Source organism: Schistocerca gregaria, chromosome 2 (genome assembly GCF_023897955.1).
Source record: "Schistocerca gregaria isolate iqSchGreg1 chromosome 2, iqSchGreg1.2, whole genome shotgun sequence".
NCBI classification, from domain to species: Eukaryota; Metazoa; Arthropoda; class Insecta; order Orthoptera; family Acrididae; genus Schistocerca; species Schistocerca gregaria.
The window spans coordinates 942688836-942760924 of NC_064921.1; the positions used below are offsets into that span (position 1 = coordinate 942688836).

The 72089-nt window shown below is 40.0% G+C and overlaps 1 protein-coding gene across 1 annotated transcript; it reads right to left on the minus strand.

Annotated features, from left to right (window-relative positions):
• Positions 1 to 27654: 27654 nt before the first annotated feature.
• Positions 27655 to 51281, minus strand: LOC126335391 (28S ribosomal protein S14, mitochondrial). The gene is made up of 3 exons (XM_049998616.1): positions 50915 to 51281; positions 35794 to 35928; positions 27655 to 27929 (listed from the first exon to the last, which is right to left on the minus strand). Exons 1-3 carry the CDS (start codon positions 50987 to 50989, stop codon positions 27747 to 27749), a joined length of 393 nt encoding a protein of 130 aa, XP_049854573.1. The 5' UTR covers positions 50990 to 51281; the 3' UTR covers positions 27655 to 27746.
• Between the last annotated feature and the right edge of the window lie 20808 nt (positions 51282 to 72089).

Sequence of the window (72089 nt, forward strand, 5' to 3'; positions counted from 1 at the left end):
AAGGCCCATAAAATTTCCACAGGGATATTTCTTGGAGCTAAACATGAAAGAATCGCACTCATTCAATACGTTTTTCAGTCACTCTTTTTCATTCCATACTCTTCCCATTGTGCACAGGGTATTATTTACAATTCTAAGTTGAATGTAATAAATGCTACAACACCTGAAAACTGGTATGTTCATTTTGAAACATTCTGCATATTTGTTTGTATCCCCCCCCCCCCTCTCTCTCTCTCTCTCTCTCTCTCTCTCTCTCTCTCTCTCTCTCTCTCTCTCTCTCTCTCTCCCTCCCCCCCCCCCCCCCCCCCTCTCTCTCTCTCTCTCTCTCTCTCTCTCTCTCTCTCTCTCTCTCTCTCTCTCTCTCTCTCTCTTCCCCCCCCCCTCCTCCCCCACCAATCACTATTTATTTATGTCGACAACACATTTTGAAGGTCTCTCCCTACCAATCACTATTTATCTATTTTGACAACACATTTTGAAGGTTTAAATCTCCATCACTGGATGATTTATTTGGAATAGTATGGCATGTTTCTATTGTGTTACGACTCTGGGGTAACCTGTTGCACTGTAAGACAGTGCTACATGTTACCCCATGATCATAAACCAATATGTACATGACCACATTAATCCACAAAAATCGACCTGATGGTGGAGGTTAACACATTTGAAATGCATTGAGGAAAAACAGGGACTGGTAACATTAAACTTTTGGTTTCATTTGATATCAATAATAGTCACACAAAAATGTTCAGATTTAAAGATAATACAGTTTACTGCAAAAATATGGATGGTTGATCATGCAATTAATGGGATGAATAAGCCAGCCAGAAATGCATTCAAATCTCCATTCAGTCGAATTGTGCAGGAATTCTGATGCCACACAAAGTTTCAACAATTCTCTTGCTGTTATCTACAATTGAAGATTGCATTTGGCATAGAGGACATCATCTTAATGACAATATTTTCCAAATAAGCCAAAGACATAAAAGATAAAATGTTAAAACATGATGCACCACAAATATTACTCCATAAACTTCATTCTGGTGGATCTTTGTGGTGCAAGAGATAACTGGGTGTCATTGGGCAGTGTCTGCTATGTAGGTGAGTGAGGACCACTTCATCACTCTTTGAGATTGGAAGAAATGGCGTCATGGTTATTTTGACTGCACCAGCTTGTTGCTTATAACTTTCTACCACTGTCTCTCCTACTTCCATATCGAGCTGCAGGAGATGGCGGTGTGTGTTTCCTTTTCTGGAGAAGGCTTTAGCCAAAAGTTAATGTGTAAGTGTCATTTCATTGAGCCTGTCTGCAACTTAACATGTCATCTTTACAATGAGCAGCAGTCTATCTTTTACTGTATTACAGATTCTCAACCCTCTTGTTACTCATGAAACTACAGCCTGTGTGGTGATTTCATAGTGAACCATGCTGTTTTCTTGGTTTGCTGATTTTGCTGCTCCATCAGCTATCTAGTTTCTCTTGACTCCAATGTGTACAGGTGCTATGCCAAATTACACCTATTTTTTCTGCCTTTGTATGAGAAGGATTACATCCTAAGCTACAGGCTCGAGCAGAAGAAGCATATAGTTTTTGCTACTGAACAACTTCTGCTATTTTATTTAAAGAAACAAGTTTTACATTAAATATTAATATTTTCATTGAAATCTATGTACATTACTTAGGTTTTTAAAAATAATGTCATAGTGTCATTAGGATGACGCCCTTTATATCAGATGCAAATTTACAGCCCCTTGTCAAAGCTCTGCATTGCTTTCTTTCAATCAATCAACGCGGCTTCAATTTCCTGACAAACAGAAATTTTCAGTTATCCATGGCCTGTTCACGTACACTCTTTATTTCAGAAAACTCCAAAAGAAGAAGTCACAGATTGATAGATTTGAGTTATGGCACCATCCTGTTGGAACAACATTTCTCTCAGGTTCACCAAAACATTTCCAGTTCTGAATGCAGGAAGTTGTTTAATATAAGGGTGGTTTGAAAAGTTCTTGGAATGTAACTAAAAAAAAAAGTACTTACATCACTGAAACTTTTTATATTTTTCAATGAAGTCTCCTTGTAGGTTAATACACTTGGTCCATTGATGTTCCCGTGCCTTGGTCCCATCTCAAAAATGAGTTTCCTCCAGGCCTGCTAAATAATTGCCAACTCTGGCAATCAATTGTTTGTTTGAAGTGAATCTTCATCCACCAAGAAAAATTTTTGGGTTTTGGGAAGAGTGGAAGTCTGATGGAGCCATATCAGGTGAATAAGGTGGGTGTGGCAACAATCCATACCTTAGTTCGTGTAATTTTGCCATGGCGATAGCACACGTTTTTGATCCAGCATCAAGATTCGTGGCACCCATCTTGCAAATAATTTTTTTATTTCTAATTCTTGAGTTAGAATGTGATATACTCTTTCAGATGACATCTGGCAAGTGTGAGCAATTTCACGCACTTCCATTTGGCAATCCTCTATGACTATTTTGTGCACTTTTGCAATGATTTCTGGAGTAGTGATACATCTTGGCCAATCACTATGCGTATCATCATCTATGCTCTCCTGACCAAATTTAAATTCATTTTTCCACTTGGCAACAGTTGACTGTGAAGAAGCATAGTCCCCCAGTGTATTCTGGAAATTGGCATGAATGTCCTTTGCTTTCACATTAAGTACTTAATCACTGCTCGAATCTCGATTTTTTCCTTCTTCGCGAATCACTACATGGGAACAACAACAGAGCCATGTCACCGCCACAGCTCTCTTCCAAGAGCACTGATGTGGCATGTGTTTACAGACAGCAGTCCAAAAAATATCACTTGAACAGATCGTTGAACTAGTGTTGACCTCTCATGGTGATTCCGTGAACTTTTCAAACCACCATTGTGATTTGATATATCATGCTGTTGTCGGTGGTTCCTGCACCACACATATACCTTTGAGCTGTGGAGGGTTGTTTAGTGTAGTTCATATGTATTTTCCAATGCCCACTACCAACAACTCTGTACATTAACATAGCAAATTATCATTATTTTGTATGGGTGAAATCAGAGATTTAGGGTGGAAGATGTGATGCAACAAACGACATGACATGCACAGCACTACAGCCCATCATGTAGTGGATCATTTCGAATTAGCAAGAACTGTCCTCCCCACTCTGTCTGTGTTTCCTGGAGTTTGAACTGAATGCAGAAGACCAGGTAATTTTTCATTTATCACAAATCTATTACTTTTAAACACCTTAACTCACAGGAGTAGTGTGTTTTGATCTGGGACTGCACCATCTTGATGTTCAACATCAAAATTTCAAGAGAAAAGACATTGAACTGTGACATACAATCATTGTCTTAAAAAAAAGTGCTTGACAGCATGGCTTTGTTTAGCATAGCACAAGAGTCCTGTGAGCGACACAGCAGACAGACATCACAACACAGTGGTGGAAAAAGAAAGGTTCAGTCCAGGCGGTCTTAAACAAGAAGCCATATTCAGACAATGCGGAAGTTGTCACCTGGGTTTCCTGAAAAGTGAAGGTACAAGATCACACACTGCAGTAGTTCTGATACAGCAGAAGGATTGGGCTTCTGAGGTGGTAGTGTCATTTTTGTCCAAAGTTATGTCTCATATCCATTTCTGCTGGCAGGACATTGTGTTGTCATTTCAGAAACAGTGGCACACCAAGCTCACATAAATACTGCTCATTTTGCCCAAGCAGTAACAGTCACCATTTGCAGCCAGTTATGAGGGGAACTCCACAGTGATCAATGTCCCGAAATGGATCATCAAGCTGATGTCACTAGATGCTGTATTCCTAGCTGTGAGTCTGATATCCATGCCTAAGTTTCTAAGTCTGAATGCTGGTGACATGGTGTCTCCCAGCTTGTGAGTCACCTGCGGTTAATATCCATCCATTGCCAGCCACCTATCCTGGGGGTCTGAGATTTGTGCCCGAGACACTTACAAAATTCCACTCCTGTTCATTGTCCTGTGTAGGCACACCTCACCGCAGTAAGCTGTTGCTGTCCATGTCGGGAACCACTATATGGCTCTGTATGCTCTACTGGAACCTACATTAAGCAATGTATCACTATGAATCAGTGCATCTACCTTCTCCAGCTGCTGCATACCACCCTGCCTCATGGTCTGACCCAGCACCACACTGCTGAAGTGCTGACCATGTAGCCTCACTGCATTTTGGCTGTGATGAGGAACTGTTAGCTGATCTAAGCACACTTCACTGACCTAGACCAGCCTTCACTTTGGGGCTGCTAACTGTGGCCTAACATTACCGACTGATGTATTCTGACACAAAGTAAAAAGAAATTTGTGGATTTGCTATATCTACGAGTGGGCATTGGGCATCCACCAATACCCACCCACCAAACAGCTGTACCCATGTCCAGGGTGGAGAGTTGAAGGCTTTTCTGACCACTAGCAGTCGACAACTGCTGCCTGTGGGATGGTGAAAAGGTAGGTGCTTCAATCTACATTTGGTGACACAAACGACCAACTGAATTTGGGATGATGTGATGTATACCATAATCGTCATAGTAGGGTGAGTGCAGAGATGGTACCTTCCTTTTTTTCCAGTGAGTATAATGCGAGTCAGTTGGTCTTCTACCAAACGTTCTATTCTGCTTTTATATGCAGGTTGCGGCAAGTAAACTGAGACTATGTTCTGATGGCATGTAAAAATGTGTAGTAATTTGCAACATAGGTGCAAGACGGCGACGTGTGTAGATGTAATAGAAAATTGTTCCGTAAATTGCAAGTATTTAATGCCCATAAATTGTGTATTATGCAATAAAATTGTACTGAGTGATGTTAGAAATTACTCAAAGATGCATAAGTGGTATCATACCCATAGTTTCTTGAAAGTAAATCAAGAAAACATACCGTGTGCATGTGGAACAACGTGTAACAGCTGTATGAATGCAGTTGAAATGTACCATTCTAAACATCAACTAAAAGTGCTAGAAGCATTGCAGAAAGACCTGAAAGACACAAAAGAACATGTTAAGCTGCTGGAAAATACAGTGAAATACCTATCTACACCATCACAAAAAGAACTTGGAAATTACCAAACCTACAACAAACCAAAGATATGTGCAAAACCCAAACTTAATTCAGACAGATTCCAGTTACCCTTAAGAAACTGTTTTCAGTATCTACCCTCAGACAGTGAACTTGAAACGAAAGAGGTTGGCCATCTAGATAAATCATTTCGATCTGTAGTGGCAGCAAAGAAATGTACAATGCATTCATTATGTTGAAATACAGCTTCAGGAACCAACTGCCACAAAATGAAGGTAAACAAGCAGTGCAACAACATAAACAAAGGATTACGAAAACATGTTAGTATAGTGTTGCTTTCTGACAGCCACGGCAGAGGAATAGCAGAAATTCTTCATTACCACCAAGACCTCAATGTGACAAATGTGGTGAAACCTGGAGCAGGATTACAGTAAATACTGAAGGACCATAAAAACAGTAATTGTGTGTCGCAAAACCAGTGTATTGTGATAGTAGGCAGCGCAAATAATGTATATAGAAATGAAATTAAAGTAGCAACAAGAGTTTTATGAGAGACACTTTGTACATTTGGGGATCAGAAAATAACTGTGCTAGGCATACCATATAGGTATGACCTTATTGAATCGTTACGTGTAAACAAAAAGATCCACAAAGAAAACAAGGCTTACAAAAAGATATGTCAATCCGCTTTAAGTGCTGTTTTTCTCACCCTAAATGACCTGGAAAGAAAGCACTTTACAAGACACAGAATGCACCTAAATATGTGGGGTAAGTCATTAATTTGTCAGAGGATCAAAATGTTCATGACAAATGTTTTTCTAGAAGTGATAAATATGACACGATTACACTGCCAACAGCAAAAGAGATCTGCAAAGTATCTTGCAAAAGCAAGACTGTTAATGACATGGAAAGCCCTGCCTGCCTAATGAATCCAGCTGTAGCAGTGCTAGAACATAGAGGAGGATCAGATATAGAAGTAAGTGTCAACAGGAAAGCATTTGTAACAATACCAGCCACAACAGTAATAAAAGACCTAGAACCAATGTCTACAGAGGCAAAGGAAATGGTCACAACATTTACATCTGCACAACCAACAACAACAGGAGCAACAGATGACTCAGGAGCAACTCCACCAGAAGAAAAGGAAACAACAGCAAGTAAAATGCACAGTGCAGCAAGCAGGCAGAAAACAGTGCCTCCATACCATCTGAAAGATTTTTTAACATCAAGCACAAAGAGGCTACCACAATAAGTACAACTCAATGTTTAACAGTACTTCACCAGAATATACAATCCACAAAAAACAAAATTCACCAACTGGAAGTAAATTTAAAAACATTAGACAGTTCAGTTGTGTGTCTTATGGAACACTGGTGCAAAGGGAATGAAATCTCATATTTAGCCTTAGCCTCATATGAACTTGCTTGTTTCTACAGCAGACTCTTGATGAAAAGTGGGGATTCATGTATTTACGTGAAGAGAGGAGGTATTTCATTTAAAGGCAGAAATGACCTTACTGCATTAAGAGTTGATAAACATTTTGAACTCTCAGCCATTGAAGTAACAGAACACAACATGTCAAAAACATTAATGGTAATTTGTGCGTGCCGATCACCAAGTGGTGATGTGGATATTTTTTCTCAAAACTATATCAGACACTAGCTAAGGTATCTTGCTCAAAAACAAGCATAATCGTCTGTGGTGATTTCAATATCAATACAATGAAGTCAGATGAAGTCGGCCACACATATTTAAATGTTTTGTACAGTTATGGCATGACTTCACTTGTAAGTTGTCCCACTAGAGTAACTAAACAATGTTCAACATTGACAGACCATGTAGAAACAAATATACACAGGAAAAAATGCTATATAAAATTTCAAAATCTAGGTTTATCAGGCCATTTGTGTCAGATATTAAAAGTAAATTTTTGTAGAAAAGTCCCCTAAATTAAAAGCATATAAAAGGCTCTTCTCAAAGTCAAACCTACTGGAATTTTCATCCCAGATACAATATGAAGGGTGGGAGGAAATCTATATGGAAACAAATGTGAGCAAAATGTTTAATAGTTTCATCTCCATTTTTAAACTAAAATTTAAGGAAGCATTCCCCAAAATTTTGCATACCATTGTAACTTCAGAAAAAAATATATGGATAACCTAAGGAATCAAAAAATCCTCTGACACTCTTAGGTATCTCGCTTCAATCAAAAATTGACAGACTAACCCAGCCTTTTTGCAATTTTATAAAAACTACAAAACAACTAAAAAACTCACAAACCATAAAATACTATTGCAGACAGAAAATGAAAGCAAAGCAGCCTGGAATATTATCAAATGGAAAACAGCAAACACATGGCAAAAACTTTTGAATTCACAAATTAAGAACAAAAATAGACAAATGAACCACCCAAAAGAAATAGCTAACTTTGTAAATGTGTACTTCAACAGTATTACTAAGAAATTACAACAGAACTTCCCAGACACGTATGTCTTACCCACACAGAACTATCCACCAAAATCAATGGCACTCTATCTGGCAACTGAGAAAGAGGTCGTACAAGTTATACATCAATTAAAAATCAACTGGTCTAGATGAAATCCCAGCTTGTAATCTAAAAGACTGTGCAAATTCCATAAAAGCTCCATTAAATTAACAAAAAATTATCATCAAATCATTTAAATCTGACTGTTTTCCCAAGCACCTAAAACAAGCAAAAGTAATATCCATACTCAGAAATGGTGATGTGAAAAATGCAGAAAACTACAGACCAATCTCCCTACTGTCCACCATTTCCACAATTAATGAAAAATATGTTAATACAGTATCTACATAAGTTTAACCTTCTTTGCAAAAAAACAATATGGTTTCAGGCCCAAAAGAGGTACAGAATCAGCTATTGCACAGCTTACAAAGGTCATTCTTGAGGCACTGGACAAAGGTGACCATGTGAATCAAATTTTCCTGGACTTATCAAAGGCATTTGATACAGTGGACCACATAATTTTATTACATAAATTAAAGTTACTAGGAATAGAAGGTGCGGTTAAGAAGTGGTTTATGTCCTATCTAGAAAATCAGATGCAGCATGTTGAGATTTCACATACTTCTGAAGGATTTCTCGTAAAATACTTATCAGATCCAAAATGTATTAATATAGGCATCCTGCAAGGTAGTATATTAGGTCCAATCCTTTTTCTTATTTACATTAATGATTTTCTGCAGAGTATCAGATGAGGGGAGGGGGGAAGAACTCAAAGATGTTCACAAGTGATCACTGAAAAATAAAGTAACTTTTAACGTAAAGAAAACTAATTGTATGTACTTCTGGTTGAATAAAAGACACAATGATGATAAATTAACAATTAATGATGATGTAATAGAATGTGTAATTGATACCAAATATTTGGTGTTGAAGGTAGATTGTCAGTTAAAATGGAAAGAACATGTAAAAGCTTTAAATAAAGAGACTATCCACAGCATGTTATGCTCTATGAATACTTGCACAAGTGTGCAACATTTCATGCCTCAAGATGGCATATTTTGGATACATACACTCAAATCCTTAGTTATGCAATCATGTTTTGGGGAACAAGTGATGGGGTATGTTCCGTCTGTCTTCATGATACAGAAAAGAGCTGTTCAGATAATGACAAATAGCAGCAATAGGGACCATCATACTGATTTACTCAAAAAAACTAGAAATTCTGATTGTCCCGTGTGAATACATTTTCTAGACACTACTTCATGTAAGGAAAAATATTGATCTGTATGCTACAAACAGCTCAATACATGACCATAAAACTAGATCCAGCCACTACTTATACCTAAACAGGAAAAACAAGTCCAAAACACAGAACAGTATGCTATATAATGGCCTGAAACTGTGCCACAGGAAATAAAATGTGTACATGAACTTCATAACTTTAGCCAAAAGCTAAAAACATATTTACTAAGCAAAAGTTGTTATACAAGATAAATGAATATTTAGAATAATTGTAGATAGCTATTTAGTAGACACAAAGACCACATAGGCCTATAAAAAGGAACAGCATAAGGCATAATTATAAATATTGTAAGAATTGACCTTTAAAAATTGTAAGAATTGAATTGTAAACATTGTAAGAACCCATGTATGTTTTAGTTCATAATACACAACTGACGACATCCATACAATTTGTATTGTTACATGGATGAATAAACATATCAATCAATCCGAATAAATCATTATGGGCAACATCTTCTTGTGAGCAAAAGGTATGGCTCACTTGTTTTTAATGTGTAAAGTAGTAACCACAAGCAGCCACTTAAGCAGAGAAATTAGGTTACAGCAGGAAGTGTTAGGACAGTGTTAGATTGAAGTTTCTTTTCATCACCCTGTCTGGTTATCCTATGGTACTAGGGTGGTTTGAAAAGTTTTCAGAACAAATAGAAAAAAAGTACTTACATCACTGAATTTTTTAATATGTTTCCAGTCTCTTTGTAGATTAATGCACTTGGTCCAACAATGTTCCAATGCCTTGATCCAAACTCGAAAATGAGCTTCCTCCAGGCCAGCAAACTTGTTGTCAAGTCCAGCTATCAATTCTTCATTTGAAGTGAATCTTCATCCACCGAGAACAATTTTCAATTCTGGGAAGAGACGGAAGTCTCACGGAGGCATATGAGGTGAATAAAGCGGGTGTGGAAACAATTCATACTTAGTTCATGTAATTTTGCCACAGCGACGGCATGCATTTTTGATCAAGCATCAAGGGTTGCGGCACCCATCTTGCAATTAATTTTTTCATTTATAATTCTTCTGTTAAAATGTGATATACCCTTTCAGATGACATCTGGCAAGCATGAACAATTTCACACACTTTCAATCGATGATCCTTCATGAACATTTTGTGTACTTGTACTTTTGCAATGATTTCTGGAGTAGCGACACATCTTGGCTGACCACTGCACAGATCATCACTGAATTTAAATTCATTTGTCCTCTTCACAACAGTTGAATATAAGGAGCATAGTCCTCCAGTGTATTCTGGAAATTGGCATGAATGTCCTTTGCTTCCATACCTTTATTTATGAAGTACTTAATCGCTGCTCGAATCTAGATTTTTTTTCCATCTTCGCAAATCACTACGTGAGAACAACAACAGAACCACATCACCGCCACAGCTCTCTTCCAAGAGGTTTGACATGACATCTGTTAACAGGCAACAGTCCAATAAATATCACGTGAACAACACATTGCGCTAGTGCTGACCTCTCATGGTGATTCCAAGAACTTTTCAAACCACTCTTGTATTATTATTATTATTATTATTATTATTATTATTATTATTATTTAATACAGTTTCCACAAAGTCTGTGTTGGACACCTAGGGAGTTACCCTTGAGGAGACGTTGCAAACCTTGACAGTTCAATTATCTCAGTTGAAAGCAGGGACAGGGCTTCATATAGTTTACATGCTCCAACAGCATCAACTACCTTTGGCTAAGTTAATCCTGCTGACAGTTTTATCAAGATATGACAGAAATGGAAGGAGAGAGGTGGGCTAGACACAGGGAGCAGATTGTTGATCCATGAGTAAACTACCATAGACATAAGGAGATATAAAGTAAGGGTAGCATGTGTTCGCAAGCAGATAGTCCAGTGAAAGGAGTTAATACTTGAAATCTAACTGATGCAGAAGGTAGTAAGGTTGTGGAAATTATGGATGTCTGATCACCAGCTCCAATTCTAGCAAAACATCATCGTCTTAATCTGCTGTAGTGCCAGTTGAATTAATGTGTACTGTACTGAAATAAAATGAGTGTTACATAGATTTAGGTGCAGAGGTACCTACCCCACTGGAGGCTGATGGGTGTAATCCTGGATGGACATGTTCTGGGAAGTACATGCACCAATGATTTTTGTGTTGCGCAGTGTATCTGTAGACGGTAATTTCACTGCAGATACTGCAAATGACACAGTGGAAGCTATTGGCGATGTTAATTATTTAATTATGTTGGGGATAAATAAGTGATAGAGATATATTTATTTCTAAAGGACACAGATTCATTGCGAATGGTGATGGCAGCTCTCCATCAGGAGGGGGGAGAGGGTGAAAAAAAGGAAAAGTGCCTTAATACTAGTGATCAAGACGACATGGGTAAATGCTTTCAGGGATGACACTTCTGGATTGGGAAGGAGGTTCATAAAATTGACGACACTCTCAGTGTAATACATACTGGGAGTAAGACGAAACATCATGCAAGATTGGATCTTTGACAGTGTGTGGTAGAAGCTGGTTGGACATTGTTCCAACAGGGTGAAGCTGTAGAAGGACAAACCAACTGAACTGTATGCAAAGTCATTTTGTAAGACCCAGTTCACATGATGTAGAACAACATACAAGGAAACATGCATTGCAGGTTGCAGTCAACCTGTTATTACCATGAAAGTAAGGGAAACAAATTAGATTACTGTAGTGGTAGCCACTACAGTATTTGTAGATTACATGCGAGTTAAACGATAAATTTCCTGAAAAAGTAAACCACTGTTATAAAGTCAAGGTACTGAAGCATGTACCAGAACAGTGAATGAATAAACCACTGTATAGATGGGAAGAAATGCCAAGCATAAGAAATCAGTTGAGTAGACCCATTTGCTGTTAACATACAATTTGTTAAGGAGAATCAGATACGCAGTATTATGTTTAGATTGTCCCATATTTGTTATGTAGTGATACTTATGGCTGATAAAGAGGGAAGTACAGTAAGCTACTAGCAACTCAGGGTGTTATTATTGCAAAGCAGATGCTCCAGCACATAAATATTGTAGTGATTAGCATGACAGAGTCATCATGATGAGGGTTTCAATTTCTGATATCATTGTGATATCAAATTTACTTTGTACAGCCTGTATCTGTTTAAGCAAAAAACCACACAGACACTTGAGCTCCCTTCTCTACTGACAGTTAGGAAGTAAGAATTAACAATGAATATTGTGGTGAAAGCTAAAGTAGAATAAGGAAAAGCTAAATGTGATATACATATATGTAATGTGTAAGAGATGTGTCACAAAATTTTCCAGCAACTTCAACTGCCAGAGAGGGCAGCCATGTGTGTGCAAGTTGTGATTGCATTGTGTGTGTGTGTGTGTGTGTGTGTGTGTGTGTGAGTGTGTGTGTGTGTGTCGTGTGTGACAAAGGCCTTGTTGGCCAAAAACCTATTTTGTGACAGTCTTTTTGTTGTGCCTATCTCTGGCTCATCAACTCCGCTATATGGCGGGTAACAACTACCCTTTTCATAATATTGTTACATTCTATCCTGGATTTTCCATTTTTTTAGCTGTAGTTGATAAATTTCATTTGAGAGATTGGAGGAAGAACAGAATACTAAAACCTTGTTCACAAATAATAAGGATTTGACTCTGCTCCTTATTGAGGAAGAGAAACTGTTGACTGCTATAATAAAAAGAACAACGCTCAGAATGTTACCTTGGGGAACACAATTCTGTTTAGGATATTGGTCCAAGTATGGATGTATCACTGATCTGAAACAGGAAGTATCATTCAGTGAGGGAGGACTGCAGTAATATGGCAAGATACTCACGAAATCATTTTTCACAACTTTGATGGATGATGTTATGTGCCAATGTGGTACCATATGCATTCTCGAGATCGAGGAAGGTACCAATAAATTGCCATTTGCATAGGAATGACTTTTGCAACCTCCCTTCTAGTTGGAGTATATTGTCAAGTATGGAATGGTATCTTCCAAAACCAGATTGGAAATGGCTGTATAATCCTCTGGAATGGAGAAACCACATCAGGTGTTGATTTGTGATCTGCTCAAGAGTCTTTCCTGTATGCTAGACAGCGGAACCTGGAACAAATCTGTCCTCCTCTTGCTTCAGAAATGGTATTGCAATCAAGTCCCGTCCTGTATCCAGGTAGCAGCCTTCTGCCCATATTTTCTTGCAGAGGTACAGAAGTACTTCTTTCACATCCGTGTTTGCTGTAGCATGCCATATTGAATCCTGTTGGGTCCTGAACTGTTATGTGCAGCAGTGGTGAGTTGTTAGACAAGATGTTAAATCTGTTTTTCTCCACACACTCCCTATGTCGATGCTTTGTCATTGTTTGCACTATACTACTAGTTTCTGGACTAGTATTTGTAGGACACCTTCGTTTAATACGGTAGATACTGTTTGTGGGCTTTTATATCCCGATATTCTCCTAATTGCTCCTCATTGCTAGTATGAATGGTTAAGAGATGTTAAAAATCTCTCAGTGCTCTCCTTGACTACTCGTCTAACTCACAGCCACATGGTCCTTTGCCCATTCACCACTTAGACCATCCTTCCTGTGTCTGTAAACTCTTGGTAGCACAGATTATCTGTTGTCTTTAAGCAAACCTCTTGAAGGCTTATCTACACAGGCATTTCCCGTATTTGCAATTTTAACTACTCTAGATGTACCTTATAAGCAAGGGCACAATTTAACAACTGGGTTTAGCCACTGCCAATTCCTGCAATAGATGTGGGGAGTTCAAACTGGTCATGAGAATGGCAGATGGACTTCATGGATTGTCCAAACATATTTGTAGGTCCACCTGATACACTTCCTCATCAGACTTTACTGAAACTCTACAGTTAGAGGAATTGCTGCCTTGCATTTTAGGACTGACCCTTCAACTCATTGTTTTTCTTTCCTGAAGGGAGTGTGGTAAGAAGGTACACTGAGATTTCTTATTTCCAGACTTCATTTTCTGAGCAGAATTCACCTACTTTCGATTTGTACTCCACGCTTGTTTCTCAGTTATATTATAACAACTGCAGCAGTGCCCATATAGAGTCAGCTTCAGGCACAAGTGGACGTGCTAGTGTCTGCACAGGGTATTTGTGTTCAGGCATCTGACTTGGTGAATGGTTTCTTTACAAAGGTAGAAAATAAAGTTGCAAACTTTGGAGGTTTCATAGCTTTTAACATGTTATTCCGACACACTTGGGAGCTATCTTATGACCTAATGTTCCTGAATCATTTGTCACTGCAAATAGACAGGGGATCCGTTTGAGCGTACAAGACATTTGCCTGAGCAATTAAAACAACAAGGTCGCAAAGTGCACAGACAGCCTGTTTCACGAGTATCCAAACCACATCTCCCACAGGTTGGCTTCTCCTTACAAGTTGGGACAGATATCGAAAGCGATGTATCCAGTTTAGGACACATTGATGGACTCTTCAAATGTAACAAGCTAGCTTTTACATATTTAGATAATGTGGGTGAGCTAAAGATATCCGTTTCAGCATGTTTTTCAGCTCAGTTACACCAACATTATTAACATTCTCCATCTTTATTCTTCTTGTCTACATATTTGTTTGCACAAGCACCCTGGCAACAAACACCATTTTTCCCACCCAGAGATCAGTTCATTGATACCATCACTGTAGAATATTTGACATTGTTGACAGAGCCACAATCTCACCTCTGCTTGCACCGCTTCATCACTACCAAAGTGATGTCCTTGAAATTGTGTTGTAAGCTTTGGAAACAGATGAAAGTTGGATGTAGTGAAGTTGGACTGTACGGATGATGATTGATGATAGATGATAGCGAATCCAGGGCATCAGATTGTTGCAGATGGCACAGCGCTTGTGTGTGGTCTGTCATTGTCATGCCAAAGGAGAGGGTGCTTCACATGCAGAAGAATTTGGAATTTGATTACGGCATGCTGTTTCTCATGCAGCTACAGTTGCATTAAACACTGCCATGTTACACACTATAATTCAGAGCCTTCCAGCAGAAAAGGTTTGCAAATATCTACACATGGAGAACAAAGATGTAGGGTGTTAATAACATTTCATTCAAAGAGCTTTCATACACAAAATTTGGAGGCATTTACTTTCAGTGTGCCCCTGTATAAGTTCTTTGGGGTCCACATCCATAAGGTCACGACTTCATACAATGCCTATAAGGTAATTGAAGTGTACATTTCAGTAATAGTAGGATATTCCCCAAAGTTTTTGCATTGCAGAGATTTATGCTCTTGACAGAATGCCATTTTCCGTATCAGCAGAGTACTATTTTGCAACCTTTCAGTAGATTTAGGAGCCCCAGCAATTCTCTCTATAGCTTTATGTACATAGAACAGGGGCATCCTCTAGAATGTGTTCTCCGCTCTCTTCATAACATCAGATACATTATTATGCAGTGACATTGTTATGTTACTGCAATGTATTTTAGATGTTTCAGGAGGGCTGGCTGCGCAAGATCTCTTTGTGGAGTGGATATGGAAATCCTCTGGTGGTCCACCCTTCCACTGGAGAACACTGTTTTTGTTGGCGTGAACACTTTTGGACCCATCTCCACTATGGAATCATTGGTTTACCCAGAAGAGACACACCATCCAGTGTGGGTAGGAAACCACAATGCTCTGTGCATTGTCAAGCAACAACAAACAAGTTCTGCACAGAATTGGTATGTCAAAAGAATTTTGTGTGCACTCTATAAGGACAGGCTTTATCACTACCATGCCACAATGAGGTAGAAGTGCACATAGAATTCTACCTCAAAATGAGTTTTGAGTGAAAACTTAAACAGACCTGTACCAAGAACTATTGAAAATATAATGATTAAAAAAATCAGTATAATTCTGTACCATTCACCCATCAATCGCCTCTATTCTCCCTTCAAGGACATCAAGTGTTTTCTACTAGTATTCTCTCTCTTTGCAAGAAATTGTTAATAATTTTACCTTGTAAGTTGTGCTGGCAACAAACAGAATTTGAATTAAAGAATATGTTTTCAATGGACTGTTAAGAGCCCAGTACGCTTCAGTAACAATCATGGAGATTTTTCACTTGGAAACTGTTAAGATATACAACAAACTTTAAAATAAATCCAAAAAAATTTGTGTGTTATTGCCATTCTCAGAAGAAGCTGAGTAGCACAGTCACCACAGTGTAGTGGTTATGATAGTAGACTGTTGCATGGAGGGTCATGAGTTCAACATTCACCTGAAATGTAAAATTTTAATTTCTATATTCGGTTTGAGTACATTCTAGCAGTATCCACAAATGTCAAGAATCATTATACTGGAATGTTCTGTAACTGTACATACACTCCTGGAAATGGAAAAAAGAACACATTGATACCGGTAAGTCAGACCCAACATACTTGTTCTGGAGACTGCGAGAGGGCTGTACAAGCAATGATCACACGCACGGCACAGCGGACACACCAGGAACCGCGGTGTTGGCTGTCGAATGGCGCTAGCTGTGCAGCATTTGTGCACCGCCGCCGTCAGTGTCAGCCAGTTTGCCGTGGCATACGGAGCTCCACCGCAGTCTTTAACACTGGTAGCATGCCGCGACAGCGTGGACGCGAACCGTATGTGTAGTTGACGGACTTTGAGCGAGGGCATATAGTGGGCATGCGGGAGGCCGGGTGGACGTACCGCCGAATTGCTCAACACGTGGGGCGTGAGGTCTCCACAGTACATCGATGTTGTCGCCAGTGGTCGGCGGAAGGTGCACGTGCCCGTCGACCTGGGACCGGACCGCAGCGACGCACGGATGCACGTCAAGACCGTAGGATCCTATGCAGTGCCGTAGGGGACCGCACCGCCACTTCCCAGCAAATTAGGGACACTGTTGCTCCTGGGGTATCGGCGAGGACCATTCGCAACCGTCTCCATGAAGCTGGGCTACGGTCCCGCACACCGTTAGGCCGTCTTCCGCTCACGCCCCAACATCGTGCAGCCCGCCTCCAATGGTGTCGCAACAGGCGTGAATGGAGGGACGAATGGAGACGTGTCGTCTTCAGCGATGAGAGTCGCTTCTGCCTTGGTGCCAATGATGGTCGTACGCGTGTTTGGCGCCGTGCAGGTGAGTGCCACAATCAGGACTGCATACGACCGAGGCACACAGGGCCAACACCCGGCATCATGGTGTGGGGAGTGATCTCCTACACTGGCCGTACACCTCTGGTGATCGAGGGGACACTGAATAGTGCACAGTACATCCAAACCGTCATCGAACCCATCGTTCTACCATTCCTAGACCGGCAAGGGAACTTGCTGTTTCAACAGGACAATGCACGTCCGCAAGTATCCCGTGCCACCCAACGTGCTCTAGAAGGTGTAAGTCAACTACCATGGCCAGCAAGATCTCCGGATCTGTCCCCCATTGAGCATGTTTGGGACTGGATGAAGCGTCGTCTCACGCGGTCTGCACATCCAGCACGAACGCTGGTTCAACTGAGGCGCCAGGTGGAAATGGCTTGGCAAGCCGTTCCACAGGACTACATCCAGCATCTCTACGATCGTCTCCATGGGAGAATAGCAGCCTGCATTGCTGTGAAAGGTGGATATACACTGTACTAGTGCCGACATTGTGCATGCTCTGTTGCCTGTGTCTATGTGCCTGTGGTTCTGTCAGTGTGATCATGTGATGTATCTGACCCCAGGAATGTGTCAATAAAGTTTCCCCTTCCTGGGACAATGAATTCACGGTGTTCTTATTTCAATTTCCAGGAGTGTATACCGTATGTGTTCTGGCTGGAGGCAGTTTGCTCTGCACTCTTGTATGTGCAAGTGCTGAATAAACCTTTGTTAAGTGAAGTTAGTGTTTGTCATTAATCTAATTACACCTTCTTCTACGTGGCATTATTCTGGTGGAGGCGCTGGGTATTGGAACTTGTGATAGCGCATGTTATCGACGGAAGAGTGGCTTCTATCAGGCCACGACAGAGCCACCATTTACGTGGTGCGAAACCTGAATTCGAGCCATATTCAACAGATTGCAATCTATTGGAGACAGAAGAAGAAGAGGATGTTATGATGACAGCAACTGTGTGCCACTACATGAGACATCCTTCCGGGTTCCCTGGTGACAATAGCCAAGATCTAAACAAGTGGCTGAAGGTATATGAGCATATAGCCAAATTTAATAAATGGGATGAAACCGTGTGTTTGGCTAATGTATTTTTCTACTTGGAGGGCACTGCCAAGTAATGGTATGAGAACAAGGAGGAGAAGTTCACAAGCTGGGAAGTATTCCAGGTGGAACTGTGAAAGTATTTCAGCGACACACAACGACAGAAGTGCAAGGCTGAAAATAAATTAAAGTGCAGGGCACAGCGTCCAGGAGAAACAACAGCATCCTACATTCAAGATGTCTTGGAGCTGTGTAATATGGTGCATCCTAGAATGAAGGAGCAAGATAAGGTTGCACATCTCATGAAGGGTATTGCTGAGGACGTGTATCAAGCCCTACTCCTGAAGGAGGTTTCGACAGCAGATGACTTCATAAAATGGTGCCAGTATATCGAGACAATGCATCAAAAAAGAATTACACGCAAGAAGTTTGAATGGCTTCCAAATGTCATATCGATGTCTGTGATAAACGAAGAAACTGATTTCGCAAGTGTTCTTCATCAGATAGTGAGAGAGGAAGTTCAGAAGGCACTTAGGCACGGCGAGCAAAAAAAAAAAAAAAAAAAAAAAACGAGACGTTCCAAGAGGTCATAAGGGAGGAAGTGGAACAGATAATGAACCCAATCTCTCGTCCTTCATTTCCCTTTAAAATGGTGAAAAAGTCAAGACCCAGGTGGAGTTATGTTCCTACAATGCCACACGAGGAACCTGAACCTGTTTAAGCACCAAGGAAGACTGACGCCTGGAGGACCCAGGATAACCAACCAGTATGTTTCCACTGCAGACGGCCGAGACATGTGGTGCACTATTGTCGAGAAAGGCAGCAGATGTTTGATGACACCCACGGCAGAAGACAGCAGACTGATCTTAGCCAACACCAAAGATGAACAAGATGATGATGGTGCAGGACAACGTAGGTTACCATCATCGCAAGCTAGCTGCTGGAGAGAACGCTCCCCAACACGCCGATTGATGTCTGTATCACCTAGCCGCCGCAACCTGGAAAATTAAAGGGTGTGACCTTCCTGGGAGGTGGGGCCGCCAAAGAGAAAAACCCTCCACCGTCAATCACTACAAAAATGATAGGAAACTATGTCAATATCCTCGTAGATGGGCGACCAGCCTAAGCTCTTGTGGACTCTGGAGCATCATATTCAGTCATTTCGAGTACCATCGCCAGTTGCAGAAAACCATATTTGTCGACAACAAAACATTTCTGCTGAAGGTGGCTAATGGGAAATATGTAAAACCTACAGGAAGATATGTCATTCGTGTGGGTGTAAGTAGCCATACACAGCCCTTAGAATTCATTGTCTTACAAGAGTGTAGTCATGACATAATTCTGGGATGGAACTTTCTGAAAGCTTCTCAGGCAATTATAGATTGTGGTTGCTCGAAGATTACGCTAGATGAGATGAGATACTCTGTACAAGAAGATGTACATCTGAGTGTGTGGAGACTACATGTGATGGATGAAGTAATCATTCCTGCACTCAGCGCTAGAAAGGTAACTGTCATGCATCATGCCATGCATCAATCCACGGATCTTCTAGTGGAATGTAAGAGAAGCATATCACTGAAGAATAACTTGATCATCCCAGCCTCTGTCATCTCGTCTAAGAACGGATTCGGTGAATTGTGGATAGTTAACTGTCACCAAGAAATGCAGAGCCTTCCAAGACGCATGTGTGTAGCAAATGCGGAACAGTTAATTGCCAAACAGCTGAACATCATAGAAACCTCCCATGCCGAGTCTGTGGTGCTACCACTACGAGACAAGATATCTTCTAGCTCAACTATCACCAGATCTCACTAAGGAACAATAGAAGAAGCTACTTGTCATTCTTCAAGAGTTCTCTGAATGCTTCAAGAGTTCTCTGAATGCTTCAATCCACAGGTGAAGAGCAAATTAGACAAATCGACGGTGAAGAACCGGATTAGCACTGGAGACCATCATCCAATAAGCCATAGAGCATACCGTGTGACACCAACGGAACATCGAATAATTTGTGACGAAGTAGAGAAAATGATGAAGAATGACATCATTCAGCCTTCACAGAGCCCATGGTCATCACTAGTGGCTCTCGTCAGGAAGAAGGACAGCAGTTGGAGCTTTTGTGTTGATTACAGGAAGCTTAATAAGATAACTAAAATGGATATTTACCCTCTTCCACAAATTGACGATACACTAGATTGTCTGAAGGGGGCTAAGCTTTTCTCAACCATGGACATGTACTAGGGATACTGGCAAATCAATGTAGATGAGGCTGGTAGTGAGAAAACTGCATTCATCACCCCTGAGGGTGTCTACGTGTTTAAAGTAATTCCGTTTGGCTTGTCTAATGCACCAATAACTTTTGAACGGATGATGGATAATATTCTGTCACCTGAAGTGGACCATGTGTCTTTATTATTTAGATGACATTATAGAGTTCTCAGAGACATTTGATGAACACACAAAAAGACTGAGGGCCGTTCTTAATTGTCTCCAACAATGTGGACTGAAACTTTATCAAAGAAAGTCTCTCCTTGGAGCAAAAGAAATCAAAATACTTGGACACCTTGTGTCAAACGAAGGTGTGTGGCCAGATCTAGAAAAAGTGAGATCTATAATGAAATTTCCTATTCCTAAAAGTAGTAGAGATGTGAGAAGCTTCCTCGGATTGTTTTTATTACCATCATTTTATCAAAGGCTTTTGTATCAAATCCAGGCCACGCCAAGAGTTGTTAAAAGCCGATGCTAAATCTATCTGGGGTGGTGCTCAACAAGATTCTTTCGATGTGCTGTGAAAAGCTCTGACGACTGACCCTGTACTTGGTCTGTGTGATGAGAGAGCACATACAGAACTACACACAGATGCCAGTGGGTATGGGATTGGTGCTGTTCTGGAGCAAATTTCGGATGGAAAAAAGAAGGTTATAGCCTATGCTTCTAGGATACTTAAAAAAGCCAAGAGAAACTACTCAACTACAGAAAGAGAATGTCTTTCTGTGTGGCCATGTGCAAATTTTGACAGTACCTCTATGGAAGTCCTTTTACAGTTGTTACAGACCATCATTCACTTTGCTGGTTGACAGGTCTCAGAGATCCAACAGGACGACTTACCAGGTGAACACTATGTCTTCAAGAGTATGACATTACCATAGTGTACAAAAGTGGAAGAAAACACCAAGATGACTGTCTCTCAAGAAACCCTGTGCAAGACCATCTAGATTTTGATGAAAATAGTGACTCTCTCGCTTCATTCCAGGTTCTCTCTGCTGAGCAGGAGGAGGACACCAAGATATCTCAAATTATGCTTGCCTTAAATCGGTCAGAGGATGTGAAAGGACAATTTAAGGTAGTTAATAGATTACTTTGCAAGAAAAACTTTGATCAGTTTGGAAAGAGGTGGCTACCCGTGATTCCTAAACACATGCACTTAGATGTTCTACAGAAATTCCATGACACACCTTGGGCCGGACATTTAGGATTTATTAAGACATACACTAGGATCCGCAAGAGATTTTTCTTGCCAGGTTTATTTAAGAGTGTCCGTCACTATATGTTGCACTGTCGAGAGTGCCAGAGGAGAAAGGCAGTTTCTCAGAAACCACCTGGGTGACTCATAGCAATTCCACCAGCCAAAATGCCTTTCCAGCACGTTGGGATTGACCTTCTCGGACAATTTCCAATGTCTGCTAGTGGCAATACATGGATTATTGTTTGCACTGATTATCTGACACGCTATGCCATTACAAAAGCCATGAAAACAGCTGAAGCATTCGGGACAGCCAAATTCATCATGGGAGACATTATATTAAAACACAGTGCCCCAAGGTCGTTAATTACAGATTGAGCAACATTACTCATCACATGACGTCTGCCTACCATCCACAAACTAATGGGCTTACTGAACACCTGAATAAGACCTTAGCCGATATGCCATCAATGTTCATCAATGTTGAGCAGAGCAACTGGGATGAGGTGCTACCTTTCAGAACGTTTGTCTACGACAACGCCAAACAAGACACCACAGGATTTACCCCATTTTTCCTGGTGCATGGGCGTGAGGCAACTACGATGATGGACACTGTGTTTCTGTTACATCTTGATGACGTGGACGATAACTACATTGGCCACGTGTTAACCAGAGCTGAGGAAGCTTGGCAGTTAGCTCGACTCCACACGCTGCAGGTTCAAGTAAACGATTGCCAAAGGTATGACATGAACCACTGCCCTGTTGTCTACCAGCCTGGTGACCTTGTCTGCATCTTCAATCCTTTTCGGAAGGTTGGTCTCTCTGAGAAGCTCCTCAGGCGCTACTTTGGACCTTATAAGGTTGTAAGACAGTTGTCTGATGTTACTTATGAAGTTGAAGATTTCGACCCCAACACGAGACGACGAAAGAGCAGAGATACGGTCCACACCCTTCGAATGAAGTCCTAAAAGGATCCTGCAAACCCAGGGTAAATTCAATGCTCCAGTGACAGGCAACAAGTGGAAAGGTGACGAAGAGCTTAGCGGCAAAGGAAGTTCTAAGAATATCGCTGCCAGGGTGAACATCAGTCATCGGGAGCCGGAGTATGCACGACCGATGACTCATTCCCAGAGTAGGATGACGTAACACTGAGACACCGTTCTCTTAAGGAGGGAGCAATGTCGCAGAAGAAGCTGAGTAGCACAGTCACCACGGTGTAGTGATTACAATACTAGACTGTTGCATGGAGAGTCGTGAGTTCAAAACTCACCTGGACTGTACAATTTTAATTTCTATATTCAGTTTTGAGTACATTCTAGAAGTTTCCAGAAATGTAAAGAATCATTGTGCTGGAATGTTCTGTATCTGTATATATACTGTGTGTGTTCTGGCTAGAGGCATTTCGCTCCCTGCCCTTGTATGTGCAAGTGCTGAATAAACCTTCCTTACTTGAAGTTAGTGTTTGTCATTCATCTAATTACACCTTCTTCTATGTGACATTATTCTAAGTTACAACCCTCCATGCAACATTTTAGTATGATAACCACTACACCATGGTGCTACTCAGCTTTTTCTGTGACAATATGCTGAATTTCTACAATTAGTGTCTTGTTTCTTTATTACTGGTCCAATCTAACTCATCACGTGTTTGAAGCCTGCATTAAAAAGGTTCAAACTTTCCGTCCTCCTCCCTCCCCCCCCCCCCCCCCCCATTTTTTTGGGGTGAAGTGAGTGGAGGGTGTTAGCATCATTCGACTTCCAAGTGGTTTTTATGTGCCCTGCCATGATTTCCTACCCTGCAACTAACCTCTTCATCTCAGCGAAACACTTGTTACAACCCAATGTCCTCAATTATTTGTTGCACATATTCCAACTTCTGTCTTCCCCTACAGTTTTTAGCCTCTACAGCTCCCTCTAATACTGGGAAGTTATTCCCCGATGTCTTAACACATGTCCTATCACACTGTCTCTTCTTGTCAATATTTTCCACATTTCTCTCCTCACTATAACGTTACAATAACATCAATGGCCAGTGGCAGACGACATCATTGAAGTTCTTTGAAATAATGCACAGATACTATTTCCACATGTTGGTTATTTCCACAGGAAGTCAGTATGCTTACGTAGTGTATCCATGCACCACATGTCTTAGAAGACTTTTCCGTAGAATTAAAATACAATAGTTATATTTTTCCAAGAACAGTGACATTCAGCCACACAAAATAGTTTTAGAATGCCAGAATGTGGGAAAGTTGTAGAAATCTTTGTTCTTTTGGATGGACTGCTTTAGGTGTCGGAATGTGGTAGAAGCAGCATAAGTGGTGAGGGGCCCAGATGCTTGTTGCTTGGGGTCTTTACCATTGGAGCAGTGCTGGAGTGTGAATGTGCCCACTTAACTGAAATAAAGTAATATGTTTTAAAACAGTGATTTTTCACCTAACTCAACTAGCTCCATTATGTGAAAAAACGTTACGTAATGCTAGTACTGGCAATGTTGTTGTTGTTGTGGTCTTCAGTCCTGAGACTGGTTTGATGCAGCTCTCCATGCTTCTCTATCCTGTGCAAGCTTCTTCATCTCCCAGTACCTAGTGCAACCTACATCCTTCTGAATCTGCTTAGTGTACTCATCTCTTGGTCTCCCTCTACGATTTTTACCCTCCACACTGCCCTCCAATACTAAATTGGTGATCCCTTGATGCCTCAGAACATGTCCTACCAACCGATCCCTTCTTCTGGTCAAGTTGTGCCACAAACGTCTCTTCTCCCCAATCCTATTCAATACTTCCTCATTAGTTATGTGATCTACCCATCTAATCTTCAGCATTCTTCTGTAGCAGTATGCAAATGAAATTGTCCCTAGAGAAAGGCAATAAGTTAATGGAAAAGGACAATGAGATTTTTTGTAATTAGTAGGGACAATCAGCATTACATCACCAATTCTGAGGAAGACTTCTTTCTTATCAGTGAACCTAATTTTGAATATTGTTCTATAGCACACATTCCAAAAACATGGATTCTTGTTTTCTGATTTCCCTACAGGTTATGATCCACTTCCATACAATGTTGTGCTCCAAATGTAAATTGTCGTTCAGAAATTTCTTTCTCAAATTAGGGTTTATGTTTGATACTGGTACACTTCTTATCACCCAGAATGCCTTCTCTGGCTGTGCTAGTCTGCTTTTTATGCCCTTCTTGCTTTGTATGTCATGTTATTTTGCTTCCAAAGCAGCAGAATTCCTTATCTTCATCTACTTTGGAGTCCCCAGTTTTTGTAAGCCATTACTTTCATCTTTCTTAAGTTTAATCCAGTCCGTATACTGTATTCAGTAGACTGATTGATCATTCCTTTCAGCAAGTCCAGTATGTCTGCCTCACTTTAATAGAGGATGGCAATGTCATAAGTGAATCGTATCATTGATATCCCACTGATATGTATATCCATTAAAAGAGTATTTCTGAAATTTATCTTTAGACTTTTTAGCAGTTGTGTCAAGCACTGATGACTATTTTTACATTTACAGGATGTCAAATCAAACACCTTTCAGCCACCTTGTTTCCAAACTTATTTTATTTGTTTACCAATTTTGGTGATTTACTATGCCTGAGGCCCTAGACTGATGTGTAGGAAAATTTCAGCTCGGTTCTGGCCAAAACAGGGGCCAGCATTCGAATATTGGTATCTGTAGAGGTCTGCATACTATACCAATCATTTCAACCATCATCTGCAGACTGTTAGATCTAATAGCCAGCAGATGATGGTTGGAGTGATTGATACAGCATGCAGAAGTCTACAGATACCAGTATTCGAATGTTGGCCCCTGTTTTGTCCAGAACCAAAGTGGTATCTTCCTACATGTCGGTCAGAGGCCTGAAGATCAAGTAGTAAATCACCGAAACTGGTAGCCAAATGAAATAAGTCTGGATACTACACAACTGAAAGGTGATAGATTTGACACCCTGTATCGAACAGCCAAGTCCCACAACCATATCTGAAAAGATGGACATACAGAGTTTTCACGTTCTTCCAGCTTCAGCTGATGATAGATAACTACAAAAGCAACAATTGCAATTATCAGAGTTTAATCTTTACAGTCATATGTGCACACAAAATGGAACCATGCTGCACACCTATGAACATTCTGCTATATTCTGCACTGTGGATGGAATGGTGTGACATGTCTGGTGTGGACAAAGCTTTACACAGTGTCTTACATAAAAATTGAAGCGCGAAGTAGGGGTGGAGAATAGTGAATGAAACTTCACAGTGTGGAAGAGTATATATTATTTCAGTGATTACATAATTGAGTCAAAATAGCAAAGAACTTGGCAGTATGAGTCCACATATCAGTATGATGCTTTACCTCCTATGGCCTGCATGCACGCACTGATTATGTTGGGAAGAATGTCATAAGGCTTTTGTATGCTGTCCTGAGACAAGCTGTCCCACAATTATTGCAACTGATTCTCAGTATCCTAAATTCTGACACAGGGACAGAGTTGCCGCCTGAGCTAGTGCCACACATGCTCTGTTGGGACAGATCTGGGTGTCTTGCTGCCAATGAGAGTATTTCAACGTCACACAGAGTTGACTGAGATGTGCCATGTGTGGACGAGCACTGTCCAGTTGAAAAATAGTACCACAATACTATCGCAATAATGAGAATGCAGGATGTCCGTGATGTACTGCTGTGCTGTCAAGAGTTTCCGGTATCACTAGCAGCTGTGACTTGAAGCCATACATGTTGGTTCTCCACATCATCATGACAGGAGTTACAATGCTGTGGCTCTCAAAACATCGGAAGAATGAGATCTTCCCCAAAGTTGCTTCCATACTACCTGACAATGGTCATCAACGACAGTTCAGAACTGCAAGTCTTCATTGAACACACAGTAGCCCATGCTTTCTGGTCATGGCAACAATTCAAACATTCCAAACATAGCTGTTTGTGCTATGGTGTTAGCAGCAGCCTACGCAGCGGACAATAATTCATTAGCCTGGATGCTGCTAGACTCGAACAAATGGTGTTGGATGACATACAATGTTGCATGGAGTACATTTCTTGTCCTCAGATGGCATGCACAGATGTGAAAGTTACAACATGCTTGTGCACAATACAAACTCTTTCAACTGCTGATAACAGTGTCTAACATGAGCATGCAGCATCTCTCTGTTCTCCACAGTGATCAATTAACATCTGACACTTTTCATGCCGTTTATATGCCCTAACAGGCCTGGTAACGACACTGAACACAAGCAACAGTAAATGCACTCTGGTAGCCATTCTACCCGTCACAGAGAACTGCATATCATTTACACACTCGTCAATGGTGTGGACATGTATGAAGTAACACTGACATCTGACCACGTCTTCAGGGTGCTCCACTTTTTTTGTCAGGCAGTGTGCAACTGAGACAGGCAGGTATCCCACAGCTTGCTCATAATTGACTGTTTTACCAGACCAGCTATCCATGTCATTGGCACACAACACAACTTAGACTGGGGTTTTGTTAAATATATTTGAACAAAATTGAAGTTTGTACCTTCCAAAAGATCTGGGCTGTTACGTCAAGGTCCCTGCCCCTTGTGACATGCAACATTCCACCACTGTACAACACGGGCTGAAGCACACACAGAGTTTATGGCTACATCGGACTGGTAGCACTCACCTGTCTTCAGTTTAGGAACTTCGGGTTCATTAAACACATACCCAGTCAATTAAGTCAGGTCTTCGAGTTCCTACATTAATAAATTTTGATAAAAGTTATTTGAAGAAAAATACTTTGGAACTGAATGTTCTTAGTTTATGAACACGTTTATTAATTTTACATGACTGAACATGGATCAGAAGAATTTTGAGACAAAGGAAGATGTAATATGCATTAGATGACTGGGATGAAATTTTGGCGTGTTATGGTCCAGGGTATATATTATATGGAAATCACTGGAGAAACAAATGGTCAATGTTTCAGTTCTTGATCATTTATAAAATATTCTTTCCTACTCCAAGAAACCAGCTAAAAAAAGCCTCATTTCTTTAGTATTAAGTAACATGATCAAATCAGAGTGTTAATAAAGTAAAGAAAGCAAAAGCATCTATGTATTCAATACAATTTAGTTCAGAGGTTAGTTATATCACGTTGTGACTTCCTGCAGCTCATACTGACTAAGTCCATAACAAACAACGTCACTGTAATTTATGACAATGGCATTAATCCAATATAAATATTAAAAAAGAACAAACCTCCAATTTGGGAAAAAACATTCTCATTTATTGAATTTTTATCATAATGTATCACACTAACAACAGTACACTATATACAAAAATTACTGACACAAGCTTCACCACATAGCTCTCTGTACTCCAGATAACTTATTATAGTCTGCAAGATGTCGCCAGACAATTCTGCTTAAGCGCCATCTCTGTACGACACCACGTGGCCGGGAAGTAACAGCACACCGATTCACCAACCGAACTTTACTAGAGTCTCGTGGAAATGCTGCAATTTCTTTGTCTGCAATTTCCTGCAGGGAAAAAAAGAATGTTATTTACTCTCTGAAAATTTATTCCCTGGAAAAGAAAGTTGACAAAATTTATCTTAAAAGTATTATTCCACACTGAAACAGATGGGGGTCAAGTGTTTTGTCTTTAACTCCCACAGCATAATTGTATGACGTGAGTGTGGTTTTGTGTGTTAAATAATTAAATTGTCAATTAGAAATAAATCATAATATTTTGCTAACATTAACACACACACCTGCAATAGCAAAAGAGAAAATTAATGGAGGATGTGAAATAACAAGCATAAAGGACATGACTGCTTATCACTGGGCTAAAAAAGGATAACCAACTGTTCTGCAACACATTAAAATCGCCAGCCTAAAAGCTTAAGCTGGGGGTCTGGAAAACACACAAAAATTTGTTACCTGAAACGGAAGACAGGTTGCCATTTGAATTTAGTTTTACCCTTTTGTCAAAGCACAAAGTCACACTCTTAAAATGTGATTATAGTGACTTAAATGCTGGCGGGCAGAAAACAGTCGGAGTTCCTCTTTCCTGGATATGAAGCTGTGAATTTAAGTGACAATGTCCTGTCAGAATAACTAAAATGAGGTATGCTACACGTGGGTGACTCCAACTACCCATGCGTCACTCAGCACAGTTTGTTCTTCCTTACCACCAATCTAGATCCAGTCAACAATCTGCAAGATGGTTACATTCCTTGTAGCCTTCATGGCTGTTACACTTACTTGTTAATTTCCTGAAACTCCATGTTTCCTGGTCAGTTTCCAAACAGAATTTTATATATTTTTTATTCTGGTGCAGAAACGAGACCTTGTACGCTCTTGGCAATTTTTTCTGCTGAGTACTTTGCATTTGTGGGGCACTTAGGGAAGTGGAGCTGTGAGAAATTTCTTCCCTCAATGATGCCTCGGCTAATGTAGTGAGAAAGAACAGTAAAAACATAGCATGCGTGAAGTTGCCCGGGGATACTGTGTCTCTAAATATGATAAACTTCTCAAATGTTCCATCTTCTAGCTTTATTATGGGAAACGCCATTCTGTATGTAATTGATTTTCTAATTTATTCCGATTATTCCTAGTTAGTATCTTTCAGTATAGGGTGAAATTAGTGATTGTTTTGTGACTTAAATTCGGTTGTTGACATATAAACAAATATAAATTCTATACTAATTATAAACATTTGGAAGACGAACTAATAGTATTCTTAAAGTATGTATTTGGATCCATTTGGAAACATGTTAGCAAAACAAGCCCTTCATTAATTCCAAAGTAATTAACAGTTTTGTCAAAAGTATTGTCTGCATAACTATATTTGTTAATTTCATGGTTCAAACAAATAATTTTGCCTAACTCCTGCAGTAGAAGGAACTGTTAAAATAACCAATGTTTCAATGTATTCAGTTAATTTAAAGAGTTAAATTTTAATTGTAATTTCTGTAAATTTAACTTTAAACAATGTGTAGTTTCAGCAGCTATTATTGTGATGATATATAAGGGCCCGATTTTTGGTCACAAGACAGTCAGTCCACAGCCGAGTTTCAGACGAGGAACTTGTGTTCGCTAGAACGACAACAATGATTAACTTAACATTGAAATAAGAGACTGTGTGTAAAAATAATGACAGTGACTGTTTCCATATGTACCTGATTATTCTTCAAGAACTGAGAACTTTGTGGTTAGGCTTTACTGCTCGTAGATGTTCAACAAGAAACTATAGTAGTAGTGAGTGGAGTTTTGCCTGCAAACTAATTATGAGGCTTATCGAAGGTTAAACAATAGTGTAATGTTGGGGGTTGTGCAAAGTGAAAATTAAAGTACTGTTAAACACAACTGTGCACCTGTCGGCTATATGATTTACAGTAGTCAGTATCAGAATCCACAACCCATTTTTTCAGCCAGTGTAGCAACGCAGTAAGTTGACACCGAGGACAACAAACTAAATAAATAAAAATCAGATGGAACCACCATACACTACTATACAAAATGGACAGCATGTGTCCGAAAACACTTCCTTGGGCACACACCTGAAGTCAGTTCAACATCTGTCAATAACTTTCAATTCCTGATAATGTGCTTTGTACAACCTAACAAGAAATTCTCAATCTAGCCACAAATTTCACATCTGCCAGGTAATCATACTTTTGATAATAAGAATGCGTGTAGTAATCAGTCAAATGCTTTTCAGAAATACAGACATACTAAATTACCTGACAGCCATATGGAAACAGTGAACAAAAATAGCAATATCAACTTTTGATTTTCTCATTCCCACAATCTACTATTACCTGCAATGCAAAAGTTGCAAAGTTTACTTGTTTAGAAAATATCATTTATATTTGTAAGTCTTGAAGGTCCTCCATTAGGCCTGATTATAACACTCGAACCATCATCAGAGTAAACTATTTCTGCTTCTTGGATATATGAAGGAAAATTTACAAAACGAACAAGAGCGAATCCAGCATCAATCCCTGTCATACACCAGTAGTGATTATCCCCTTTCTTAAGATGTTTCGTTTTGTAGACTTTCTGAGCATCTTAATGCAATACTGCGCATCCTTTTAGTTACCAGCAAGACATCTGCAAAATACTTGAGTTTCTCTAACAGAATATTGTGTCACCAATTTGGTTCCACCATTTTACATCTCACATAGGGATCATGAGAAGACGATAAGAGACTTTAGGTTGCATAGACAGGGTGGTCCATTAATAATGACTGGGCCAAATATCTCACGAAAAAAGTACAAAGAACAAAACTCGTCTGGCTTGAAGGGGGAAACCAGATGGCGCTATGGTTGTCCCGCTAGATGGCGCTGCCATAGGTCAAATGCATATCAACTGCGTTTTTTTAAAATAGGAACCCCCATTTTTATTACATATTCGTGTAGTACGTAAAGAAATATGAATGTTTTAGTTGGACCACTTTTTATGCTTTGTGATAGATGGCGCTGTAATAGTCACAAATGTGTAAGTACATGGTACCATGTAACATTCCGCCAGTGCGGATGGTATTTGCTTCATGATACATTACCCATGTTAAAATGGACCGTTTACCAATTGCAGAAAAGGTCAATATCGTGTTGATGTAGGGCTATTGTGATCAAAATGCCCAACGAGCGTGTGCCATGTATGCTGCTTGGTATCCTGGACAACATCATCCAAGTGTCCGGACCGTTCGCCGGATAGTTACGTTACTTAAGAAAACAGGAAGTGTTCAGCCACATGTCAAATGTCAACCACAACCTGCAACAAATGATGATGCCCAAGTAGGTGCTTTAGCTGCTGTCGTGGCTAATCCGCACATCAGGAGCAGACAAACTGCGCGAGAATCGGGAATCTCAAAAACGTCGGTGTTGAGAATGCTACAGCAACATGATTGCACCCGTATCATATTTCTACGTGCCAGGAATTGCATGGCGACGACTTTGAATGTCATGTACAGTTCTGTCACTGGGCACAAGAGAAATTATGGGACGATGACAGATTTTTTGCACGCGTTCTATTTAGCGACAAAGCGTCATTCACCAACAGAGGTAATGTAAACCGGGATAATATGCACCACTGGACAACGGAAAATCCACAATAGCTGCGACAAGTGGAACATCAGCGACCCTGGCGGGTTCATGTATGGTGCGGCATTATGGGAGGAAGGATAATTGGCACCCATTTTATCGATGGCAATCTAAATGGTGCAATGTATGCTGATTTCCTATTTAATGTTCTACCAATGTTACTACAAGATGTTCCACTGCGTGACAGAATAGCAATGTAACTCCAATACAATGGATGTCCGGTACATAGCTCGCATGCGGTTGAAGCAGTATTGAATAGCACATATCATGACAAGTGGATGGGTCGTTGATGCACCATATCATGGCCTGCACGTTCACCGGATCTGACGTCCCCAGATTTCTTTCTGTGGGGAAAGTTGAAGGATATTTGCTATCATGATCCACCGACAACGCCTGACAACATGCGTCAGCGCATTGTCAATGAATGTGCGAACATTACGGAAGGCAAACTACTCGCTGTTGAGATGAATGTCGTTACACGTATTGCCAAATCTATTGAGGTTGACGGACATCATTTTGAGCATTTATTGCACTTATGTGGTATTTACAGGTAATCATGCTGTAAAAGCATGGGTTCTCAGAAATGACAAGTTCACAAAGGTACATGTATCACATTGGAACAACCGAAATAAAATGTGCAAGTGTACCTATGTTATGTATTTTAATTTAAAAAACCTACCTGTTACCAACTGTTCGTCTAAAATTGAGCCATATGTTTGTGACAATTACAGTGGTATCCACCACAAAGGGAAAAAAAATTGGTCCAACTAAAACATTCATATTTCTTTACATACTACATGAATATGTAATAAAAAATGGGGGCTCCTATTTAAAAAAACGCAATTGATATCCTTTTAACCTATGGCAGCGCCATCTAGCGGGCCAACCATAGCGCCATCTGATTTCCCCCCTTCAAGCTAGACTAGTTTCGTTCTTTGTAGTTTTTTTCGTTTGACACTTATTTCGTCAGATATCTGGCCCGGTCACAATCAATGGACCACCCTGTATATGTATACAGATAGTTTTTTTTTCTATGTATACAGATTTTTTTTTTTCTTTTACACGATATGCTGCTGTTTTAGATACAAATACCCTCTGCCGTGCACTGTATAATGGCTTGTTTAGTGTATATATGCAGATGTAGATATCTGAGAAGCCTTTGTTGCGTCAGTTTTAATAGTACCTACTGGTCCACAAAAGCCACTGGAAATCTTGAAAGTAGACTGTGTGATTCTCTAAAGGCTCCACGAGAAAATTAATTATTTGACACCAAAGGAATACCACATATATCATAAATCCTAAAAGAGTTTCATGATGGCAGGTGTCTCAGATATTGTGAACAGTTTAATTTTGCATCTCAGTGACCACAGTCTCATTGGGGCACAGCACACTACAAGGATCGGGTGTTTTTTAGTTACATCATGATCCCTGCTCTTCAAATCACAGAACATTTTGTTACTGTGAGTAACAAATGGTTGCTAAAATGTTTACACTCCGCAACAAAAGACAATGACAGTACTGCCCAGTCTACAGTTTTGGAATGCTACATTCAGTAAAAGTGAACTCAACCAGAAAGACTGAGCCCCACAAGGTGATTGCCATTTAGCAACCCCAAGAGGCAAGAGTAGTTTACGGATTGCACACTTCAACTTGGACCCTGAGGAGAGGATGCCGCAATCAGCTCATTGCACATTGGCTGGTAAAACAAGGACCACCACCTCTTCTCAGAGCAGTCAGCTTACAACCAGTAAATAATAATAATAATAATAATAATAATAAAGTGTGCCATCTGTATGTTACACTATGGATGCATCAAGCAATATACCCTTGAAATGAACAGCTGTTACTTGGCTGTATTAGTAGATGCTCTTAAATGTTGATGAGTAGCTAAGGGCAGTTGTGCTGGTCCTGATTGGTTTTGGAGCTTGGAGTTAAGATGAAACATACCAAATCATGTCAAAATTTTGGGAGTTAATCAGACCACAAGCACAAGACAAGAGGAAGGTGGAACGACGTGAAAGTAAGCAAATAGAACAATACACAACAACTTCCTAATCTCTGACATGATTTCATTTCATCTTTGACCTCCAAAACCAATATAAACTCTCTGTACAAAATATTAATCACCTCCTTACAAAGAGCACATTGAGCACTTTGGAGTGGTGTAGAACTGGTACTAGACAGTCATGCGATTCTCCACACTGTAAGTCATGGCAATGAAGTGATGTGTATGTGCCAGTTGCTTGTACGGAATTGGCACAGTAAGGTAGGTCAATGTGGAGATGTGACAAAGATCATAGACAGGGACATGCCCATGATCACATTGTCAATGGGGTTGGCCAATCTGTTGGTGTATGAAAGCAGACTGTCTAATATGTCAACAACAAATGGTGCTTCCTGCAGCTATGTAACATGGTGTAAGAACAACGGTTGTAAAAAAAATCCTTACTGACACAAACAGGAGACTTGTGTAAGGCCTTTTCAATGACAATTAGTTTGAAATTTCACAAGAACTGCTGCTCTCAATAAACACAGGTACAACTCAACCCAGTTTCCAAGCAAACACTGTGAAGGAAACTGCATGCACAGGCCATCTGGAGTCAGACACTTCACAAAAGGTTACTACTCACAGCAGCACATAAAGTTGCAGTCTTGAATGGGTCAAACACAACAGAAACTGGACAGTAGCAGACTGGAGGCATGTAGTGTGGTCCAACTCTCCATTTCACCTCTTTTCAAAATCTACAAAGTGGCGAGTGCACCGATGGCCCCAATTAGGCATTTAAGCCGCAGTAGCTGAAGGATGTAGTTCAGGCTGATAGTGGTTCTGTGATGTCCAGGGGGTGTTTTTCATTCCATAACTTGGGCCCACTCATTAAAATACTTTGAACATGAACCAGGATGTTTAATTCTACATTCTCAGGGACCATGTGTAGCCCTTTCTTTTACATCCCCATCCAAGTAATTCAAAAGATGAGTGAAGTAACCAGAGAGGTACTCGACTTAAAAATACTGGTCGCATGGTATGAGGTACCACACAATTCTGTACCTCTGCAGTTACAGCAACTGTTTGGTCTTTTTTCTTGTATGATTTCAAGTTATGTTTTGTATTTTTAACCTATGATTGCTCCCTGTCATGTTTGTACCACATGTTTCTTTTTTATGTGCAGCTGCCTCTGAAAAGTAGGAATGCACTTGAGGATCCAAGATCTGATCAGTTGTCGAACAGTAACTCTTTCAAGAAGTATGTTCTATTTTTTATTCTCATTCTTCCAAACAGCCACATTTTGTGACCTAAGTAAAGGGCTTTTCATGTATAGGATAGAATTGTGATTTGGTATGCATGCTTCATGAAACAATGTTTTTAATCGGCATCTCAAGGTACTTTTTGTGGGCATGTACTTCTCAGCTGAAAAAATATTTTTCAGATACAGTATCTGTGAGAACTGCAGTAGGGATATCAACAGCACAGTTGAGATGCCTGGAGTGAGCTAGCACAGACCAAGGCTTAGGAGGTAATGACTGCTCATCCTAAGAGCTTGGCTCTGGTAAATAATCAGTCACAACATTCCTCCACATAACCTGTTGCATTATGGAAACTATATAATGTTTATAGTTAGGACATTACAATCTAATCTCTTTTGGTTCTGTGTGTCTTTTGTCCAAGATCTCCTAAAAGCGAAACATGATAAAACTAAACTGATTAGACAAGCAGCGAATCCCAAATCTTTGACTTGATTTTGGATATTTTATTTCAACTCTAATCTTCTTCTGTCATTACTGCTGCAAACGGCATTCATGACTGAACAGGTCAGAGCAGTGGAACTAGCAGCTACTTTTTTGTTACCATTCTAAGATATCCACAACCGTTCTACCCATAAAGAAAACTTGCATTATATTTTTAAGTGATGGCCTTTCACTTAGCTTATTCATCATTATTCAAATGTCATTAACTCTTTCGAACATTTTCGAGTAGAGTGATACTGTTCATTTTTGCCCACAATAATCAATAAAGGGTAGAAAACAAGAACATTATAAATTAATATTTGGGAGACACACAAGTAAGAAACTATGGAAATTCGTGTACTGAAATGAAACTAATACCTCAAAAATATCTTTCCTTCTACAAGTTAATAGGTTATCAAGAATTTTTCCAGTATTTAAATATATCAGATTATCAACACAGAATCTTGAGAAACAATAATGATGGAATGTTTCGAGGTGAGAGACACACAATGGTGGAATATCTGACGCACAGACCACTAAGGACACTTTAATTGCGTTGCAGTACTCACCCTAATTTCAACTGGAAGTATATCATTCTTTCGCAAGGAGTTTATCCTAAGCCTTTCAACTGCATGTTCCTTTACACACTGCCTTCTTTTCACATCTCTTATCATCCAGCAATTTTGGTATTTATTTCGTTTTGGCTGAAAATGAATCAGAATTTAATGAAATGTACTGCACCAGTTTTTTCATTACAAAACTAAAACATAGGAATTTCTGTATTGGCGAAAAACAGATTAATATACAATTTAAAAACCTGTAAACCAACTTAAAGTGTGTGAATACGAAACAAGAAAATTGGTTCTGTTCATGCTTCAGAGTCGGTGTGCCTCAAACAAATAAACAAACAAAGAAAATTCAGCTACAATCAGATACCTATTCTTAATGAACCAGATATAACATTAATACCTACTTTGCTGTTTTATTTGTTGCTGGAAGAAGCTGAAACAGAAGTATTAGAGGAAAGTGTGTAGTCAGTACAGGATGTAGAGGAAATGGTGCTGACCTGGATGGTATATATATTTACGCATGCATCTGTTCCTGTGCAGATCATAAAGAAAATGGCAACTTGCACACATTCTCTTTTGCAAATATGAAATGCCAGAAGGAAAATGTGTTTCAGTCAGTAAAAGGAAGTGCTAAATGAGCTTGTAGTAATATAAATTCATTTAGGACTTACTCTACTTTCTTTACTGAATGAAAAACACATGGCTTTTCAGTTTGATATACATTAAATTATTAATTATATTCTTTACAGTTGCTTTTGCTCCTCAACATAAACCTTGACTTGCATTGCTGAATGTGACGGGATCTACATAGCACTATGAATGAACTTCTTAATTACAATAATTATGGAAGAAGGGGTGTAGAAAACACATCAACAATAAATAAAATGGTTTCTTACTGCTATAGTGACCTGTTCCATCTCTCCCCATATATTCTCCCAACAGAAAACGACTGCTTTCAATTATAGCCATAGTCATCATTTTGCTGAGAAAAGATTTTAATATATTCCATTGTACTTCACTTGCAACAAGAAATGCTAAGCAACAATTACTAGGCCACACAGTAAGAGCGACACAAGTGTACCAAAGACCAAACTGAAGCTGCTGACTTAATAAATACACTATCACTTTTAAGTAAAACAGAAGTAAGTGTGCCACTGGCTAACATTTTACATTCTCTGTAGTGTTGTATCAGATTTGGTGACAAATAATTTGATGTAGGACTATGGACTGCAAAACTTGAGAAAGGCATTAAACAAAAGCATGAAGAATTTGATAATCTTGTGGTCCAATAAAGCTAGTTATGTTATTGTTGTCAACACAGCAATACCATGACAAAGATTATGAATGGTTGTGTGAAAATGATTTGGTGATGCATTGTGTGTATTCAAGCTAAATATGCTAGTTTTAAACACCATATAAAAATATTTTACAACTGTAGCACAATTATAATTTTTATGAACGAAACCAAAAAAGTTTTTTGTACTAAAAGGGCAACTTCCCTAGGCAATGGCTTATTTTTTACAGGTTTTTCTTTGCAAGTGTGCATGCCAGAAATACAGTACTAATTGTTTTCTTGAACTCCAAAATCAACGGGACACATATTTTGTCATTATTAAACAGATTGTCTCAGACTGCCAGGCGCTAAAATTGCAAAATGAGGAAGAAGAGCAAATAAAGAAAGTTTGCTTATTGTGTGCAGAAGATGACTTAATTTACAGGTGATACGGGGTATATTTGGTACACAGAGCTGTCTTTGTCATCAAAAATGGCTCTACCTCTGCTGGACATCAGCTGAACTGAGGATGGAGACATATATATGTATGTCATTGCATGCTGCTTATACTCTTTTGAAACTCATGACCAGAAGTTTTCCAGGGGTGAGAAATCTGGAGAATGTGCATGCCAGGGCTGTAGACGAACTCTTTTGAAACTCATGACCAGAAGTTTTCCAGGGGTGAGAAATCTGGAGAATGTGCATGCCAGGGCTGTAGACGAACTCTTTTGAAACTCATGACCAGAAGTTTTCCAGGGGTGAGAAATCTGGATAATGTGCATGCCAGGGCTGTAGACGAACTCCTTGTGTACCGAGGTAGGTGAGGGTAGCAGGGGCAACAAGTATTCTCACTTTATCTTGTTGGAATATAATGTCACACATACCTTGAAGATAGGTCACAGCCACCAGTGTTAAAATGCCACTATGTAATGGCAGCTCCAAATTATCAGCTAAGCAAACCAGAGGTAATAACATTATGCCTGTTTCTTGGCCCACACAATGACTAAAGCAGTGTGCTAGCATTTTTTTTTCCCTCATCACATGAATATGTCCCACATGATACTGCATGCAGCACCACCAAGACTTGCCTATAAAAATGATGTAGTACAACTGTTGTGTCCAGTGTTGTCATCTGGCACACCACTGTTGCTACACTGCTGTGTCAAGGTCAGTAGCAACAACAGTCTCTGAGCTGACAGTTCACAGTGCTCCACAAGTTGCTGCATGTCAGAGCAGATGCCAATCTTGTTGCAAACAAGCCAATTTCCTGACTCAAGCTAAGTGTTGTGATTGTACAACACTGCAATGCTGAGCTAACAACATGTCTATATTCTCGGGGACCAGTTAGATGAGGCGACTGTGATGCTGCATGGTGCTGGTGTGGCCTTTTTGAATACCACAAGACAGGTCATGGGATCCCAACCAAAATGAGTAGCAGCACAGGGTAATAAGTTGCAGTCTATAGAGGAAACTTTTCTCACGAGTAACTGACATTCACATACAATTTCTACCTGAGAAACTCACCACATAATGTTTTCCTTAATTACTCCTACTGACTTTGCACAGCTGCTCTGTAATACCAGCCATCATTATATCCACCAAACCTGGTGTTCTATGTGTCTGAGTGTGGAATGTTAGATCCCTTAATTTGTTAGACAGGTTAGTGAATTTATCTAATAATGAATAACAAAACAGAAATGCCAATAGGCTAATATTAACAACAGAGTGAACGCACTAAAATAACTAAGACAGGTATGATGAAAACATCCACCACCTTACTACAAGTTTATATGCTGACTAACTCCGCAGACGATAAAGAAGTCAAAAACATATACGGGGAGATAAAAGAAATTGCTCAGATAGTTAAGGAAGGCAAATGTAATTGTGATGGGTGGCTGGAATTCAAAGTAGGAACAACAAGAAAAGGAAATACAATGGGAGAACAAGGCTTGGAGGAAAGGAATGAAAAGGGAAGCAGCATGGTAGAAGTTGGCACAGACCACAATTTAATGATTGCCCACAGTTGGTTAAAGAATCAAAAAAGAAGGTTGTCTATGTGGAAGAGACCTGGAGACACCGGAACCTTTCTAACAGATTTATAATGATGAGCTAGAGAATTTGAAACCAGATTTTAAAGTACAAAAGATTTCCACGAGTATATGTGGATAACGACGTCAACTTATTAACTGCACATTACAGCTGAAGTAATTGGAGAATGGTTGGAAATTAAGGAGAGGGGACTGGATATGTAGAAACGATCAGAAACTGTTGATAATTTCAATGAAGCATTAGGCAACAATGGACTGAGATGGGAAAAAGGAATACAATAGAAGACAAATGGGTAGCTTTGACAGATGAAATAGGGAAGGCACACACCGTTGGGTGGCTTGCGGAGCATAAATGTAGATGTAGATGATCAAATAAGGAAAAAGACAAGCAATCATTGAAATACTTAGATAACACATGAGGCATTAAGTTTAACTGCTAAATGCAGAAAATATAAAAATGAAGCAGACAAAAGGACTGCAGAGGACTAAAAACTGAGAATGACAGTAAGTATAGAAATTTTCTAAGTGCAAAATAAGATAGAAAGACTAGGGTTTAATGTCCAGTTGATATCAATGAAGAGGAAAATGTCTACACACGAGTGTTATAGAGAACAAATGCAAGTGTGGAGGAACATTAATGTCTAGGGGAAAGACACATGCAGCCTATTGAAAAAACCTTTGGAGAAAAGAGATGCAACTGCATGAATGTCCAGAGAACAGATGCAAAGCCACTAATAACTAAAGATGGGAAAAAGAATAAGATGAAGGTGAGATGGTAAGTATGATATTGCTGAAGACATTAAAAGAGCACTGAAATATCTATGTTGAAAGAAACTTGGCTCCTGGAGTGGATGACATTCCCTCAGAATTATTGAGATTCTTGGGAGAACCAGCCATTACAAAGGTATTCCTCCTGGTGCACAAGATGTGTGGAACAGTTGTAAAATCCTCGTACTTCAAGAGGCACCTAATAAATTCCATTCCAAAAAAGGCAGGTGCTGACAGCTGTGAACAGGCCTATTACAGAACTATCAGTTTAATATATTGTCATTGCAAAATAGCAACAAAAATTATTTACACAAGAATGGAATAAACTGGTAGAGGCTAACCTTGGCTAAGATCAATTTGGGTCTTAGAAAACATGATAATATTAATAATATGCAAGGCAATACTGACTTTACAATTTATCTTAAAAGTAGATTAAGTAAGATAAACCTACACTTATAAATTTGCAGACTTAGAGAAAGCAGATTTGGCTGAAATTTAGTGCATCAATGCTACCACATGTGGAATTCTTATTTACAAAGTGCACAGTCCTAAAACATCAACTGCACACAGACCAGAGCAGCATTGTGAAACGGCATCAAGAAGGTGCTGACCTGCTCGCCAATGAAAAGAGTGGGCAGTACCACACCTCCTGGAAGACAGCGTTCAGTGACCCTATGTCAGCGCTGATTTAACCATCCGCCTATTGTTGGTTGTCCCTGCTTGGTCGCAGACTTCGATCACATCAGCACTGAGTATTAAGAAGACGATACTTCGATTGTGCAGTGCGAGCAGTAATACTGAACAGTAATTGCTTGTAGGAGGCACAAGCGCCACCTCAAGATATACTTATTTTATTTAAAAAAAATAAAGTAGTGTAACAATTTGAAAGTTTAATGTAAAGATCATTTTTGGATTCCTGCCACTGGCCATCGCAACTTCTCTCCTTCCTTTTTTGTGTCAGTGCTGACTCCCACAGTAGCTAACAGAACAGAAATTATCAGATTCCCCTGAGAATTATTTCCAGAATTGTAGCTTGTGAAAGAAGGTGATGCGACTCAGAAAAATCTGGCAATTAATCTTCAAAGCCAATTTCACAGCTTAATGACTTACGACCTATTCCTCACAGTCCAGTGAAATTTTTATCACCTAGTAACATCTACTTAGGGAACACACTCAATAAATCAAAACACCAAGATGCTTCTGGGGGAAAACAAAAAATGTCAAAATGTGGTTAAAAAAAGGGTAAGAAGATACATATTGTAGGTGCCCCCATGCCAAATACATTTCACTCAGGAAGGGGATAATATTTTTTGTAATAAGCCTGATGTTGGCTAAATACACAAAACACATCATGTCCACACACACTTACTGAGTTACGTGCAATGAAAATACAGAAAATTGAAAAATCACTGGAAAAACGTGTTAGCACAAAAGGGATGTGATATCCAAGCCAAATTTCATACACTGCATAAGTAGCCCATAATGTAATATTATTAGAATTTCACCATGTCATTACAAGGCATTTGTGTACAATGAACGGTGACAAATATGTACTTTGTTACATTTGTTTTAACATGATTTACCAATTAATTATGATGATGCAGACAGTTGTGGTCGCCTTTATCTGATGAGATTCATTTCTTGTGTCAGATAAAGCTGCAGCATGTGTCAAGGATCATTTGACAACTGAAAATTAAACAATGGACGATTTCAGGAAGAGGAAGAAGCATTGTGGGGCAGGAAGAACAAAGGATACTTGTGAGCATCACAGGTTACTCATGCTTTCAAGATTCAAGTTCAAACTGGTCAGTGCTGTTGTGGTAAAGGTGATACGGAGGCAGAGGAGTATGCTGGTGATGCTTTTGTTCATACATGTTGCAGTGTTGGTAAAGCACAATCTGAATATCATAAAACAACATGTGGCATTTGCTTTGTACATGATCTGGGAGAATCAGACCAAGGTTTGCTGCTACGGAGATCTGGGATGCACACTACGGGTGCAAGAAGTACAGATTCGGGGAACATGAGTTTTGTTATCATCATATGAAGGTGTTTTTGGATATGTATTCTTTCCTACAAAGAAGTTGTTTTGACCCATCGATAAGAAGACAGTGAAATGTAGCCTTCGAGAAGTTGAACTTACACGAAGCCAGGACAAATGTTATTATACAAGTGTGTGACACTACTAAAAATTGAAGAATATTCTGATAATGTACATGATAGTAACAAAGAATGTCAGCTGCCTTCCACCACAGCAGCTGAGCAATTAAATATTTCTGCGACCACTCTTGGTTTGCCTTCCATGAAGATAAAGAGAGTTGAAAAATGAGAGATTCAGTTATGGCAGAAGAAAACTACAAGAAGCTGAAATGAAAACAAAACACAAAATGGCAAAGAGACCAATGATGAAAGATGAATAACTATCTGCTCCAAAGTGCAGATGAGTAGACTGTTTGGTTATAATTAAAGGTTCATGCACAAAATGTGTCTTCACAGTGTGTCTGACCCTGGATTAAGAAGCAAAAATAGCAACATATAACTAAGTCGCCACATTGTTGTTATTTATGACGACAGAAGGTACTTAGGATGTGTTGACAGTATTAATGGTAATGTATTAGTGAACTTCATGGCACTAACAGAAACAGCAAAATCATTTCACTGGCCCTGTTTGACAGAAGTGTTTTGAACATATTCTTACAACAGTTACAGATCCTACTACTGTGTCAGGAAGATAGCACAATTTGCCACTCAATGTACAGAATCAGTAGCTACAAGAAGGGAAAACTTCTGCTCTAAGCACAAGTAACTGGTTTTTAGCAGTTAAGGTGCATTAACGATAGGTTGAGTTAATTTACCTGTATGTTATTGCTTACTGAGTAAACAACTGGGGTGGGGGGAAGGAATAGGAAGAATCCCATAAGTTTAAGACAAGTTGTTTTTCCAAAATCGTGTTCTGCAACAATGGTCACATCACCAAATACTTCCCTGTCAACGTTCGTTGTACACAAATAGCTTTCAATAACATGAAATTCTGAGACATATTACATAATGGTCACTTATGCAATGTACGAAATTTGGTTTGGATATCACTTGTCCCTTTCGTGTTACCATACTTTGAAAATCCATGTTTTTCCAGCAATTTTTTTCAGTTTCCTGTATTTTCCTGTGCATGTAACTCAGTATGTGTGAAAGATGTAGACTTGATTTGTGTGTGTGTGTGTGTGTGTGTGTGTGTGTTTTAGTCCATATCAGGTCTACTACAAAAAATATTATCCCCTTCCTGAATGAGTTATATTTAGCATGATGCGAACCAACAATCCCTCCCAGGGGACACCGCCTTATTGCAGGCATCTTCAGAGAGAGAATATTATGGAAATTCAACAGAAGCCTATGCTCTGCGAGGAATACATGCATCCCAACTCCGGCAAAGAAAATGTATAAAGCATCTGACAGCAGCATCGTGGAATGTGAGGACAATGAAATTTTAAGCTTCAAATATGTTGTAGAGCTAAAGGAAATAAGATGGCAAGGGAATGGGCAGATAGATAAACCTGTAGTACTCATTGGTGTATAGTGGACCCAAGAAAGAACAGGCCAACCTGGAACAGGATTTATAATAACTAGGGAAGTTAGGAAAAGCCTATTAGAATTTGAACCCATAAATTAAATAATGTGCAGACTCAGACTAAGAGCGAAATTTAGGAATATATCAATAGTGGATGTACATGCACCAACAGAGGAAAAAGATGATATAATTAAAGAACAATTCTATTACGACTTGGAGAAAGTATGCTGCGCAGTCCGAGTAATAGGAGATGTTAATCCAAAAATAGGGAAGAATGAACATCCATATGGAGTTTTTGGAAAATATCCCACACATAGAGAAAACAGTGAGAATGGAGACTTACTATGCCAATTGCAAGAAATAATACGATTATTATTTGGACCTGCTTCCCACACAAAAAGATCCATCTGGGAAGTTGGAAGTCTGCAGTCAATGGAGTAGTCAGTCAGGTTGACCGTATTTTAGGGAATGCATGCCACTTCACATCAGTTATGGATGTACGAAGATGTAGACGACCGAACTGTGACTCGGACCACTTTGTAATAAAATCAGTCTTGAGAGAGAAACTGACACCAACAAATGGCAACACAATGATAATGAAATGGAATAAGTTACTGAAAATAATTGATGAAGTAAAAAAATAACGAGTAACATTAAGCAGAAAGTTGAGCAATGAAGATACTGCTATACGAATAGATGAAAGGTGGAGCAGGATTGAAAAAGCCATTAAAGATGCTGCAGAAGAAGTAATAGAGATAAGAAGGAACAGAGAACCCAGGGATGGTTTGACGGGGATTGCAAGTCAGCAATAGAGGAAAAGAACAGGGTAAGAACAAAGTGCTACAGAGAGAAACCAGAAATAATAAGGAACAATATAGAGAATTAAGGAGAAGAGCTAACAGACTGTGCGAGAAAAAGAAAAGAGGGTGGATTAAGAAGAAATCCCACGAACTAGAAGAGTTAAAGGAAAATAGTGAAATAAGAAACTTCTATCATGCTGTAGGCAAAATAAAGAATATATTATAGCCGAAAAAATAATGGCATGTTCCAGTAAAGTTGGGAAAATGATAAGGGAGGAAGAACAGATAGCGGAAAGATGGGCAGAGTATTTCAAAGACACATTAAGTACCAGCCTAGTAGATGAAGAGACAGCTGCACAGGATCAAAGAGTGGAGCTGGAAGTAGACAATGATGCCAATGAGGCAAGAAAGCCAATGCTACAATAGGTCTCCCAGGCTCTGCACAAGTCAAAACAGTCGAGACCCTGGGGAAGACAGCATAATTCCTGGACTATGAACATTTGAGTCTCCCGGATATAGACTGGGAGACTCAAACGTTCATAACAGATAGCAGGGACACGGAATCCAGTGAAATATTTTTAAGTGCTTTATCTGAAAATGACCTTGAGCAGTTAAACAGAGAACTGACTCGTGGCGATAACATATTAGACCTACTGGTGACAAACAGACCCGAACTATTTGAAACAGTTAATGCAGAACAGGGAATCAGCGATCATAAAGCGGTTACTCTGGTGACAAACAGACCCGAACTATTTGAAACAGTTAATGCAGAACAGGGAATCAGCGATCATAAAGCGGTTACTGGATAGATGATTTCAGCCTTAAATAGAAATATTAAAAAAGGTAGGAAGATTTTTCTGTTTAGCAAAAGTGACAAAAAGCAGATTACAGAGTACCTGACAGCTCAACACAAAAGCTTTGTCTCAAGTACAGATAGTGTTGAGGATCAGTGGACAAAGTTCAAAACCATCGTACAATATGCGTTAGATGAGTATGTGCCAAGCAAGATCGTAAGAGATGGAAAAGAGCCACCGTGGTACCTCAACCGAGTTAGAAAACTGCTGCGGAAGCAAAGGGAACTTCACAGCAAACATAAACATAGCCAAAGCCTTGCAGACAAACAAAAGCTACGCGAAGCGAAATGTAGTGTGAGGAGGGCTATGCGAGAGGTGTTCAATGAATTCGAAAGTAAAGTTCTATGTACTGACTTGGCAGAAAATCCTAAGAAATTTTGGTCTTATGTCAAAGCGGCAGGTGGATCAAAACAAAATGTCCAGACACTCTGTGACCAAAACGGTACTGAAACAGAGGATGACAGACTAAAGGCCGAAATACTAAATTTCTTTTTCCAAAGTTGTTTCACAGACGAAGACTGCACTGTAGTTCCTTCTCTAGATTGTCACACAGATGAAAAAATGGTAGATATCGAAATAGACGACAGAGGGATAGACAAACAATTAGAATCGCTCAAAAGAGGAAAGGCCGCTGGACCTGATGGGATACCAGTTCAATTTTACACAGAGTACGCGAAGGAACTTGCCCCCCTTCTTGCAGCAGTGTGCCGTAGGTCTCTAGAAGAGCGTAGCGTTCCAAAGGATTGGAAAAGGGCACAGGTCACCCCGTTTTCAAGAAGGGACGTCGAACAGATGTGCAGAACTATAGACCTATATCTCTAACATTGATCAGTTGTAGAATTTTGGAACACATATTATGTTCGAGCATCAGGACTTTTCTGAAGACTAGAAATCTACTCTCTAGGAATCAGCATGGGTTTCGAAAAAGACGGTTGTGTGAAACCCAGCTCGCGCTATTCGTCCACGAGACTCAGAGGGCCATAGACACGGGTTCCAGGTAGATGCCGTGTTTCTTGACTTCCGCAAGGCGTTTGATACAGTTCCCCACAGTCGTTTAATGAAAAAAGTAAGAGCATATGGACTATCAGACCAATTGTGTGATTGGATTGAGGAGTTCATAGATAACAGAACACAGCATGTCATTCTCAATGGAGAGAAGTCTTCCGAAGTAAGAGTGATTTCAGGTGTGCTGCAGGGGAGTGTCATAGGACCGTTGCTATTTACAATATACATAAATGACCTGATGGATGACATCGGAAGTTCACTGAGGTTTTTTGCAGATGATGCTGTGGTGAATCGAGAGGTTGTAACAATGGAAAATTGTACTGAAATGCAGGAGGATCTGCAGCGCATTGACGCATGGTGCAGGGAATTAGCAATTGAATCTCAATGTAGACAAGTGTAATGTGTTGCGAATACATAGAAAGATAGATCCCTTATCATTTAGCTACAAAATAGCAGGTCAGCAACTGGAAGCAGTTAATTCCATAAATTATCTGGGAGTACGCATTAGGAGTGATTTAAAATGGAATGATCATATAAAGTTGATTGTCGGTACAGCAGATACCAGACTGAGATTCATTGGAAGAATCCTAATAAAATGCAATCCGAAAACAAAGGAAGTAGGTTACAGTACGCTTGTTCTCCCACTGCTTTAATACTGCTCAGCAGTGTGGGATCCGTACCAGACAGTGTTGATAGAATAGATAGAGAAGATCCAACGGAGAGCAGCGCGCTTCGTTACAGGATCATTTAGTAATTGCGAAAGCGTTACGGAGATGATAGATAAACTTCAGTGGAAGACTCTACAGGAGAGACGCTCAGCAGCTCGGTACGGGCTTTTGTTAAAGTTTCGAGAACATACCTTCACCAAAGAGTCAAGCAGTATATTGCTCCCTCCTACGTATATCTCGCGAAGAAACCATGAGGATAAAATCAGAGAGATTAGAGCTCACACAGAAGCATACCGACAATCCTCCTTTCCACGGACAATACGAGACTGGAATAGAAGGGAGAACCGATAGAGGTGCTCAGGGTACCCTCCACCACACACCGTCAGGTGGCTTGCAGAGTATGGATGTAGATTAATAAAAACTGGTGGCGAGGCTGTAACAAAGAAACTGCACACATTAATAACAGATAAATGGGAAACAGAACCTAGGCCAGATAACTGGAAAACTGGAATAATAATCCCTATTTATAAGAAAGGGGACAAAACAGCATGTGAAAACATCAGATATATAACACTCCTAAGCACAGCTTATAAAATCTCCACAAGTATATTAAACAAAAGGATACAGAAGTGTGCAGAAGACATACTAGGGGAACATCAATGTGGCTTTCGACCAGACAGGGGAAATGATGGAAAAGTTCTATGAATATGATATAGTTCTGCATTTTCTATTCAATGACTTCAAACAAGCCTTTGACAGCATAAACCGACAAGAACTATACAAAGTACTGGAAAAAGTGGTATAAGTGCTAACCTAATAAGGCTAATCAGAATGACAATGACAGAGAGAAGAGCAAAAGTAAAGATCCTTGACTGAAAAAGCGAAAGCTTTGACTCTAATAAAAGCATGAAGCAAGGTGATAGTCTCTCCACTGTCCTATTCAATATAGCTCTGTATAGTGTAGTAATTGAAATCAACAAAAAGAGGCATGTTATAGTGGGAAGAAATAGCAATACACTGCAAAAAACAAACCAGGCAATGGACACAGAAGCCTTAAAAGTTGACCTCATAGTAAATGAAAACAAAACAAAATATATGGTAATGTCACAATCTGAGGCCAGAAGAACCACTAAAGACCTAACATCAATGGGAAATGCTTCAAAGGGGTGTCCTCTTTTAATTACTTGGGAGACCTAATAATAAAAGATAACAGTATTGGAGAAGCCAAAAGGGAAAGAATACAAGGAAGAAACAGCTTACTTTACAAATATGCAACTTTTCAGATGTATCCTTGTTACAAGAAAAACAAAACTGCTAGTATATCACTCCCTAGTCTGCCCAGTTATCACATGTGTGTCAGAGGTATGGATGTTGACAGAACGTGATAAAAAATGCACAAAGAACTTTTGAGCAGAAAATACTGTGCAAAATCTTTGGTCCAAGAAGGGAGGAACAAGGCTGGTGAAAACACTACAAAGCCGAATTATAAGTGTCAATACAAAGTAGGGTCATAGTAAAATTTGTGAAATCACACCGAATATGATGGCTAGGATACATGGAGAGAATGGCAGAGGATAGAATTCGAAAGAAAATGATGAAAGGTGTGATCCATTCAGCTTGGCAAAAAGGGAGACCTGGAAGAAGATGGACTGATGACACAATATGGGAATCTGATGAGTGGAAACGAGCAGCAAATAACTGACAAATGTGGAGGAAGATTGTTGAAGAAGCCAAGGCTCACCAAGGGCTGTAGCACTACTGAGGAAGAACAAGAATAAGAAGAAGAGGGAAGCTACAATATGTATCTTTTAACAAGTTGCCTTTTTTATCACATTTTGACATTTTTTATTTTCCCTCAGAAGCCTGTTGGTATTTTGATACATTGTGTTCCCTAAGTAGATGTTACTAGGTGATAAAAATTTCACTGCACTGTGAGGAATAGCTACTAAGTTATTAAGCCCTGAAGTTGGCTTTGATGATTAATTGCCAAAAGTGTGTTACATTTTCCGGGTCACACTGCCTTGTTTCACAAACTATAAATCTGGAACTAATTCTCAGGGGAACCTAATAGTATGTACATAATCATTTCACACATGGTAGCATTTGTGTGCTAAATTTCAGACAAATCTGAGACTACAAGCTGGAGCCCCTGGTTGGACTGACATGGAATAACTCTTTTAACAATACTGACTCGACTGCAGTCTTTCAAATTCTGACAGTAGTATGGATAAATGACAGTGAGCGAAAAGTTATCCCCAACTATTACAGAAATCAGACTGCTGTTATGTAAAGGGACACGTAATGGAAATATCATCTGAGGAGGAAATGAGACAGGGGTGTAGCATCTCCTCAATTTTATTCAGTATGTATATTGAGCAACCCGTACAGCGAATGAGAGTTACCTAAATTTAAGGTTTGCCAATGAAATGTTTATTTTTTCAGAGTCGGAAAGGGACCTGGAAGAACAGGTGACATGAGGTTATATGATAAACATCAACAAAAGCAAAACAATAGTAATGAAATAGTGTTCAATTAAATCAGGCAATGATGAGGGAGATACATTAGAAATGGTTCAAGTAGAGAGGATATCATATTCAGACTGGCAAGAACCATGTGCCTGAAAAAGAGAAACTTGTTAACACTGAATATAAATTTAAGTTTCACGGAGTCTCTTCTGGAAGTGTATGACTGCAGCACTGCCTTATACAAGAAGTTAAATGTGGATGGCCAACAGTACAGACAAAGAAGAGCATCGAAGGTTTTGAACTGTCGAGCTACAGAAGAATATTAGATGGGCAAATCATTTGGATAATGTAATTGGACTTCATCATGCATCAAATTGGAAAAAAACTTTTTATCATGAACTGACTAAAAGAAGGGATAAACTCAACCCGATGAACCAATTTGGTGTGGTTGGGGGGGGGGGGGGGGGGGGGGTTTGTTTTGGGGAAGACCAGACAGCGAGGTCATCGGTCTCATCGGATTAGGGAAGGATGGGGAAGCAAGTCGGCAGTGCCCTTTCAAAGGAACCATCCCGGCATTTGCCTGGAGCGATTTAGGGAAATCACTGAAAATCTATATCAGGATGACCGGACGCGGGATTGAACCGTTGTCCTCTCGAATGCGAATCTAGTGTCTAACCACTGCGCCACCTCGCTCGGTCAATTTGGTGTGGCAGCTGGGACAAATGCACTACCTACTGTTTCTGTAGGTGCAAAGTTTAGTTAAGGGTGAAGAAAATAAGTAAATGTAAATGAAAAGAGTTGGAAAGTGAAGCAGAGGGCCAAGAAGTAGTTTGAAATAAACTGGTTTCTCATTCAACGAAATGTACAAAAAGTTGATTTCTTTGCAACACAAGAGAGCGGCACTATGATTTTGACAAGGGCCTGGGCTCAACAAACTTGATCTTACTAGTGATAGGACAGAAAACTATAATTTAGATGGATTGATTGAACAATTTACAGCATCAAAAGCATAATAAGTATTTTTACTTTCTTTAAGTCAATCATTTGTGGATTCAAAATTTTTTTAATCATTTTACAACGTTACTCTGAAGCGCTTTTCATTTACATAGCACAAGTTAAACTTTTTTTTATCGATTTAACTTCAATAAAACGAGTTTTCTTTTCCTTTGGGATTGAATAGTTTTTGTTCCTGTATAGAGCTGAAATTTAGTTAAAATGCAGTGGATGACAGGAAGGGATGTGTGACGACTGGATAAATGCATCCTAGGTCGGCAAGCTACAAGTAGGGGGATATTACAATGGTAATAGTGTGTTATGACCTGCGTTAAATAGCGTTAGTACAACGAGTTTGTCTGCGTGCCCTTTAAGTGAAAAAGGTGAAACCTATCTGGGAGTAATAAAATACTACTGCAACAAGGGTGGTTTTTCTTTCCAAAACAAACACGTATCACGATGAACAAGATCTCGAGGAGGCATTATCACACGCTAACACAATGATACAAGAATGAATTCATTTCAGATTCAATTTACTTGAGCCACCAATTTTTTCTGTCACTGGACTAACAGAGAAAACTTCTTACTTATACTTCCATTATAACCTGGATTATTGTCATACTTCTCAATACTTTCGATAACGTGTACATGATTTCCTGAATGTTAAACTTGATGTATTTACCCCAGATTTATAGCTGTCAAAAAAACTGTTCGCAATTCGGAATAATGCGGTTCCTACTCTATTCAAATTAGCCATTTTTCACGCACATCGCCCACTGATGTCAAAGATACTTCATCCATGTCGTTGAAGTCGTTCACAGGCAATGAAAAGTTGCACAGTCAACGGAAAATTGCACTGGCGCAACACCACATCGGATAGGCTAACCAACTGGCCTGTGGAAATTCACCATTCGATCACTGTCGTGCTGGTTGGGATGATGTGAGGGTTAAAATAGAAATTCCTTTTAATCATCGATTTGTATTCATTACAGCATCATCTGCAGCATAGCGTGCTCTATACCAACCGGAGCCTTCAATATGACAACATCAAATAAACGGCCGGGCTCATTGCACACCCTGTTTTATTCTCTACCATGTGTAATTTTACTTTTAGAACCTATACAAAAGAACGACTTACCAACATTTTCCCATTTAAACAGCCACAAACGAGATTTTAACATATGTGGAATATTACGAAACATGAAAAAGCAACATTGTGCAAAAGTCAAGTATATGGCAGGATGTACCGCATACACATATATAAGCGCTATTCTACGATTAACATACGTACAGAAGAACGAATTAGTAGAACTATTTCCATACAAACAACCAAGTATGGAACTTCAACAAATGATGGTGATTCTGAAAAAAAAAAACAATTTTTCCACAATAACTCCAAAATATGATAGCAACTTGCTATCATGAATTAAATGCAAATGCATCAAGCTTTTTTTATTTTATTATATATTCTCTTAATTCAAAGGAATTCTGTTAGCAGTTTCTTTAGTGTACACAGTAAATCATAGATCCCGATTTGATGAACAACATACTTCCCATGACTTATTTTGATAAATGTATATATGTCCAGAAGCAGTTATGCAACGGGAAACGTAAAAAAATAGGGAATGCATTATAACACAACTTTCCTTTAAGCAAAAGTTTTCAAAGTTTTATGGTAAGATAACATTTTGCGTAAAATTGTTTGAAATTGTTATACTCTTTACATGATACTGTGTACCACCACAATTTCTTAAATAGAAAAACCAATACATAAAAACTGGAATCAGATATATGAGAACAAAATGTGAGATTACTTGCACATATTTTACATGACTTATTTTAAACTGAAATGTGTAAGAGCACACTAAGTTTATGAGTGTCAATCTTAAACCTAGAAGAATTTTTCGATTTTTCCCACTGATAACCTGTGTAAACATATGAATCGATTGTCCTACCAACATTTACACGCACATCTGTAAAGTTTCTGATTGCATTTTCTGACTACCAGTCTTCATTTCTCCTCTGAAGACATTTCTTTCGCTTCATTTTTATTTCATTTGGGTCTTTCCCAGATTCAGAATTAGTAGATTTAGTTAAATAATGTGGTGGATTCGGAAAAGTTCTTTGAATCGCATCTTTATTTAATTTTGGTCGAGCTCATTGATGCCTCTCCTTAATTTCTTGCAGATCTTTAAAAGTTTAAATTATTACGAGGTCCTTTTCTTCAAAATGTTTTGCATTGACCACGGATCTCTTGGAAAGTATTCAGGCTTTCCTAGGAATTGTTCTGCGTGTGTCCTTATCTGTAGTGAACTAGAATTCTGTGGTGTAACTCTTATCAGCATTGTGACGAAAACTGCTTGCACATCCTGGGACAGTATTTATCTGTGATCTGAATTTTTTTAAATTAACAATATTACATATTTCCTACAAATAACGTATAACATTTTACTAACTTGTTATCCCAATGCAATTTTTGTGTGGCTTCACATTTTTACACTGTCTTTAAATACCAGTCACATAACAATAGATTAGTAACAAAACTTTCCTTTACAGACAGCAGTCATTGGACATCTGGGGGAAATAGTCTGTCATATGTTGCACATCTTACAATAATCGAGCTCAAAATGTTCACAATTCGCATTTCCTTGAGTATAGCATTGCATTAGCTGTAGACCATCTTGACAACATTGCGTTCTCATGACTCTGGCTTGTGATAAACTCGTCTGTGATTTGCAGCAATATAGCATCATTTGAAGTAATATAGCTTATTCTAGGATTTTTGTAATTTTGTGTACAGATCAGATAGTTTGTTTCATGTTCCGTGGATCATTCCCCACTATAGATTCTAATGATGTGGATTGAGTCATTTTACAGTCACATAACAAATTAATTTGTAAATGTGGCTACACACTGAACACCTTTAAGTGGCCTTTTTTTTTAAAAAAAAAAATATGTACAGGTGTGAGTTAGTAATTCATTTCCACCACCTTGTAGATACTGCAACAACAGAAATTCTTTTACAGGATAGAAAGAGTGTTCCAGAAGAAACGATTTCAGTTAGTTTTCAAATTTTACTTTGCTGTCAGTCAGACACTTTATAAAACAAGGTAAGTGATCAAAAATTTTTGTTGCAACACTGTGCACCGCTTTTTGTACTAAGGACAACCTTAAAGCACGTTTTTGAGCAATGAAGACTTTCTTTCTGAAAGCTCAGTTACCCCTGAAAAATATTCCACATGGCATTATTGAGTAAAAACCTAGTAAATACATTAACTTACTGATTTGTGTCTCCACAAGATCTGCAATGATTCTAAAAGCAAATGTGGCTGAGCTAAGTTGTTTTAGGAGTTCCAAAATTTGTCTTTTCCACTTTCAATTCTCTTCAATATGGACACCTAAGTATTTTGAAGTTCCACCCTAGTTATTATTTCCTCACCATCTGTTACACTTATCATTGGTGCAGTACCCCTCGATATGCAGAACTGACTATGTTTTGTGTTTTTATTTTTAATTGAGGGTGAGACCATTTGCAGAAAGTCAGTCAATGACACTTTTAAGAACATTGTTTTCCCATTTCTTCTGTTTGTGTATGTATATTTGTAATGATTACAATGGTAGTATCATGTGAAAAAAGAAATAATTTTGCTTGTTGTATATTAGACACAAGTTTATTTACATATATGTGGAACAACAGGTTCATGTTACTACAGAGTTGTCAGTACTTTGAAGGTGTTTTGATTTCAGCACAGCTATAATGAATGTTTGCTTTAGTCATCTAGTGTAAAAATTATAATGAAGAAGAATTAGAAAATTCTTTTGTGCCTTCAGAGAAGTAAAGGTGCTCTTGTTCTGAAATAAAATTATACATAAAATCAACAGTTTTCTTATTGGTACAGTCACTGAATGATGACTGGTTCAACAAAATGATACAAAATTTGTGTATGTCTACAGATGGGGATATTCATCTGACAAAAATAATTGTTAAAATTCAAGATGAAACCTTCAGATGTTATTTATTTAGAACAATTCGCTACCTGGTTCGATCAATGACCATTATCAAGCTTATCTGGCGTAAATGGCAGGAAAGTTATACCATGGTCTCAACAAAAGTAATTTGCCCTTTTAAGTGCACAATAGTGCATAAAAATTGTCACAGTAATAACTGTGTATAATAATTTTAGTCAAGAAGCAAGAGAGAATTTTTTATGTATTATGGTGGGCTTAAAAGAGCAAACTACTTTTGTTTAAACTATGTTATAACTTTCCTGCAATTTACGCCAGCCAAGCTTGGTAATGGTCATTGACCGGAAATAGCAGTGAACTGTGCGAAATAAATGACAGCTGAAGTTTTCACTATGAATTTTATGATACAAAACTTTGGTTACAAAATGAAGAACAGAAACGTTATATTTATAGTACTGCAACCTGTCAGAACCATGTAAGAATCGAAACAAAGCACAACTAATGAGGTAAGAGCCTTAGTTTCCCAAATACCCTCAAGCTATTATAAATAGCAGGTAGCATTTCACATAAAACTTGAAGATCATGCTTTTCATAACACTGCAAGCATTAGGGATAGGCATTTGTTTCATTCAAGAGTCTTGAGGAAAATGGGCAAATTCTAAAAAATAACATAAATTATCTCAAGAATGGTTGAATTGCACTGCCTTGTCTTGGCTGGATATGTAAATCAAATTCTAGATTCTAATATTTCATTGTTTGTGTCGTTTTCACATAATCTTTCATTGATTGTGTTCAGACCTATATGTATCATGATGTAGTGCATAATTTTGAGTGTTTGCAAGTGCCACAAAAGCTCGTAATGTATCGTTAAAGGTAAAATTAATTTCTGCTTTTTAGAAATTTTGAATAACAGTAAGCTCCATCAAAAACGATCCTTAACAGACTTCACCAAACGCTTATGGAGTGTGAAAAAAAGTATTTTTCTCCGAATTTTCGAGCACTTGAGAGTGTTAGTGCCTTATACAATTTTCGCAGCTGTATCCTAATTACAAAAGAATCGTTAAGCTGAAATTTCAGCACATATCTTGTTGGAAAAAGGCATATATAACTGAGAATTTTCGGAAATTACGAGTATTGTGCACAATATATTACACAGTAAATTGGCTTTTGTGATTTACATTTACCATAGCATGCATTATAACTAATATATCGTATCACATTTAGATCTCTCTCTTAACAGTAATATATATTTTCTGCATTTTTTTATAAACAGACACTATTTTCCAATTTTTTTGTTACTGTAATCTCAGAAACATTTCAGGAATACTTGCTGCCTATCAGGCACATAAATTAAAGCCTAATCAGCAAGCTTTTTTTTAGAGTTATTTGTTTACTGCTCTGTAAAATACTGATTAGCCAAAAGTCAGTTCACCTATATATGCTGCTCTTGGGCTTGGGGTGAAACAGTTGATGTTCAGAAGCACCTGGAAATTGTCCTAAATACTGTCAAGCGATTGGAAGCTGCTGCGAATGGCTGTGTAGTGAGGGCAACCAATAGTCATGTATGAGAGGTACTAAAGGTACCTCTATCACTAGTTGTTGACTAGACTGTGAGTGACATGTGAACAGTAGGGGAAATCAGAGACTAGGGAGAAATTGCGATCTTACACTCACCCTTCTAACAGACAAGTTCTAGGCGCTGTGTTCCACTGAAACAGAAACTGAGCCAGCGAGAGCCATTTTACCTGTTGGGAAACATGCTGTGTCCTGTGTTAAAGAGAGGTAAAAGCAGAAGGGTAGGTTCTATTAATTGTTGGCGCTTGAAATTTTTGGTGAATAATGGTACCCCCCAGGGAAGTGGCAGTAAGGGTTGGGAGGGAACAAAAAAATGGTTCAAATGGCTCTGAGCACTATGGGACTTAACATCTGAGGTCATCAGTCTCCTAGACTTAGAACTACTTAAACCTAACTAACCTAAGGACATCACACACACCCATGCTTGAGGCAGGATTTGAACCTGCAACTATAGCAGCAGCGTGGTTCTGGACTGAAGCCCCTAGAACTGCTCGGCCACAACAGCTGGCTGATGGGACGGAACACCAGATGCACTCAGTGTAAATGCTTGGGGGTCTCATTGAACATGGTGAAGATGCTGCTTTGGCAGCCATTGATGAACTGGGTGCAATCAACTGCAGATTGTGGCATACAATGGAACAAAAGATGCCTTTCGTCAGGGCACAGATTCCATATTTGATAATTCCAATAACTGACAGAGAAGATTTAGGAACCCAGTGCTGGTCATGGAATTTGAATGTAGCTCACAATCTGCAACATTGTCCCCAAAACTGATCATGGTGCCTTTCTTCTGAGTCGCGTGAAAGGCTTGGACTAGAGACTTCATAGCATCTGTGACAAGCTAGGATGTGACTTCCTACACATGAGCTATAGGCCAAGAACCATAGGGTGCTCCTAAATAGGTGAAGTTTGGGCTGCACATCAAAGAAAACAGATAGTGGGCAGAGTGCATGCAAAGTTATTTGAAATTAGGCGACTCTCCATCCATTTCAGATGATGATAGTAGCAGGAGACCGAAAAGCATCAGTGGAAGCTCCAAAAAAATTCCTCCTACATGTGAGAACATTTAAATCCTAGTGGTTAATTGATGAAACAATTGCAATAAAATGCCAGAGTTTAGAGTTATCCTTAAAAGCAGTGGTGCACACGTAGTACTAGGTACAAGAGTCTGGTTAAAATCCAAAATTGGTTACAGTGAGAGTTTTGGAAAAAAATTCAAGTGTATATCGAAAGGATAGGCTAATGGAAGAACGAAGTGATAAATTTATAGCAGCAGGAAAGAAACTTATATCCACTGAGATAGGAACTGAAGCTGCAAGTGAGATTGTTTGGGCAAAATTCTGCATTAGGGATGAGCATAAATTTGGAATTGGTTCTTGCTTAAAAGAATAGATTACCACACGCTGAATAGATATGTACGAGGGCATGCTGAAAAATAATGCGTTGAAATTTTTTATGTGAAACTCTGAAAGCTTTTCAAATAAAACAAACTTTATTAATATTCTACATATTTATTCTTCATGTGTACATATTTATTTCTTAACATAGTCAGCAGGTGACGAACACATTTCTCCCAAGAAAGTTTGTTGATACTGTCATTGTAGAATATTTGACCCTGTTGACAGTGCTACAACGTCACTTCTGCTTGTACTGCTTTATCACTATCAAAATCTTCGAAGGTGGTCTTTAAGGTTTGGGAACAGATGAAAATCGGATGGGCCAAGTTGGGACTCTATGGAGAATGATCAATGACAGTGAACTGAAGGAGTCAGATTGTTATCTTCATGGTGCCTACGCAAAATGTCTGTTGGCGGCAGAAGGATAGTTGTGCAGTCAGCTTCAAATGCAGCTTCTCTAAACGTTCTCAGAAGTGTTTTTCGAAATGAATATCTTCGTTCCTCCAGGGATTCCCATGTGAGCTCCCAAAGCGTATCTGTAACACCTACTGGTAACAAATCTAGCAGCTCGCCTCTGAATTGCTTTGATGTATTCTTTCAATCTAATCTGGTGCTGATCCCAAACACTCGAGCAGTATTCAAGAATAGGTCGCACTAGCGTCGACCATTTGCCTTCCCTACCGCAACGCTACACGCTGTTCACATCCAGCTGCCCAACACTACAATAGCAAACAACAATGCAAATCAGCCACAGACTGCACACAGCACAGCCAGTGATTTTCATACAGAGCGCTACGTGGCGTTATCAATAAAAAAACCTAAACAGCCTACTTACACTTTATTATATTGAAACCCAGAATATGCTCTAGAATTTTGCAGCTAACCAATGTTAAGGATATTGATCCCTAAATCTGGGCATCTGTTCTTTTACCCTTCTTATATACAGTAGTCACCTGTGCTTTTTACCAGTCTCTTGGCACTTTCGCTGGTCGAGAAATTCGTGATATATGCAAACTAAGTAAGGGACTAGTGACATAGACATTTGTAAAATAGAAATGGGATTTCATCTGGACCTGGCAACTTGTTTGTTTTTTAACTCTTTCAATTGTTTTTCTACACAAGGGATGCTTATTACTATGTCGTCCATAAGGGACTGCGTGCAATGGTCAAACGACTGTACAGTGGTGCGCTTCTCCTGCATGAGCACTCCATCTTCAGGCCACAAGTGGCTCATCGGGACCATCCGACCGTCGTGTCATCCTCAGATGAGGATGCAGATAGGAGGGGCATGTGGTCAGCACACTACTCTCCTTCTCCTGCATGAACGATTTCTTATACATGGAAATTAAAACTTTAGCCTTGGTTTTGCTATCTTCTTCTGCCAAATCAGACTGTATACCATCCTTGGTATACATTCATTGCAAAGAAATTTCTAAAGGAATGGAGACAGATGCACAACATGTTTAAAAAATAACAGAGAAATTCGAAACAAAATGCATTTAGCTGTCAAAAGGGCAATATGTTAACCCTTTAATGACTGCTGGAGCAGAATCTTACTGAAAGGCCTCTTGCAAAACCCAAAGACTAATTATTTGTAAATGTTGAAAGTGGCATCAAAGATAGCGTCCAGACACACAATGTTGATGCAGTGACCAGAACTGTCCGTATTGAAACAAAAGCAGAAAGGTTAAACTTGATTTTCAAATGTTCCTTTGTAAAGTAAAATCTGAAATATTAGTACAGTTTAATTCTTCTACCACTGCAAAGGTCAGTGAAATAGATATTAATGTCAGTGAAACTAGGAAACAGCTGAATTAGTTAAAGGTGTACAAAGCTCAAGGGCTCAATGAAATCCATATCAGCTTCTATACCGAATTTGCAGCTGAGTTAGCCCCTCTTTTAAACATAATATGATGTGGATCACTCAAATAATAAAATTTGCCCACTGTTTGGAAGAAAGCACAGGTCAAACCTGACTGCAAAAAGGGCAGCAGAACCTGAACTTACTCTGAGCTGAAATGTGTGAGGTATCTCAAATAGAATGACAGATGGCAATCTCAGCACCATTGTTTCTGGAAACATCAATCATATACATTTGAAACTAAATTGTACAGCAATTCTAAACAGAGAAATGAACAATTACAAGACAAGAACCAAAGGTGACCATCACATCAAAAGTTCCCAATTACAGAATGGTTCAAATGGCTCTGAGCAGTATGGAACAACTTCTGAGCTCATCAGTCCCCTAGAACTTAGAACTACTTAAACCTAACTAAACTAAGGACATCACACACATCCATGCCAGAGGCAAGATTCGAACCTGCGACTGTCGTGGTCGTGCAGTTCCAGACTGTAGCGCCTAGAACCGCTCGGCTACTCCAGCCCAACTACAACTGGTTGTTAAAGACTACTAAAGCTGGGTGCTAGAAATATTACACACTACCAAGCAGTTTAAAAAATATAAAGAACTACCAGTTTTCAAAGTGAAACTAAGGGAGTACTTTAAAACAGATGTTTGTACAGTGTTAAGGAATATTTCGAGATTAGTCCAGAACAATTAGAAAGTATTAATGCAACATCCTGAGAAATATGCTACATGTAATTCGTCAATGAAAAAGTAAACATGAAATGTTTCTTATGTTTCATTAATACTCTAGTGCTGCAGCAGAAATTGAAATTTGGTGCCCAACTCTAGTAAGTTACATTAGTATTAAAGTTTTTGTTTTGCCTATGTTGTAAAATAATGTATGTGCTCAAATTGTAAGTTGCCCTGTCTCTGCAAATGTGACTGTGTGAATATACTAACATATCCAATAACGCTTAAAACTGCAATCAAAAGATAAATCAATAAATAAATACAACTAATGTGAAACTCAACTCGCAGTTTTCTCTTATGACACCCTGAAGGCAGCAGTAAGGCAGATACAGTATTTGTTCAATTCCAAAGCTTGTTTGTCTCAGCATCACACCTACACATATTATCGATAGTATGATCAACGGGCCAGCCTGCACTGAGTGAGCATGCTGTTGACCATGTGCGAGCAAGTTTTGGCGAGCGACAGTCAGGTTGCAGGTTGGTATCCCACCATTGCCTGTTGCGTCTCCAGATACAGCTTCGAAGGTCATCGGGGCTAAGTTCGAAGGGGACTCATCACTGAAGAAAATTCTGCTCCAGTCAATGATATTCCAGGCCGAAGACGTGTCTGGAGATGCCCCAGACAGCGGCGGGGTAGCGACCTGACTGTCGCCTGCCACTGTCGCCCACCATATGACCTGACAACCAAGACTGGTGGTCTAGGGGTGCCATTTTTTTTCACAGCGGAACCCCTTCGCTTGTCATGGGCGACATCCTTACAGCACAATGATATGTCGACGATATTATACTCAACATTTTGTTGCCCTCCGTGGTAAACCACACTAGCCTTACTCCTGAGCAAGACTTTGCCCTCCCACATACGGCGAAAGTTTTTACTACTTGTCTTCATACTCCCCAAACCCTACCTGGGCCATCAAGATTGCTGCATCTCTCCCCACTTGAGAACGTTTTTTGTAGCATTATGGGCAGGGCCCTCCCACCAGCTCGGTATTTTGACGATCTAAGTTGCCAATTTTGGTCAGAACTTGGCACTATGTCTTTCAGGAGGACATCCAACAACTCTGTCAATCAATGCGTAAGGGCCAGAGGCGAACCAACGCTTCATTAATTTGCTCAATTTGTGAAGCCGTTTGTCTTGAATTACTCATCGCATATTTCTGAAATTGTAAACATTTGTTTATCTGTACATACTCATCACATCTGCCTATTTCCATCCTATTCGGATAATTCCTTCATGGTGGGTCGTTGTTTGTTTTCTGTCTTAGAGTGCATATTGTAATAAACTGAACTAATATTTTATATGTTACAGTTCCACTCTGTTTACCTCTGAACTGAACTGAACTCCTCCTGAACAGGAAGCCCAGCATTACCGGCCAGCTGCTGTGTCATCCTCAGCCCATAGGCATCACTGGATGTGGATATGGAGGCGCATGTGGTTAGCACACTGCTCTCCCAGCCGTATGTCAGTTTCCGAGACTGGAGCCACTACTTCTCAACAAGTAGCTACTCAGCTTGCCTCACAAGGGCTGAGTGCACCCTGCTTGCCAACAGTGCAAGGTAAACCGGATGGTCACCCATCCAAGTACTAGCCCAGCCCGACAGTGCTTAACTTCTGTGATCTGACGGAAACTGTTGTTACCAATGCGGCAAGGCCGTTGGCCCATTTACCTCTAGAGTGAACCAAAGAACTCATCATTGTGCCGGCGTGTGTACTTTTGTATGGTACAACAATCACTGAAGGCAGTTACTTCCACAGAATATCTGAGTATGCGTACGGAGCGATTTGAAGTGGAACAACCATGTAAAATTAATGGTGGACAAGGCAGATTCCAGACTGAGATTCACTGGAAAAATTCTCAGGAGGTGCAGACGACCCACAAAGGAGGTAGCTTAGAAAACCGTCCTTCGATCAGTACTAGGATACTGCTCATCAGTGTGGGATCCGTAGCAGATAGGATTGACAGAGGAAATAGAGAAGATCCAAAGAAGAACAAGACGGTTCGCTCCAGGTTCATTTAGTAAGCACGAAAGAGTCACAAAAATGTTCAGCTACTCCAGTGGCAGTCGCTGCAAGAGAAAAGTTTGCATAATGGTATGATCTATTGTTTAAGTTTCAAGAGAGTTCGTTCCTAGAAGAGCCAACCAATATATTGCTTGCTCCTACGTATATATCGTGAAAAGTCTATGAAGATGAAATTAGAGACATTCGTGCCCACACAAACGGTTATCAGCAATCGTTCTTGACAAGAACCATTCGTGACTGGAAAATGAAAAGGAGAAAAAAACCGACTGGTTCACAAAGTACTCTCCTCCACACATCATAAGATGGCTTGCGGAGTATAGACATAGATGTAGATATCTGGACAATAGTCTGGAGGATTCTGTATCAATACCACCTAGTCCATAAATTACCTTCCCTAGTGAAGAGAGTCTTCGATATTCATTCATACCTGTTACCGGTCCAAAACATGACTTACCCCACTCCTGTGAAACATGTGGGTACCTCGCCAGATCCACAGTCCTACAAAGATTATCAGATGCCAGGTAAAATTGGCTTCTGTATATGAAGATTACTCGAAACCATTGATGCAGGTTCACTTCCAGGTGTTGCCCTGCCCACTGTTTGTTCACTGCAATGGTTTGTATTTGTTTTCGTTGTGGACGACTAGAACCCAAATTGATGAAGTACATAAAGTTGCGTTTTTCCTGGGTCGACACAGCCCTACCAGATTCCTCAAAAACGTCAGTGCGCAACTGTGATGCATTTCTCCTCGGAGTATCTGCAAGCTGTAATTTGTAGATAGCTATCTTCAGATGGTGTTGTTAACCATGGTCAACCACTACAAGGCAAATTTTAAATGGTTTGTATTTTACAACAGTGGTTTAGTGTTTGGGTAATATTATAGTATATATCAGTTCTGTGGGCGGCTGCTATGCTGATAACTCTTCTTATTGTTAACTGACAATGTGCACAGGGTCCAAGCTTGAAATAATGATTATTCGAGACATGCTGTCAGGCTGAATACTGTGAACAAGCAACATTGGTCATTTCACTATTGGAGACACAGTGCACTCTACTGAACCACACATTTACTTCCTTTACATAGGTTGTAGCTCACCATGGTTTCCTGTAATAAAAAGGATCTTGATAAGCAGGTTTCTGATCAGACAAATCGAAGCTCTTCAAGTCACATGAGTGCCCTTAATTCTTTTATTTATTTATTTTGAGCTTTATGAAAGTGTAAACCTAGATGCACGTTATAGACAAGAACTCCTAATAGGTCCACCAATTTATTCCAAAGCATTAACCTGTCATCAAGTTTTATTGTGTTGTATATTTTAGTTTTTCTTCATATTTTTGTTTATGACATTCTAATCAGCTTCACATTGAGAATTGCCCCAGACTATAAAGGTGCTCTTCCCATCATCATTACGAGGATGATAATGTTTTAGACCAGTGGTTTTCAAACATTTTGGATCCACAGCTCCATTGACCTGAACACAAACACTTACAGCTCCTTTCACACGTGACTTCTGACTCAAAATGTGGGGTAAAAATCTTAAATTCTCCAAAAGGTGAATAAGAGTAGTTACTTCCTTACTAAATGGTGATATAACAAATTTTCATCAAATGTTATTTTTATTGCATATTACTCTCACAATGTAATCAATCAATGGGAACGATGAGTAGCTTTTTCACCATCATTCTTCAAATCTTGGCACAAGAAAATTCCGACTTGCATCCCTTTCTCCACATTCATTTCCGGTCTATATTTCGTGTTATGTAACAAATTAGAGACGCATCATTGTGGCTGCCTGCAGCTTCATCCTACTGGGTACTGAAATCACCGTTACATTTGAGTTTTTCATCCAACTGATCATTAATACTGTCAGCCATATCGGGTATTCAACGGTTAGTAGTGTTGTCTGGAAAAGGCACACTTACTTGTTGCTTAGCAGCTGACTCACCTGTCTTAATAGGTACCGTGTCCAGAACAGCTGGTCAAATAATTTCTTCCACTATGGTGTGAGATTTCTTGCTCATCGCTACACGATGTCGAACTTTGTAAGACAAAAGATGTTCAAAAACTGGCGGAAACCAGAAACATGATTTATTTCACGTATCTTTCATTTATTTGGGCCTTCCTTAGGAAATATTTTTTACAGACAATTCTGTCATGGCACTGAATACATGTTCATTTTTCATTTTGTGCAGTACAATCAACAACAGCTTCATATTATCGACAGTGAGCTTATTCTACACGTCCGTCCACTGAATATTTAGCAGAGAAAATATTCTCTTTACATCTGCATTGAGTGCAGGTATGGCAAAATAGTACTGTACCACTTTCAGCAATTCAGTAAAATGTTACTGTCATACATAGTACTGTGAACTTTAAGCAGAGTTCAGCGAAGGCCTGCCAGAGAGAGAAAAAATCATTGCAACATACATTTACAAAATAAATGCGATAAAATTCCTGGGTGACTGTTACCAGAACCAGGATTAAATAGAAACAGAATTGATAAATAAATAATACATATTGATTCTTGTAGTGGCATCACTGTTTAAGATGGGAAAAGGTCAGCATCGGCGCAATATTTCAGAGTGCACAAGTTACAGCCAGGCAAGGGCCTGTTGACAGTAAGTTACGCTACCAGCGGTTGTGAAGTAGAGTGGAGGCCACAGGGCTGTAGCCGTGCTGAAAATAGTAAATTCAGCTGTTGGCATGGCGCAAGTTACAGGCAGAAGGGGCCCACTTGCCTAACCCAGGTGTTATCAGTACATGACTCGGAGCAGCGCGTTAGCAAAACAGAGGCACACAGCCACATATAAATAGGCGCCAGTACACTAATAAGGCATTCACTGGCAGCTCTCCTGGACGGCGAGGCGTGTCACATCTATGGCTACACACACCAGCAGGTGGGGTGCCAGCATTCCAGTCCATGGCAGGTTGCTGGTTCGACCCCCTGAGGCCAATGCAGGGTGCGCAGCCAGCCAGCAGTGGGCCATGCCACGGCTCACTACTGCGGGCAGTCTTGTTGGCTCCCAACACACGCCGGAGGCACCCGAGGTGAGGGCTGCAGATTCTGATGCCGGATCACGGGCACTTGTTGTCACCGTGATCTTAGCCACGCCGGCAAGGAAGCGCGCCGTGGGTCGCCTTGTAACTCCCAACGGGTGGCGCTGAGTCTACTGCCGGTGGGGCCTGACTTCTTCGCAACCCCGCGGCCATACAAGGCCGACACACAGCAGTGCGCTGCAAGGGTCGCTGCGGCTGCCATTCCGAGCCAAGTCGTTTCGCACGCAGCGAAGTGGTGTCCTCAGCATTGCGGGACCTGGTGAGGTAGACCAAGAGGAATGGGGGCACTGTAGCTGGAAATAATAAATCACTTGGGAAACTGGGGCGAGTTTTAATACAGTGCATCCTGACAGTCCATCCTCATCCAACATACCTCTAAATTGTATACTAAAAACGGATGGTTTTACAAAAAATTCCGAAACAATGGGGGTCGGGTAATGGCCTCAAAAACGTGTAGTCCCTGGCAAAAACGGGTCATACGGCAACCCTAGCGTTTTGTAGGAGTCATAACTTGTTTAGAGGAAGTTTTTTGTCTGTTGTGTCATTTCTTTCAACTCCTGGGAAAAGTATTCTAGTGTTTTGTTTATCAAACTAGATTTGACTGCAGACATCGTTTCATTTTATTAGGAAGCATGTCTTCAGTTGCTAGGACTATGAAACAAACGACACATTATGGTCGTCCTTCATTTCCAAAAGTAGTACTGTACACGTAAAATCGACGTTCAAGTAACTTGTCCTTAGAACTGCAGATACATTTCAAATATCACGTTTTGTGCTTACATTTAAAACGTAGTTCATGCTGACAAAGAAAAACAAATCGCAGAAGACAAACAACAGTTAATAACCATCTGCATTTGCAGAACCATTAGGTTGGTGAATAAATTCGTAGCGCTTTTGTTTTGCATGGGTTTTTCGGTTGCTATGAGTTTATTTAACGATTGTCATTTTTTGTTTGTAGTTCACTGTTGCTATTTGAGTCTACATATTGCCATTTTGTCATCTGGAGATAGTAAATGTAATTGTGGATGCTACAAAAGAGGGTGCCAAGTAGAGAAATCGGAACATTTCCGACATATTCTTCTGTGTGAGTTCAGCTGTGGGGTAACAGCAGCGGAGGCAGCCAGAAACATTTGCACCGTGTATGGGGATATTGCCGTTGGCCCGAGCACGACAAGAAAATGATTTTCTCGTTTTAATGAGGATTGTTTTGACATTAGTGACTCTCCATGTTCAGGAAGACTTTCGGGATTTGGTGTATATCGTTTAAACGCATTAATACACAATAATCCACGTCAGCGTACCCGAAAACTGGGAAATGTGATGAACTGTGATCATTCCACCATCGTGCAACATTTGCGTGTAATGCGGAAGGTTCAAAAATCGGATGTATGGGTGTCGCATGTTCTAAGCCAGAATCACAAAAATCAGCGGTTGACACATGTTCATCTCTGCTTGTTCGACATCAATTGGCTCGTAAACACCGCCGACCATTCATATTCTGTATCGTAAATGGTGGCGAGAAATGGAGTCTTTATGCTATCATAGGGAAAAGAAAGGAACGGATCAGCCAAACGAAGCACCAGTTGCCCGGACGATGACCTGCGTGCATCCACAAAAGATAATGTTAGGCATCTGGTGGAACAGTGGCCGTGTGGTGAACTACGAATTGCTTCCCCGAACTGCAGTCACCACTGCTGACATTTATTGTCAACAACTGAGACATCTTGCAGACGCAGTCCAAGAACAACGACCAGGAAGACTGCGTGAAGCGATGCTACCTCACGTCAACGCCTGCTCGCATTCTGCTAGACTGCAGAAAACACTATACAGCACTCCGAGTGGGTACTCATTTCGCACCTACCTTAATCACCTTGTCTTACGCACTCAGATTTTCACCTCCTCCACTCTCTATCGAGCAGCCTTCAAGGAGCTTCTTTTCTGAATGAAAATGAGCTCCGAACATGGCTCGGCGAGTTCTTCACCTCAAAACCACGAGATTTCTAGTCATAGAACCGAAAAGTTACCCCAGCGTTGGCAGCCTGTTGTAAATAGTGATGGGGAATATATTATTTATGACTAAAGTTTCCGTTATGTCTATCTGTTGTGTTTATTTTACTTATGGAAAAACGCTAAGTGGATGCACTAACCTAATAACTTGCAAACTGGTTGTCACTGAATAAAATCGTATTAGTGACGTACGTTGCGTTACGCAGTACGATTAGACTGGCACCTACTACGATGCCACTGTAACAACATTTATTTGTCGGCCCGCAAGATATCACTACTAGCCAATACGTTGCTTCTTTATTCACGTCAGAAAGCACATAAACCACATTTACTTATTTGTTTATTTTTTCCGGAACCACCGCTACGCCCTTGCTGTAAGGCTGCGAAGCTCCTGGGAACCGTGCCGCACAGTTTGGAAACCGTTATTTTAGACTACCGGAAGACCATACGCTGCTTGCGCCACCAAACGTATATGTCATAGTGGAAACCAGATTGTGTGGTCGGAAGTAGACAGCTTTTTCCGATTATTCAATGAAGGAAAGAGGTTACGTCTGGAATAGTGGCACAATGTTAATTAAAACTTACGGGACACGGGCTCATCTGACGTAGAATGCTAACAACTTCTGTTACACATAGTATACGCAAATGAAAAGATTTCATTGAGATAAAAGATCACATCGAACTGCCCAAAGGGTCTGGGGGACTGACTTAGAGAATGACGCAGTATAATAACGTTTTTGGCGCCTGATGCACATCAAATCTCACGAGTCGCTTCAAACTCAACGGGTTTTGGTCGTCGGGAGCTACATCTGCGAAACTGCGGAGCTGAGAATCTTCCTATCATCCGTTACAGCGACAGTAATGGTTTTCGGCAGCGCGTGGCCTTTTCATTTGACACCAGCTTAACGGTCCTACAGCGTGTTTCATTAGCTCAATCTGAATCTCGGCCTGGCAGGCTCCCAACTAGACTACGTGATTGAACGTACTTTGGAAAAATGCATCTATGATTCCTTTTCGGCCGGCCAGGGTGGCCGAGCGGTTCTAGGCGCTTCAGTATGGAACCGCGCGACCGCTACGGTCGCTGGTTCGAATCCTGTCTCGGGCAGGGATATGTGTGATGTCCTTAGGTTGGTTAGGTTTAAGTAGTTCTAAGTTCTAGGGGACTGATGACCTCAGAAGTTAAGTGTCATAGTGCTCAGAGCCATTTGAACCATTTGATTCCTTTTGCCCCTTTAAGACTCGCATTTTGGACTAACAAACAGGCTACTATATTTTTGTTTCTGAATAATAACTCAAACCCTATGGATATTTTCCCGTTTCCGACGATATTAATAACACCGATTACTATTACGTCCGTCCCGATAGCTTACTGGTCAGCGTGACGGATTTCCGTCCTACGGGCCCTGGTTCGATTCCCGGCTGGGTCGGAATTCTCTCCTTTCAAGGACTGGTGTTGTGCTGTCTTCATCATCATTTCATCCCCATCCGGCGCAGCTGGTCCGCCCAATGTGGCGTCGAATGTAATAAGACCTGCACCAAGGCCGTCGGACCTGCCCCGTAAAGGGCCTCCCGGCCAATGACGCCAAACACTCATTTCCATTACTACTATTACTTCGCTCCCACATTTCGCCTTTCTTTCTCGCCATCTATGTTCAGGTTGTTCTACACACTTAAAAGCAGGGTGCACTACTTAAGATGTTGTTAAGACCATAAATTAGGAATTTCTGCTATACTTATCCAAGTGTCTCCAACCTTTTTTTGTGCAACTAACAATGAGGTCATACAGATTTTGGATGTCTTTACTGTTTTATTCCGTTTTAGTACTTAATCTTTCGTAAACGGTTCAGAAACGTTGCCTTCTAAAGTGTATTTCACCATCGGAAACAACGAAATTAACAGGGGGTATCAAAATGGGAACTGTGGAAGTAACAACTTTCCGGTATATGAGATCTGTTCAAAAAATTCTGGAACATTTGCGATTCCGCGTTAATGGTGTGTTCGAGAGAAAGGCGGTTGGCATCCCTGTACACGTCTGTGTTTAATGTGTAGCTGCCGGAAGTTTTATTGTTGTGTGTGTTAGTTATTGTTCAGTGCTGTATTGAGTAGAGAGCTGTGTCGCACAGTTTGCGAATTTCGAGGTGGCAGAGTTAGAGGAGCAACGCGTTTGCTACGGTCTTACGAATGGTTCACACGGTTTAAAAATGGACGGACGGAAGTTGTAGATGACCCTCGTTCAGGAAGCCCTTCGACGCATACCGATGATTACTATGTCAGGAACGTTATCGAAACTGTGCGTGCCAATCGAAGACTGACTGTCCGAGAGATTGCAGAAGAATGTAACATTTCACTTGGCTCCTATCATGAAACCCTGACACAGGACATCGTGTTGCCGCGAAGTTCGTCTCAAGGCTCATGATTCAAGATTAGAAAGAGCTTCGGTTCGCAGTCTGTTAAGTGCTTTTGGGTCACGCAAATGAGTACGAGATGTTCCTTAAGAGAATCATAACTGGTGATGAGATGTGGGTCTATGGTTATGATGATAAGACCAACGTTCAGTCTTCACAATGGGTCGGGAAAGGTTCTAAAAACCAAACAAGCTCGTCAGGTCAGGTCAAATGGCAAAGCCAATGCTGATAGCTTTTTTTTTTTTTTTTAAACAAAGGAGTAGTACATCATGAATTCGTGCCGCAGGGACAAACTGTTAATCGTTGGTACTATCGGGACATGTTGCGATGCCTGCAAGAAAATGTGAGAAGGAAATGGCCTTAAATGCGGCGAGACAATTCATGGCTCTTGCACCATGACAGCGCACCCGCACATTCATCCCTGTTGGTGCGTGAGTATCATCAAAAACCGGGGCGTAAGCTAGTTCGCGTCCGTCGTGGAATACATCGAGCATCCCGGGTAACGCTAAATGAGCTAGAACGAATAGGCAGACAGACCAGATATTGGGTTTCCTGGCTACAGACATGCAGACAAATCAAAATCAAAAAGCTTTGAACAATGGATCTTTTCAGGACCAACTGATAAAAGACTTGGCCCTTCAATTCGAGAATGCCATTTAAACATAGAAGGTATTAGCCGAGCTAAAAGCGAGTACCTATCTAAACTCCTTGCGAGATGGCGGGGCTAGCAGTGTATCTAACACTAAATTCTTATAGAATCGTTATACAGAAATGATGCTCTAAGCCCCCCTTTTCTAACTCCGACTTTTGCTGTTGCACATGGATTAAGAAGAAACGCGAACTGACTGTAATCGACCCTGCAAGTGGAGTAGAAAAGGGTTTGGCTCCTGCAATAATTTAATTTGATAGGACTTAATTTGATAAAGGGAAGTTTCATTAACGTAGTGAGAAATGAAACGGTCGCCTTAGTGATCCACAGAATGAAAGTTTTGTGCAAAATAACAATTTGATTTATTATGACTAAACTCAAAATAATAAACAAAACACATGAAACATTTACAATGCGTCAAATTGGATACTCGAAAAAATTCTGTGAAGGTGAAGTTGTCCATAAACTAGATTGTGACATTTATGACCAAGTGGTATGTGGAGCCAATTCCTTGCAACTCAGATCTTAAGAGAAACACCCAGCCAACTTAACATTAATTGCTGCTACAGTAGTGAGAACTCAGACAATGAACACCCAAGACAGAACCACGTTAGACATGACGGGAACAGGCGCACTCTGTTGAGCTCTGATTGTCACATAGCAAAATTCCCTGATTTGCCGGTGCTGCGGATATACATTACCAAGTTGTCTTCTCAACTGCAAGGACACGATCTGACATACCGGAGGCGATGGCTGATTGCTTTGACGTCCCGTCGCGGTGATGATAATATCGCGAGTATAGCCCGAAACAAATTCTCCTGGTCTAGTTGTTCCAGACTAAAGACTTCCTAGCAATACAAAACGCCTCTGAGGGAGACTAAGAAGGTTCGCTACACAATTACTGGCGGTACAGTGAGCGATTTTAACAAGCGAAGTCACACAGTAACTCCGATACAGTCAACTTTAGCCAAAAGTGCTCGAGACAGACAACATAGGCCGCTTGAACGCAGAACGCTCAATTGCCAACAGTACTCGGGAAGTTACGTTGAAGTCGAAACTTCAGCAACTTCGTCAAACAGTTACAATTAAATGAAAGCATACTAGACAGCCAACGGAAGGCAGGCTGTCCAGAGCACCGAGAGCTCAGTCTTATAACCTACTCAGACCGAAAGGCGAGAGCCGACCTCTCAAGAGCACCCATACAAGCTGATCACAGAACATTCCCGCCCCTACGACAGTGGCCATGGTTAAACGTTCCAATCAGCAACTTGAAAACCGGCGGAAAATTCCACTCTACTGCCGAAGCACTACTATTCCACCAATGGAGATACTTGGAGCCAATTTCTGCGCCGATTTTGCTACGTCACGGAGCTATCCCCTGAGCAAGCCAATCACAGTTATGATTTTACAGAAAACGCGGAAATTTGCCCGCCAAGACTGCCTGGGAACACAAGTCACTCCCGTGCCTCGCTGGTAGCCCACCAGAAAGTGTTTTCACTAAGTTTCTGCTAAGTAACGGAATCTCTAACCCAGCTGCCCCTTCTGGGCGTGTCCCTCCCGCTCTTATGACAATGTTGACGTATGGAAAGCATCCACTCGACTCTCTCACACCTGTCGGCTTAACCTTTACAAGATCAACAGAACCCGCCTGTTACCGGACCACCCGGATGACGAGATACGCTGCGTGGGAAGTCCGCGTGGGAAGGAATAGCAACTTTTCACTGCATGCAATTAGAGAGGAAAATCGAATTACTCAGAGTATGATAGAAATATGAGGGGGGGCTCATGCCACCTCTCATCCTTGTAGATAATGATATTGACGTAGATCTAGCCCAGGAAACACATGCTCCAACTATGGAAGACCTGCGTAGAAGAGGTAGGATCCATGGCTATGATCTTATGGGTGCTGCATATCACAGTGTGAATGGTGTTACCACCTATGCAATGAGCGATATCGAGCATGCACGACTAATTTCGACAAAAACAGAAAATTAGATTCATTACGTCTCTATGCAAGTGGAGGAGACCATTATAAATAAAATTTACAAGCCACAAAATGTGCCATGGCCTCTGGATGTTCTGCCAATTACTGCCCATCCATCGATTTATGCTGGAATTTTAACAGTCGCCACGGTCACTGGAACTATGCACGTGCCAATGAGTGTGGTGTTGCACTCAACG

What these genes read in the sequence shown, in the direction of transcription:
- LOC126335391 (XM_049998616.1), bottom strand. Translation starts at nt 50,989, where the DNA reads ATGGCTAATTTGAATAGAGTAGGAACCGCATTATTCCGAATTGCGAAC. An exon ending in TTGACAGCTATAAATCTGGG is followed by an intron (nt 35,929 to 50,914) that starts GTAAATACATCA and finishes ATTCATTTTCAG; the next exon opens with CCAAAACGAAATAAATACCA. An exon ending in TACTTCCAGTTGAAATTAGG is followed by an intron (nt 27,930 to 35,793) that starts GTGAGTACTGCA and finishes TTTTCCCTGCAG; the next exon opens with GAAATTGCAGACAAAGAAAT.